The following is a 72,089-nucleotide window of genomic DNA, read 5'->3' as shown; positions in this document are numbered from 1 at the left end:
CGTACATTTCCAGTCAAATGTTAAGCCTACAAGCTATAGTAGAATTCTAATGTTGTATGACACTAGTAATAATTATATTTATTAATTATTATTACTAGTCAACCAACATTAGAATTCTTCTATAGCCTGTGGGCGGAGCATTTGACCATAAATGTCCGCTCGTGCCGACTGCTTTTTGTCGAATATTTATGTCAAATCTTTTCTCTCTATGTTGAATAATCTTGGACTAGTAGAGTTAGGTTAGGCACATTCAACCTTTTTTGATATTGTCTCTATAATGTCAAATCTTTTCTCCCTATGTCAAATCTTTTCTCTCTATGATCGAATCTTTTCTCTCTATGTCGAATAATCTTGGACTAATACAGTTAGGTTAGGCACATTCAACCTTTTTTGCTATTGTCTCTATAATGTCGAATCTTTTCTCTCTATGTCAAATCTTTTCTCTCTATGTAGAATAATCTTGAACTAATAGAACTAAGGTTAGGCACATTTGACCACAGGTTCGATGGACACAGATCGCTATTGTTAGTGTTATTGTCGAATCTCCTATCTATATAAAACTGTTGTCGCAAAAAAAACTAAAATAAAGCATTTGTTTATGTCGGATCTTTGGTTTTCGGATTCTGCAGCCTGTCTCATGGGGCCCCCACCCCCTCAGGGGGGGTGGTGACAAAGGGGAAGGTAAGAGAGGCGGTGGTGGGGGGTGAGAGAGAGGAGGAGGTGAGGGGGTCAGGTAAAGTGGGATGAGGCAGGAGAGAGAAGGGGGTGAGAGAGAGAGAGGGGGGGTGAGAGAGTAGGGGCGAGAGAATCAGAGGTGGGTGCGAGAGAGGGGTTGAGCGAGGGGCTGAGAGAGAGGGTGCCCGAGAGAGAGAAAGAGAGGTGAAAGAGAGGGGGCTGACAGAGGAGGGTGGCTGACAGAGAAGAGTGGCTGACAGAGAAGAGGGGGGCTGACAGAGAGGAGGGGGCTGACAGAGGAGTGGGGTGGCTGCCAGAAGAGGGGGTGTCTAACAGAGAGGAGGGGGCTGACAGAGAGGAGGGGGGCTGACAAAGGAGGGGTCTGACAGAAGAGGGGGTGGCTGACAGAGAGGAAGGGGGCTGACAGAGGAGGGGGTGGCTGACTGAGAGGAGGGGGCAGACAGAGGAGGGGGTGGTTGACAGAGGAGGGGGGCTGACAGAGAGGAGGGGGCCTGACAGAGGAGAGGGTGGCTGACAGAAGAGGGGGTGTCTGACAGAGAGGAGGGGGGCTGACAGAGGAGGGGGTGGCTGACAGAGAGGAGGGGGGCTGACAGAGGAGGGGGTGGCTGACAGAGAGGAGGGGGGCTGACAGAGGAGGGGACTGACAGAGGAGGGGGTGGCCGACAGAGATGAGGGGGGCTGACAGAGAGGATGGGGCTGACAGAGGAGGGGGGTGGCTCATAGAGAAGAGGGTGGCTGACAGAGAGGAAGGGGCTGACAGAGGAGGGGAGTGGCTGATCGAGAGGAGGGGGCTGACAGAGGAGGGGGTGGTTGACAGAGGAGGGGGGCTGACAGAGAGGAGGGGGGCTGACAGAGGAGGGAAGTGGCTGACAGAAGAGGGGGTGGCTGACAGTGAGGAGGGGGCTGAGAGAGGAGAGGGCTGAAAGAGGAGGGAGGTGGCTGACAGAGAGAAGGGGGGCTGACAGAGGAGGGGGTGGCTGACAGAGAGGAGAGGGGCTGACAGAGGAGGGGGTGGTTGACAGAGAAGAAGGTGGCTGAGAGAGAGGATGGGGGCTGACAGAGGAGGGGAGTGGCTGACCGAGAGGAGGGGACTGACAGAGGAGGGGGGCATACTCACTGATCACCAGCTGGCTGCAGCGATCTGCTCTCCTCTCCTCAGCGACGACTTCCGTGTGAGGAGAGGAGAGCTGATTGCCTAGCAACCGGCTGTATGTTTTGATCACATGATGGCTGTGATTGGACACAGCCGTCATGTGATCAGGAGGGCCAATCACAGAGCCCTCCTGCTGATCCGAGATGCGCCGTGTCCGGGTGACATGAGCGCATCGGGATGGCGCCGCTGTGCGGGCATGCGCGCGCGGTCCCCCTTCTTCTGAAGGACGTTCCTGAACGTCCAGTCAGAAGGAGGCAGCTTACACCCGGCCGTATATGTACATTGGCTGGGTGGGAAGTAGTTAAGCAAGGCAGTTGTGAGAGCAGGATATATATTTTTTTTTTTTTTTTTTTAATGGGCTCTCTCCCTTTTCGGCTCCTGAGTGTCGTATGGTGGAGTTCTCTGATCACCTTATGCGGTCTGTTATTCTCATTGCTTCAGATATGCCACCTAAAGGAAAGGGTATTTGGAGGATGAATTGGCTCTGCTGGATGACGAGGAGGTAAGACAATCTTTTGAGGATTTTTTTTCAGGCTCAGGTAACCATCCTGGATTTCTGCAGCAGTAAGTCGGAGTGGTGGGAGCTTGCCAAAAACTGGATTAGTGGGTTTTTCAAGGCCATAGGAAAAAGGAAACAGCTTGGTAAGTACATTGTCTACCAGCAGCTGCAGAGAAAACTTGATCACCTTGTCTCAAGTGGTAGAGATTCAGGGGCAACCTGAATCTTCTCCTTAGGAAGTATCAGTATGACCGACACGCTTGTTTGGTTCTGGAAAGGGACTATGGGAATTATCACTCGCCCGACCCTTATCAGAACTGTAAAGTGCAACAGTTAAGACATTGTTTGTTCTCAATGTCGATAGATTTTGGCGAAGATAATTTTCTGGCGCTTGTTGTCAGTAGCAGACAGATTGCTTTCTTGTCAGCGGTCTTAGCTGACTGGGAGGCTCTGGAACGTTGCAGGGCTGAAGGCTGGGGAAAGTATTTGCTGACATTGAATCAGGCGAAGGCTTTTGATCGTGTCAATCATGAGTACCTCTGGCTTCACATTGACAAGTATGGCCTGGAGGGTGTGTTTATTGGATGGCTTAAGACTTTATACAGAGAGCTTCATGCTTGTTAACGGTTGGGTTGGATGGCCCTTCAGGGTTGGATCGGAGGTGTGCCAGGGGTGTCCGCTGAGCCCTTTTCTATATGTGTTTGCAATCGACCCCTTCGTCAGAAGACTAGAGAGCGCATCGTTGTGCGGGGTGTGGTGGGCATTACTGGTGAGCCGCCCTTGAGGGTTGTAGTCTATGCTGATGACATTTCTGTCTTTATATCTGGGAAAGAAGAGGAACAGGAGGTGGTCTCAGTTATAGAGCAGTGTTCCGAGGCATCAGGCTCCAAGGCCAAACGTAATAAAAGTGACGTTTTTTGGATGAGCGAGGGAGGTGAGAGCTTTACACTCCCGGACACCTTCCCGAGGCCTCAGCACAAAGTATTAGGCATCGAGTTTGGCCCTGATGATTACAGTAAGTCAAATTGGGAAGCCAGCTTGAATGATGCTGATGTCAGGGTGAAATGCTGGAAGGTTGGCGGCTCTCCTTGAGGGAAAGGGTGAACTTGATTAAGACCTACCTGATTCCTACCTTTCTGTATGTCAGCTTTGTTTGCATCTTGCCAGAGTCCTGCTATACCAAGATTTAAAGTTGTTTTTTCCAATTATTATGGGGGAACAGGCTGAATCTTGTGAAGCAGAATGTGATTTACCTATCTAGGCAGAAGGGTGGCCTTGGGAGGGTCAACCCGTTTGTGCTCTTCTCTTTGATGTTTTTGAAACATAATTTTGGTAACATGCTAGAAGAGAGATCGCCTGGATGAGTAGTTATCTTCCAGATCTGGTTTAGACCTTTTCTGGGCTGTTGGGAGAGTGGAAGGCCAGTGTAAAGCCTAAGGGTCAAGCATGGTAAGCTCCTGCCTTATGTTGCCCTGTGCTTGAAAATCCTTAGATGGTGGCATGTGACAGAGGAGGATATCAGGTCCCTCCCTAGGAGACTCCTGGGTGAGAAGATCGCGGGTACTGTCTTTCATGTGCCACGGGCCTTAAGGGATTGCCCAGGTCATATTATGAGGGAGGGTTTACGTTTGATAAATTCTGAGCGGATTCCCTTGAAATACAGGGACCAGGCCTGGCTCGCTTTCCACGGTAGGCTCTATGTGAGAGGGAATGTGAAGTGCCGCACTTTGGACAATCGTGGTTGTTCAAGAGCGGAGTGTCAGGGTGAAGTGGAAACCATGGACCACTTCTTGCTTCATTGTCCTTTCAATGTAGAAGTCTATAAAAAGGTGGGGAGGGCTCTGAATATTCCTTTCTTGCCTAGCATGTCTTAGGCTGAGTGGGTGTATGGAGCATTGCAGAATCGCAAGGGATTTGATTTGGACACTCTTTTTCTAGTTAGCTTAGTAGTCCATCCCGGTGAATGCATCATTGTCAAGAAACACACTTAGGGGGGCTGGGCGTATCTATGAAAGCGTGGGGACGCACCAACAGGAGCTTTACACAGGAACAGGCTGACAGCCACCCGTAGTACACTACAGAAGAGCCAGCTTCACATGCCAGGGGACCGCAAACACCCGCTGACCACCGAGGAACAGAGGGGACCCGAGATAACCCACTACTTCCTGCGGCAGCACCCAGTCTCCTGCACCTCACGGACCAAGATGGCTCCGCAGCGAGTCCCTCCAGCGAGCGCCGCAGCACTAAGTAAGAAGGCCACACAGGCCCCCCTCTCATGCCCAGGGTGCACTCTCCAATACACTTCTCTTCCATCCCCATCACAGACTCACAGCTGCACACTGAGGATGCAGGGGGATCGAGTGGCCTCACAGAGGGATCTCTGAGGGAGATGGTCTTGGGTCTGCCCACTAAGCAAGATTTAAATGCCATGGCAGCTTCAATAGTGAATGCTCTTACAAGGGAGCTACATGACCTGAAACAGCAAGTCGACAAAGTGGAGGAGAGGGTAACAGTCATAGAATCCACCAATGGCCCCACTGAGGCCCGCATTACCTCCCTAGAGACAGAACACAGGGTTTTCCATCGCCATCTTGTAGATGTCCAACTGCGGCTGGATGACAGCGAGAACAGGAGCAGGACAATTTGCGCCTCTGAGGCATCCCCGAGGCCACCATGAGTCCAGAACTCCGCACTGATATGGGAAGCTGAAGTTACATACCGTTGGGACCATCCCTTCCTGATCCCTTCCTGATCGTTAGGAAGCAAGGATCGGAGTTCCATCTCCGCTCACCTGACCAACTCCCTGACTTATTTAGCTTCATTGTCAAGCCAGCTGTCTGTCCCTAACTGGTTTGACTACTTGCTCTCACAAGAGACACCTGGCCTACCCCTGCCCAGGCAACAACGGGCCCGATGATCGCGCTCACGTGCACTGAACCATGAGGCTATCAGATCACATCCAACATCCTCGGAGGCTTGACCGCTTCCCCTACTCCACGGACTGGTAAGACTTTGCAGTATCCCTTCTTATGGCTCTTCTCAGAACAGACCGGTCCTCTCTCAAGACCTTGACTAACTTTGGGACACGTTGCTGATGACCTTTTGATTGACTGTCCCAACATGCTTCCAACAGAGGTGGAACTTTGTTTCCAATGTGGTTTTTGCTCGGAGGGGGGGATTTTTATTTTTTATTTTTTTTGCTTTATATGGAACTAGGCTCAGCTTAAGTTGGTTCATGTGGTCTGGCTGCCTGTCCTCCCCGGCCTGCATCCCTTGCTGGCAAGCGAAGGGGGGGCTGGCTATGTAGACTGGGGTCTGGTAGACGAGCCCCACTCCCTGAACCATAGGCCATATTTAACATCTGGCAGTTGATAGGATAGCCATGCCTAACCAAACCACGGAGAGACCCGTTTTCTGGGTCCTCCTGGGTGTACACGGAACCCTATCCCCCCCCCCCCCCACAGCAGACATCGGATGCTGACCCTCCCAAGTCAGGGAAATAGTGGGGCCTGTCCGGTAGAAAGGCCTCTATATGATTGCCTAAATGTTATTACCAGTGTGACTAGTCTTGTTTTTGTACCCCTAACCCTTTCTTTTTCTCTCATCACAGCAAGTGTCTATTTACACACTGATCCTGGTGCCTAGGGGGTGGGGCGCGGGGACTCTGTACATGCTCTACTGGCTGATGTACATTATGAAAGTGGGGTCCTTTTTGCTCCGGGAATCCTCCGCGATACATAATCGGTGAGCAGCTACAGATGCTAGACCTCCTTATTTGCTGCATAAGCACCAGTTGTTAATTAGAACAGTTTATATATGTTGTTAAGTTGCCTCCAATGTCATTTTTTATGTGGTTCTCATTGCCCTCATCCTGTGCATCTCCTAACATGATGATTCTTTCGTTTACATTTTCTGGTTATACCACTGCTTGGTTTAAAGCAATCCTTACCGCTCAGACCACCCCCAATTAGGGAGGGCACCCGCTTGGGCACCATCAGTGCTAATCGGGGGTCCATAGAGTAATCATATTTGAAGACTAGTTTTCCCCTACCTATACTCCCCCTCCCCCCTCTTTCTCCTCTCCCCCCTCTTTTTCCTCTCCCCTCCCCCTTCCACTCCCAATACCCCTTTCTACCTCAGGTGGTGGTGCCCTTCGGCTAGGTGAGGTCCCTGGCAGGGGACCATTACGTTCTCCACTTTGCAAACATTAGTCGCCACCTTGCCAGAAGGCATTATGGGTCTCCTGAAGGTCACCTCCCTCAATGTACGTGGCCTCAACGTACCAGAAAAGCGCTCACAGCTCCTAACTGACTTGCACAAAGGCAGAAATCAAATTTTTTACAGGAAACCCACTTCCATGGTGAACGTATTCCTAAATTGAAAAATGGGGCCTTCCCGATGGCATACCACAGCACATTGCCCATCTCCAAGTCCAAGGGGGTCAGCATCCTCCTGGCAAAGTCGGTACCATGGACGTTTGAGGCGCAGCGGGTGGACCCGCAGAGCCGCTTCCTCCTTCTGAAAGGGAGGGTGTTTTACGTGCAGGTCACCTTGGCCAATGTCTACTTCCCTAATGTTGATCACCCACAATTTCTGCGGAAGCTGCTGCCTCAGCGGGTATGCTCGTCTTTGGGGGGACCTCAATTTTACAATGGATCCATCATTGGATGCCCCAGCAGCACCTCCCATCTTCCATACGCATGTCTCAAGCGGATGAAAGCAGATCTTAACGCCTTACACCTGATTGACCCCTGGCGACTGCTGTATCCCCGGGACTATTAATTTTTCTCCCAAGTCCATCACTCCTATTCGAGATTGGACTATCTGTTGTTGACACATAAAGACTTATCTAGGGTGGTGTCCGCTACCATTGATGTCATATCTTTATCGGACCATGCGCCTATACACCTGACTGACCATGCGCCTGACTGAATTGCAACCTGACTGAATTGCAACAAGGCCTCATTCAGTCTCCACGAGGGAGGGGTCCGGGTCACTGGGCCCAACGGGCCCAGTGACCCGGACCCCTCCCTCGTGGAGACTGAATGAGGCCTTGTTGCAATTCGGTGGAGACCCGCTCAGAGGTACTGGCCACACTGCAGGAGTATTTCTTCATTAACAAAGCCCCCGCACCAAAACTTATATCTCTGACATCCTGACATCCTCTGCCCAAAAAGTGACCACATCATCAGATATGGAGGCAGAGTTACGGTTATTTTATGAAGGCCTCTACAATTTAGACAGATCACATTCGGATGACCTTATTACCCACTGTCTCATGGCACGCTAGAATATTCATGTGGAGCCTGCGGGTATTCATAGCTGTATTCTTTCTGGGCATAAACCCTGTTTGATCCGGGTGAATTAGGGATAATATAATTGGGTTAAGATGGTTAACTAATATTTTGGCCAATATTTTAATGTCCACCTGTAGTAGAGAAATTGGACAATAGGAGTCAGGTTGGTGGGGATTCTTGCCTGGTTTTGGGAGTACAATGATTGTCGCTTGGCGGAGAGATTCAGGGAGGGTCTCAGACTCGAATATGTAGTTGTAGTTCAAAAGCTCAGGAACTAACACCTCTGAATAGGTTGCACAGAAGTCTAATGGTAGAGCGTCCTGCCAGGAGCTTTAGCCACCGCCAGGGACGATATTGCCAAAGCCACCTCATCACTAGTGATGGGGGCCTCTAACTCTGCCATCTGTCATTCAGACAGTTGGGGAAATAATATATGTTGCAGGAAAGCCTGAGTCTCCTGTGTCGTGACTTCCACTTGGGAGGTGTAAAGGTCTGCATAATAGGACGCCGTACCTCTGTTTGTGTTAAAATAGTACCGCCATTCCCCAGCTATATTGCCCCCACTGCTGTCAACCAAAAGGGATGAAGATGCCACATGCGGGGCCCGGCCTGAGGAGTGAGACGAATAGTGGCCCAGCACGGAGCATGATCCGACAATGACCTAGCATGGTATCCCACATCCTGCAACAGGGAGAGCAGCACATCCGAGACAATAATATAATCTATTCGGGACATAGTGGAATGTGTTGCTGAGAAACATGAGAATGTCCGGTCATCAGGGTGTTTATAGTGCCATGTGTCAGTCAGGGAGAATTCAGTGAGGGTACGACCCAGTCAAGAAGTAGTGGGGAGTGATGTAGTCAGGTTTGGGTGCAGTCTGTCCTTGGTTGGGTTCAGAACCATATTTAAATCCCCAAGCCAAATGGCTGGGGTAGTAGGATGCTGCTCCATATATGACAAACCCTCGGTCACCAGGCTAGCAGTATATGGTGGTGGTATATAAAAAGCCAGGATAAGACATGGTTTACCATACACGGTACAATGTAAAAAAATTAACCGGCCATGGGGATCCGTTTGCACAAATAATAGACTAAATTGCATTGTCTTGGCTATTAAAATGGATATGCCTCGGGAGTAGAGGGTATGAGTAGCATGATATGCCCACCCCATCCATGGGCTTCTCAATGTCAGCTGAAGTTTGCTGGTAACATGTGTCTCGACTAGTACTATTATGTCTGCCCGGTAGGATTTTCAGGCAACCAAATATGGCTACGCGCTTAAGCTTGGCTCGGATCCCGCGGATGTTTCAGGTCAGAAATGTACTGTAATGGAGGCCATGTGTCAGTGAGGTAAATTTCACCCCGGGAGGGTATCGCGTCGGACCCCAGGGCAGGATCACTCCCACAATCTTTGGAAATGCGCAGACTGAAACAGTGTAATAACCAACTTTGCCATTTATGCCAATGACTCGTACAACTTACTAATATGCAAACATTCAACCGTACCTCAAAGCCACCCCCCCCCCCCTCCCAGCCCTCAGCTTCCCCAACTTTGCTGGAGCATTCATCCCGTAACTCCCACAAAACTGTCTAACCAACATACAAAACATTTAGGTCAGACTATTTTGCATCAACCTCCCTATCACCCGCTTGTAGCTTCCAAGCCACGCAGGTGGTAGTCCAAATATATACCCAGCTGAGGGGCGAACATTCACTGTTCTCAGTTTTGGTTGTAGAGCTGGGGATTTATGCAGTCTGTATTGCTCACAATCCCACTCTCGGTATATCATAAGGGTATAAAGGATGGAAAAGTGTCCCCAGATATCTGAAAAGGAGTCAGTCCCCTCCTCCCATAACAGCTGTTCAGAATCATCAAAAAATACCACATTTCCACCAAAGTTAAGGTTACCGTTAATATTGGAAGTCAGAGCAATTATTGCCTCAGGCTGTTTGGTCTTTGTACCCAGCCCGCTGAAGCAGGTGTAAAGGTACCAGTAAGGTGGAGGATGCAGTGCTCTAAGCCAATAGTAAACACAACCATCAATATACACAGCCTTCACAGTCTGGGTAGCACCAGTCCCCTCAAATGTTCCATTGCTGGGGCTGGGCTATAGGCAAGTGGCAAGTAGGCCGACACAAAAGTATAAGGCCGCGTACACACGGGCGGACTGTTCGCCCAACCTTGTCCGCTGAACAGTGTTTGGGCGGACAGTCCGCTCGTGTGTGGGCTTTCAGCGGACAGTTTCAGCGGACAGTTGGACGGACAAAGTCTTTCGGAAATTCCGAAAAACTGTCCGCTGAAACTGTGTTTGAGCGAACAGTCCGCCCGTGTGTGGGCCTGTCCGCTGTACTTTCGAAATGAGCGGACTGTTCCCGCTCGGAAAGTCCGCCCATTTCGAGCGCGTGTACAGGTAGGCGGGGCCCGCGAAGGAGACTTCGCGGGCTCCGCCGCCTGGAATGGGCTTAAAGGGGAACCCCAACGCCGAAAAAAATCGGCGTGGGGGTTCCCCCAAAGTCCACACAAGACCCTTGTCCGAGCACGCTACCCGGCCGGCCAGGAAAGGGGGGCGAGCGAGCGCGCCCCCCCTCCTGAGCTGTACCAGGCCGCGTGCCCTCAACATGGGGGGGTGCCCCCCCACCCCAAAGCACCTTGTCCCCATGTTGATGAGGACAAGGGCCTCTTCCCGACAACCCTGGCCGTTGGTTGTCGGGGTCTGCGGGCGGGGGGCTTATCGGAATCCGGGAGCCCCCTTTAAGAAGGGGGCCCCCGGATACCGGCCCCCCACCCTATGTGAATGAGTATGGGGTACAATGTACCCCTACCCATTCACCTGTGAAATAAAGTACAAAAAAAAACACAACACAGGGAAAAAATATTTTATTGCACAGCTCCGGGGGGTCTTCCGTCTTCGGGGGTCTTCTCGCCGGACTCCTCCGCTATCTGTGTGTAGCTCTTTTACTAGCGGAGGAGTCCGGCTTTCTTCCTCCCCGCCGCCGGCCTCTTCTCCCGACTTCGGGGGTCTTGTCCCCCTCTTCGGTTCTTCTGCCGGGCCACCGCGCCTTCTTGTAGCTCTTTTACAGGCGGTGGCCCGGTCTTCTGTCGCCGCTGTCGTCGCCGCCGCCGCCTTCCGTTCTTGTTCTTCTTCTTGTTCTTCTTCTTCTTCTCCTGGAGATGTTGACTCGACGAGCTCTCCGGCCGGAATGCCAGGGACACGCTCCGCTGCCACTTATATAGTGACAATGGGGCGGTGTCACATGGTATATGTCACATGAGTTGGTCACATGGTGACCCCGCCCCCTTACGATGTCATAGTCCCCATTTGACATCAACCCATGTGACCAACCCATGTGGCATATACCATGTGACTCCGCCCCATTGTCACTATATAAGTGGCAGCGGAGCGTGTCCCTGGCATTCCGGCCGGAGAGCTCGTCGAGTCAACATCTCCAGGAGAAGAAGAAGAAGAACAAGAACGGAAGGCGGCGGCGGCGACGACAGCGGCGACAGAAGACCGGGCCACCGCCTGTAAAAGAGCTACAAGAAGGCGCGGTGGCCCGGCAGAAGAACCGAAGAGGGGGACAAGACCCCCGAAGTCGGGAGAAGAGGCCGGCGGCGGGGAGGAAGAAAGCCGGACTCCTCCGCTAGTAAAAGAGCTACACACAGATAGCGGAGGAGTCCGGCGAGAAGACCCCCGAAGACGGAAGACCCCCCGGAGCTGTGCAATAAAATATTTTTTCCCTGTGTTGTGTTTTTTTTTGTACTTTATTTCACAGGTGAATGGGTAGGGGTACATTGTACCCCATACTCATTCACATAGGGTGGGGGGCCGGTATCCGGGGGCCCCCTTCTTAAAGGGGGCTCCCGGATTCCGATAAGCCCCCCGCCCGCAGACCCCGACAACCAACGGCCAGGGTTGTCGGGAAGAGGCCCTTGTCCTCATCAACATGGGGACAAGGTGCTTTGGGGTGGGGGGGCCGCGCGGCCCCCCCTTCCCCAAGGCACCCCCCATGTTGAGGGCACGCGGCCTGGTACGGCTCGGGAGGGGGGGCGCGCTCGCTCGCCCCCCTTTCCTGGCCGGCCGGGTAGCGTGCTCGGACAAGGGTCTGGTGTGGACTTTGGTGGAACCCCCACGCCGATTTTTTTCGGCGTTGGGGTTCCCCTTTAAGCCCATTCCAGGCGGCGGAGCCCGCGACGTCTCCTTCGCGGGCCCCGCCTACCTGTACACGCGCTCGAAATGGGCGGATTTGCCTCCTCCTTACGTGGGCGAGTCCGTTCATTTCAAAAGTTGAGCGAACTGTTTGGCAAACAGTTTGCTGAAACAGTCCGCTCGTGTGTGGGCAAGTCCGCTCATGCAAATTTTGAGCGGACTGTTTGCCGAAACTGTTTGACGAACAAGGTTGGGCAAACAGTCCGCGCGTGTGTACGCGGCCTAAGAGATATCCTTATAGGGACAAAGTATTAGGCAGCTTACCCTTGCACTAGATCAGATGTTACTCTCCACTAGGCCGGGCAGTTTCTATCCACTTCTCTCTGATCCAGCCAGGCCGAGGCCAGTGCTGGGTCCTCGAAGAAAAATGCTCGGTACTCTCCTGCAATATGGAGCCGCGCTGGGCAGGGCAGGACTTAGGGTAGTGGGGGCCCCTGGGCTTGAGTCACTTTTGGGCCCTACCTTCTATACATTACCATATTTATTGGCGTATAACACGCGCCGGCGTATAACACGCACCCCAAGTTTAGGAGGGAATTTTAAGGAAATAAACTTTTAGGAGGGAGTTTAAGGAAAAAACTTACATTTAAATGCCCATCAATGCAGCCTTATCAGTGTCCATCTGCAGCCTTGCCCATCCATCTGTAGCCTGTCCAGTGTCATTGCAGCCTTGTCAGTGTAGCCTTGACGTTTGCAGCCATGCCCCAGTGTCATTTGCAGCCTTGTCATTGCAGTCTTGCAATTTAAAAATGGCGCCGCCAAGATACAGAGTCCTGTGTATCTCGGCGGCTCTTGGTTCCTCTCGTCGGCGGCTAAGGGTCCTCTCGGCGGCTAAGGATCCTCTTGCAGTCCACAGCGGAGCCGAGAGTAGCCGAGTGTACTCAGCTTGGCTCACAGTCACGCCCAGTCCCTGTGTTATGTCCATCATAGGGCGGACTGGGCGTGACTGTGAGCAGAGCTGATCCGAGTACACTCGGCTATGTATCTTGGCGGGGCCCCCTATTGGGTGGGGCCCATGGGCTTGAGCCCAGTCAAGCCCAATGGTAAGTCCAGCCCTGGCGCTGGGAATAACATGGCTTACTTCCTAGTGGTGGGCCCTCAGGCGCCGATTGGTGTCCACAAAGCGGGCCCTCTGCTTCTGGACCTTTGCTGAAAAGTCTGAGAACACCATCACGTGCCCTGCCTGGAAGGGGATGTTACCCTTTTCACGATTCAGTCACAGAATGGCGTTGTGGTCCCGGTAATTTAATAGCTTGGCGATAAATGTACGTGGCGGAGCCCCTTCTGGGGGGCGGCGTGCGGGCATACGGTGCACCTGTTCCACCACAAAAGAGGCAGAGAAGGCCTCCCTGCCATAGGTTTTAATCAGCAGTTATTTCATGAAAGGTGGGCGGATCCAGCCCCTCAGCACCCTCCGGCAGTCCTATGAAACAGAGATTTGACCTTTGGGTTCTGTTTTCTAGGTTGTCATGCTTGTGGGCCACTTCTTCGTGAAATGTTGAAGCGGATGCAGCATGTCCTCCGTCTGTCTGATCCTGGTCTCCATCTCTTTAACTCGATCCCGGAGTTTAGTTATGTCTTGCCAGATAAGGGAGATATCCACCTTTATCTCCTCTATCTTTGTAGTCAGGGACGAATGGCATGCCAAAATAGCTCCAGCACCTTGGCCGTATCGTTCGCCATGTGCTCCGCAGGCAAGGATGGGGAGGCGCCATCTTGCTCCACATGGTCCTTCTCCAACCGCCTGTATTTGTCTAGCGAAGATGCGGCGGTGGTGCTCCTCTTCGGCGGGGACATGCTGAGTGCTGTACCGGAATCCTAAGCCACCAGACCAGAGTGTAATGCGGCTGTTATGGGCTCACAGGATGCTAAAGCTGGATGAACCGAGAGCGGAGCTCTGCTTACTTGCGTCTTACACCATTGCCGTCCAAGCCACACCCCCAGACATTCGGATGACCCTAACTCTGCTGAAGGATTCACCCCACAGTCATACCAAGCCAGATCTGGCATGCCCTCACTCCCGACCGTGGTCCAGAAGGAACTGGAGGAACCTATCACAACAGCGGAGTTGGGAGTAGCGCTGGCAAACCCGAAACCAAAGAAGGCCCCCGCCCTGATGGCTTTACTCCAACATACTATAAAGCCTTTTTTGAGATGCTTTCTCAACCTTTGGTATCGGCCCTGAACTCGATTACAGAGGGCAACTCCTTCCCGATAGACACCTTAAGAGCCTATATATCCCTTATCCCAAAGGAGGGGAAAGATCCACTGCAGTGTGGGAGCTACCGCCCAATAGCTCTCTTGAACACCGACCTAAATTTGTTTGCCAAGATACTGGCCAATAGGATACCCTTGCACATACCAAGCCTGATTCTCAGGGACCAAGCGGGTTTCGTTCCGCAACGGGAACCCCGGGATAATACCATTAGGGTGGGAAACCTAATTCACGCGTCCAAGTCGTCAGGGCGACCCCTTCTCCTGCTTCGTTCCAACCGACGCAGAGAAGGCTTTTGACCATGTAGATTGGTCCTTTATAAATCATCCTTCCTTAACATTACAGTGGACAAAGACATTGTCCGTCACCTGCATTCAGAGTACCAACTATGCTCGGTGACCAACACTATTCCTTATCTGGGAGTTGACATCAGCGCCGACCCCTCAGACCTGTGTCAAGAGAACTTTGCCCCACTTCTTCTTCGCCTCAAAACTGACCTCCACCACTGGCACTCTTTAACGTTAATATGGTTCGGGTGATGCAATGCCATCAAGATGACTGCCTTGCCTAGGGTATTATACATACTACAAGCCCTCCCCATCCGTCTCCCCCCTCCATTCTTTAAGCGAATCGACTAGATGTTCTGCGACTTTATTTGGTTGCATCGAAAATCAGACTATAGCACTATAATATGCTTTCTATATTTGAAAGAAAGTATATTATAAGTGTATTACAACCCTATATACTGTACACCTATAACAGTCCTTAAAAGGACTTTTGTGGACCTAATAGTAATAGCTAGTGATTACAGACTGACTGTCCCTGCTCTACGCAGCGTCCTTTCCCTACACTGACAAAAGACAGAATATAAAATGGCCACCAGATCAGGTCTATTTAAAAGGTAGGAGGTATGTCCATGTGCTGAAATGTCCTGTCCTGTACCCCATGATGGATGTGTCATGGGTCAAAGTTCTTCACAATGTAAACAAATATGTCCGCCGTGAACAACGCCAGAAGTCCGCCGGTTTGGAAAATTGCGAACGAGCAAAGTTCGCCACGAACCGACCGCCGGGCGAACCGCAAGGCCATCTCTAGTTGGGGTTACGTCTCCTCCAGTATCCAGACTCTGGCTACAAGTTAGAAGGCTGGGCATTTGCTAGCCTGTATTTGTAGGAGGAGTCGGGGCCTTATAATCCCCCCTCCTCCCCTGCATAATTGTCGGCTAGCATTTCCGGGTTTCCTCCCATCCATTCCCCATTTTTTTCTACATTCCATTCTTAGGGTATGCCCTCTCTTAAGCATACTCTCACGGGCGACTATGGCACACCTCAGGTTACGTCTCCTCCAGTATGCAGACTCTGACTACAAATATAGTGTAATATAATACAGTGATATTGCTCTTGGTTGGAAAAAAAAACATTTGTTCATATATTATAGGTTGAAGTAAGCCTTTATTATTATTATTATGTTTAGTTTATACAGTAAATTATGACTTGTAGGGGTAGGTAAAAGGAGCACCCGATGTCCAATGAGAAGCAAAATAAAGGTGAATATGTGGTAATTTTATTGAAAGTAGCGACAAATGATCAAGTCAACCCATTTCGGGTTACCTGGAATGACAACTTTACCGAGCATCCTACCGGCTGCTAGGCCTAGTGAGAGAGACCTATCTGGGGGACTGCAGGAATCCAGTTTGTGAAACAGTCAATTTCTCTGGATTCGTTTAATATCTTCAACCCTACAATATAAGTACCTGACCTCACCCCTAACCCTCTACCCTTTATCAAGAGACTGTGTTCTATTTTCTGAATAAATAACCTAAAAGAGGATTCAGTGTCAGTCTCAACCTTTTCTCTGGGTTACTTTCCACGAGATCCCCAAGACGGAGCTACAGCTACAACAGGTGAAGTAACCGTACGCCCAAATAAAACCAGCAGCTCCTTCGGGGGTCAGTGCTACATAAGCATATATTGATTGGTTTGCGCAAAAGTTATAGCATCTACAAACTATGGGATATGTACTGTCATTTTTTTTTTTTTTTTTTATACTGGTAATAGCGGTGATCAGCGACTTGCAGTATAGCGGGACTGTGATATTGCAGCAGGCAATCGGACACCAACTGACACTTTTGACACTTTGTGGAAACCAGTGGCACTAAGGCTGGGTTCACATATCTGTGGTGCGGTTTGCAGTCAGCTGTACTGTGCGTTTCTGTTCACTGGTTCAGGCGCAAATTTTTCCCTGAATTTGCACCTGAACCGGATCCAAAAATGCACAGTACCCTTTTTAAAGCCGCACCACAGCCGCCCCAGACATGTGTGAATCGGCTCCATTGAAAGCTTATCACACTCACATGTTATGCGGATTACATGCGGTTAAAAAAACGCATCCAATTTACATATATGTGAACCCAGCGTAATACAGTAACCAGTGCTAAAAATATACACCTTCACTGTACTAATGACACTGGTTGAGAAATGGTTAAACATCTTGGACGATCAAAGGGTTAAATGTGTTCTTAACCAGAATCATATATATATGATTCTGCACAGAAGGTCGCCCTGTAGCAGTAAATCTGCTATGGGGCGGTCGTTGACTGGTTAACCGGTTCCCGACCAGCGCACGCCGATGTACGTCGGCAGAATGGTACGGGCAGGCATATTGGCATACAGGTACATCCAATCTTTAATGCCGCCCTGCCATCGCAAGCGCACCGCCGGCGGCACGCTCGCCGGTCGGGACCCCCGTGAGTCCGGTTGCGGGTCCCGCGGACTCATTCGCCGCAGGCATACCCATGACGACTGAATGGAGAAATGCCGTTGTAAACAGCATTTCTCCATTCTGCCTAGCAACTAGTGACGCTGATCTCTGCTCCATGTGATTGGAGCAGAGATCAGTATTCACTAAATGAAAGCAGTTAGTAACACACCCCTAGGAACACTTAACCCCTACACTGCCACCCACTGGTTAACCCCTTCACTGCCAGTGTCATTTACACAGGAATCACTGCATTTATATAGCACCGATTGCTGTATAACTGACAATGGTCCCAAAAATGTGTCAAAAATGTCCGATGTGTCCGTCATAATGTCGCAGTGACAATAAAAATCGCTGTTCACCGCCATTACTAGTAAAAAAAAAAAAAATAATAAAAAATTATTAATAAAAATGCCATAAAACTATCCCTATTTTGTAAACGCTATAACTTTTGCGCAAACCAATCAATAATCGCTTATTGCGATTTTTTTAACCAAAAATATGTAGAAGAATACGTATCGGCCTAAACTGAGGGGAAAAAATATGTTTTTTTTATATATATTTTTGGAGGATATTTATTATAACAAAAAGTAAAAAATAATGTGTTTTTTTAAAAATTGTCGCTCTATTTTTGTTTATAGTGTAAAAAATAAAAACCGCAGGGGTGATCAAATACCACCAAAAGAAAGCTCTATTTGTGGGAAAAAAAGGACCTCAATTTTGTTTGGGAGCCACGTCGCACGACCGCGCAATTGTCAGTTGAAGCGACGCAGTGCCGAATCGCAAAAAGTGGTCTGGTCTTTGACCAGCAAAATGGTCCGGTCTGTAAGTGGTTAAGATATCTGTTGCTACAAACTAACTAACCCATGGTATAACAGTGGTATCACTGGTATAGTGGTCTCTTTTTTGGGTGTGGGATGGGGAGACTTCATTTTAAAGTTGACTTCAGGCAGCAAATATGCTAGAGTTATTCCTGAATATAGTTTGAGTTCCTTCTGGCGGTCTATAGAAATGTTCGATTTTGGGAGGTCAGAGATGACTTGGCTTTAGCAGCGGCAGCAGACGGATATGATTTCATTCTGGGATGATTTTAGCATTTCCTCTCCTGAGATAGTGCTGAGATCCAACGCTGGAAAAGCTGGAAACGTTTTGTTGTTGTTCTGGAAATGCTTCTGAGCTGCAATGGATCAGAGCATAGGACTCATTGCAGGGATTCTTGTCCTTCTGCTTCCAGCTGCTCTGTGCTATAACTCCGGTAAGTACTCAACAATTTTAGGTAGATAGTTTTATTTAAAGGGAAAATCCTATGTGCAAAAAGAATGACCATATAAGACAACTATACAATCATCATTGAATATCTACATATTTATATAAGAAATTAATGCATTTTTAGGATATGTTTTCACAAATTTTTCTTGCAACACAGAGTATTTTTTTTAAATCCTTTTTTGTAGTTTTTAAGTGCATTTTTGTATTTGTAGATTTTTTTAATGCTATGGAAATTAAATACAGTCAGTCAGGGAAACAGTCAATCGTATACACAAATTTTGAATTGTACAGAGGGCAGGACAGAGTCTTTCAGAATAGCACAGAGTATTTCAGGAGAGGAGAATAGCACAGAGTATTTCAGGAGAGGAGAATAGCACAGAATATTTCAGGAGAGGAGAATAGCACAGAGTATTTCAGGAGAGGAGAGTCAGATAAGGGAAGAAGCAGAGTCCTCCAGAATAGCACAAAGTATTTCAGGAGAGGAGAGTCCGATAGAGCAAGGAGAAGAGTCCTCCAGTAGTGCAGATTATTTCAGCAGAGGAGTGTTATGCCGCGTACACACGACTGGACTTTTTGACAGCAAAGATCCGACGGAACAAATCTGGTGGACAATTCGATCGTGTGTGGGCTCCATTGGACCTTTGCTGTCCAAAAATTTGACAGAGTTTAGAAATAGAACATGTTTCAAATTTTTTCGCCGGAACTCCGCCGGACCCATATCTTATTGAGAAATCTGTTCGTGTGTATGCTAGTCCGACGGACAAAAAACAATGCTAGGGCAGCTATTGGCTACTGGCTATGAACTTCCTTATTCTAGTCCGGTCGTACGTCATCACGTTTGAATCCGTCGGACTTTGGTGTGATTGTGTGTGGCCAAGTCCGTTCATTCAGAAAGTCCATCGGAACTCTGCCGAAAGTCCGTTGGAAAGACCGTCGGACTTAGTCCGTCGGAAAGTCCACTCGTGTGTACGCGGCATTAGAGAAATTATTAGAGTCCTCCAGTAGTGCAGATTATTTCAGGAGAGGAGCGTTAGTTAGAGAAAGGATTAGAGTCCTCCAGCAGTGCAGAGTATTTTTCAGGAGAGGAGAGCCAGAGGAAGGAGCAGAGTCCTCCAGCAGTACAGAGTATTTTTTTTTTCAGGTGAAGAGAGTTAGAGGTAGGAGCAGGGTCCCCCAGCATACCTCCCAACATTTTGAGATGGGAATGAGAGACACCTACTAACAAACGTATGCAGGCCAAAAAAAAAAGATTAAATCCACAAGGACTTTTTTTTTACCACTACTATTCCTTTATATTGGCTTCTAAAATGTACAAATGTAGCAATTTAGAAATCAGATGAAAGGTTTAGCACTGGGAAACACTTTTTGAAAGACAAAAAGTGCATTTTATATACAACTTTATGGATCAGACCAAAATGAGGGACAAATGAGGGGGAAAGAGGGACAGAGGGACATTGCTCCAAACCAGGGACAGTCCCTCAAAATCAGGAACAATTAGGAGCTATGTCCCCCAGTAGTGCAGAGTATTTCAGAAGAGAAGAGTCAGATAGAAAAAGGAGAAGAGTCCTCCAGCAGTTCAGAGTAGAGGAGAGGAGAGCAGCGGTGGCCCATCCATTAAGGCACACGGGCGTTGACCCCTCTCTCCTCTCCACCTACTATATGCTGTGGAAAGATTCATGCATAGCATGAATCCATCCACAGCCATCTCTGTCGTCCCCTATTCATGTGTCCGGCCCCTTTCGGGTCACCGGGAAAATGAATTGCAGCGGCAAAGTTTTTTTTTTTAAATCACCTGTTTAGAGCCATAGGCCCACCCAGGTGTGTTGCAACAGTGAATTAATATTCACCTTAATTAAGATCCCCATCCCGGCCAATCGGGAAGCAGTTATGAAACCCCTTTCCCAATTGGACAAAACGTCAGGCGACCTTATTGGATGCCTAGCGCCAGGAGGATCAGGAAGGAAAGGACTCCAAGAGAAGACAACGGAGCCCGCTAGACTGGGAGATGGCCACAGCAGATCTGACAGCTTCTCTCAGCGCCTGCATCCATGGTAAGGACAGCGGGTGGTGGCGGGCGGTGTTAGTGCCGCGCCATGGGGGGGTAGCTGGCAGTTGTGTTGGTGCTGCTCCACCGGCGGTGGGGGGGGATTGTTTGCTCCCCCCCCCAAAAAAAACACCAGCCGCCATTGTAGGAGTGTCAGATAGAGCAAGGAGATGAGTCTTTCAGCAGTGCAGAGTATTTTTAAGAAGAGGAGAGTCAGAGGAAGCAGTAGGGTCCTGCAGTAGCTCAGAGTATTTTTTTTTTTAAAAAAGGAGAGTCAGAGAAAAGAGCAAAGTCCTCCAACAGTGCAAAGTATTTTTTAAGACAGGAGAGTTGGAGGAAGGAGCAGAGTCCCCCAGTAGTGCAGAGTATTTCAGGAGATGAAAGTTTCATGTACCTGATCAGAGACTGAAATTAGGAGGTTGGCCTCTCTTGTATCTCCAGCCCAGGTCCCACTGAAGGTGGAACAGGGGGTACCAAGGGACAGGAGGAAAATTGGTGCCAGCAGGTGTAGATAGGAGTGCTTGCATGCAGACCCTGGCAGGCTGGCAGAACATCAGGTCAGGAACAGTAGCTGATCCAGTCGAAGTTAAAGGGGCACACAGGCTGCAGGTTCCAGATACAAGGCTCTTCAGAGCTCCCATCAGGCTTGAGACAGGAACTAGCTGTGATGAGCAGGGCTGATGCAGATGACAGCTGGATAGGCACTTGAACCAGATGTGAGAGCAGAGCTGGAAACAGCAGTGTGGTCACAGGGATAGCAGCAGGCAGGCAGCAAGGCACCGACACATAAGACAGAGACGTGGTCAAAAATGGAGCCAGGGTCAGGAACTGGAGACAGAGAAGAGGCAGGATCCAAGTTCTGGTCAGAATCAGCAACAAGGAAACAAGCAGAGTAATAGCAGGACACAAGGAACAGCCCCTTTAAATAGTCTGTCTGGCGCCAACATGCATTGAGTGCACGCCCATGCTCATGCACGCCTAGTCACCATTCTGCTGAGGATTCCATTAGCCATTCTTTGTGCATAAACATTTCTATTAGCCAAACATCTGGTAGTCATTTTCTGACAGAGAGTCAGATAGAAGAAGGAGCAGAGTCCTCCAGCAGTGCAATGCATTTTAGGAGAGGGGAGTATGCTAGAGGAAAAATTCCTTCAGAATAGTAGAGAGTATTTCAGTCAGAAGAAGGAGCAGAGTCCTCCAGCAGTTCAGAGTATTTTAGGCCCAGTACACACTAGTGTGATACCAGACATCGCATGTGATTCGCACCGCATTGCTGTTCACATCACACGGGGTGTCTGTGCGATGCAATTTCAGCCATACAAACTGTATGGCTGAAATCACATCTCATTCGCACCAAAATGGTGCAGGACCCTTTTTTTGGTCCGCACTGGAATCAGATCGCATGGGGGTTCACACTTATGCGATCCGATTCCTGCACCATTTTAGAGTTCGCACTGCGCTCTGCGCACTGATCTGGCGGTGTCGTTAACTTTACATTGACACCCACAGCGGTTCATAGATCTCAGTGTGAACCACTGTGCGATTCAAGTGCAATGCGGGAAACCGCACTGGATTTGCAGGGTTCTTGCATTGCACTAATGTGAACCGGCTCTTAGAACAGTTAGATTCCATAAGGAGCAGATTCTTCAGGCCATGTGGAATATTGTGGGAGAGAAGAGTTAGATGGGGCAAGGAGAAGAGTGCTCCAGAATAGCACCAAGTATTTTATGAGAGGTGATTTAGAGGAAGGAGTACAGTCTTCCAGCAGTTCATAACATGATGAGAGAGGAAAGGTAGACAGAGGAAGGAGCAGAGTCCTCCAGCAGTTAAAGTGGAGGGCCACTCTAAAAAAAAAAATACATTAAAATTTAGAAAAAATCAGAAAAAAAAATGAACATTTTTTTTGTTTTTTTAACTTACCAGAAAGGCCTATTGCTAGGCACATCGTCCTAATCTGCCTCTTCCACCTCCGCGGTGATCTTCTGTCTTCTCTCCTCCGTGCAGCGTCTTCTGGGTAATGGGTCGCACTGTGTTCTGGGAACTGTGTGACTCGCGCATGCGCAGTAGGAAACGGGCAGTGAACCCGCAAGGCTCCACTGCCTGTTTCCCTTAGCCAAAATGGCGGCGCCGGGACCCGAGAGCCGAGGGACGGGTCAGCCTTGGGCGGCCGACATCGTGGGCGCCCTGGACAGGTAAGTCTGCTTATTAAAAGTCAGCAGCTACAGTGTTTGCAGCTGCTGACTTTTAAAAAAAAATTTTTTAAAACCGGCCCTCCTCTTTAAGAGTATTTTAGTACAGCAGTCTTTTTCAGTAAGCCTGTTGTCTTCTCTCAATTCCTCACAGATGTCCTGCATGATCTGAGATTAGCCGGAGGGGATGGCACATGTGAAGGACGAGTGGAGGTGAACATTCGGGGAGAATGGGGCACGGTCTGCGATGATGCCTGGAGTGATAAGAATTCAGAGGTGGTCTGTAAACAGCTAGGTTGTCCCCAAGCCCCAACACATTCCGTCAAGGCGTCCTCCTTTGGGGCCGGAATTGGCAAGGTCTGGTTAACTGATGTGACTTGCTCAGGAGAAGAGACATCACTGAAGGACTGTAAATATTCCATTGAAGAAGGTGATATCTGTGATCATAGAAACGATGTAGGAGTCATCTGTTCAGGTAAAGCTTTCCAAAACTGAAACATCATAAAAAAGACTATAGTTATCTTGTTCTAACTGGAATAGACTACTCCTCAGTATCACAGGTGTATTCAGGATCACTTTAAAGCAGTAGTCTCCAACCAATGGTTTGTAGACCACTGATGGTCCAAGAGAACATTTTGGTGGTCCCCAGGGGTTCCTGCCACAAAGCAACATTATGGTGGATGTATACCACCCAATGTTGTTTCCAGTGTTGTTTTCAATACATACTGACAAGTCAATACTGTCAGTGTGCATTGACGATGCTTCCTCTGTAGTTCTGTCTCCTCTGAACTCAGATGGAGGTGTCGGGAGTAGTGCAGAGATCGGGAGGTTGAAGCAGGAAGGGACTTCCAATGGCAGCGCTGATCACAGACTGTGGGAGAGAGCACAGAGCTCGAGCACATGGCTGGATAATGAAGCGAGATCCAATGATGAGTCTGAGGGCAAGACTATGATGCAGAGTGTAGAAAGGGGGCAGAGAGCCAGAGCATTGTGTGTAAGGCATTTCATATTCATGTCAGTGGTCCATGGGATTCAAAATTGTGAGTTTAGTGATCTGTGAGGTCCGAAAGGTTGGAGATCACTTCTTTAGAGGACACCTGTGCCCAAACTATGGAGATTAACCACTTGCAGACCGGACCATTTTGCTGGTCAAAGACCAGACCACTTTTTGCGATTCGGCACTGCGTCGCTTTAACTGACAATTGCGTGGTCGTGCGACGTGGCTCCCAAACAAAATTGACGTCCTTTTTTTCCCACAAATAGAGCTTTCTTTTAGTGGTATTTGATCACCCCTGCGGTTTTTATTTTTTGCGCTATAACCAAAAATAGAGCGACAATTTTGAAAAAAACGCATTATTTTTTACTTTTTGTTATAATAAATATCCCCCAAAAATATATAAAAAAACATTTTTTTCCCTCAGTTTAGGCCGATACGTATTCTTCTACATATTTTTGGTAAAAAAAATTGCAATAAGCGATTATTGTTTGGTTTGCGCAAAAGTTATAGCGTTTTCAAAATAGGGATAGTTTTATAGCATTTTTATTAATAATTTTTTATTATTTTTTTTTTTACTAGTAATGGCGGCGATCAGCGATTTTTATTGTGACTGCGACATTGTGGGGGACCCATCGGACATTTTTAAAACATTTTTGGGACCATTGTCATTGATACAGTAATCACTGCTATATAAATGCAGTGATTCCTGTGTAAATGACACTGGCAGTGAAAGGGTTAACCAGTGGGTGGCAGTGTAGGGGTTAAGTGTTCCTAGGGGTGTGTTACTAACTGTGGGGGGGTTGGGCTTTCATTTAGTGAACACTGATCTCTGCTCCAATCACATGGAGCAGAGATCAGCGTCACTAGTTTCTAGGCAGAATGGAGAAATGTTGTTTACACAGCATTTCCTCCATTCGGCCGCTCCGTGAGACGATCGCGGGGATGCCCGCGGCGATCGAGTCCGCGGGTCCCGCGACCGGACTCACGGGGGTCCCGATCAGCGCGGGAGGCACCCGATGGCAGGGTGGCATTGAATATTGGACGTACCTGTACGCCAATATGCCTGCCCGTGCCATTCTGTCGACGTACATCGTCGTGCGCTGGTCAGGAAGTGGTTAATAAACAGTAAAATAACTTTAAAACAAGTCAGCCCTGACCTCTGTAGCTGCATATGTTGTGGAGCAAATATTCCTTAAAGATCACAAAAGAAACTGAAGTCCATTATTCTGTCCATTTATAACAAATTACACCACCTACTTTTTGTTTACATTAGAAAGGTGGTAGGCACTCAAGTGTTTACTGCCATAGAAAATAGAGGTAGACATGTGCAATTTGTTTCGGTCAGAATATAAATTTGGTTATTCAAAGATTCTAATGTATCCGAATCTCCAAATTAAATAGTAACAAATTTAGTTGAAGTTGGTTTAATTTTGTTTCATATATTTGTTTTCTAACAGATTCCAAATTTTAGGAACTATTCAAATTCGGATCGGTTGAAAAATTATGGACCAATTCGAATTCTGTGTGAGGAATAGCTGGTTGTTAAGGAGCAGGCTGGCAAACCGGCTGCCGGGCCCTTAACAATCGATAACTCATCAGTTAACTCAACAGATAAAAACAAAAGAAATGAGATGTAAACAAAAGAATGCTAGCAATGAAAAATGCAGAAAAAAACATTGATTATAAGGGGAACCCCATGCCAAAAAAACAAAACAAAAATAAAAAAAGGCATCCCCCCAAATCTATACCAGCCCCTTTTTAAAGCACTTTTTTGATGAATGGGTAGGGATACCTTTGTACCCCATAAGCATTCACATGGAGGGCTGGGATCTGGGGGCTTCCAGATTCGAAATCACCCCCGCACCTCCACAACCACCGGGCCAGGGTTGTGGGGAAGAGGCCCTTGAGGGGGTGCTCTCTCGTCCCCCCATTTCCTAGCCTGTTGGGCTGCATACTCAGATATGGGATGATGCCTGGAGTGATAAGAATACAGAGGTGGTCTGTAGACAGCAAGGTTGTCCCTAAGTCCCAACACATTCTGTCAAGGCATCCTAGTATGGATTTTGGGGGGGGGGGCGACACCATTTTTTTTTTTCAATTTTCATTGCAAGAATTCTTTTACTTACATTTCATCAGCGGGGAAGCCCACTGACAGCTGATAAGTCATGGCTACTGGGCCCGCTCCTTAACAACCAGCTATTCTTTACACAGAATTTGAATCAGTCAATCATTTTTCGACTGATCCGAATTGCTACGAAAATTTGTAATTCATTAAAGAATGAAGAAACAAAATGAAACTAAACAAAACAAAACTAAACTAATTCTAAAACAAATCAACAAAACAAATTTAGTAACATAATGAATCTATCCAAAACTAAACAATTTTTTCTGTTCTGCACATGTCTACTTTGAGGATGAATTTCTCCAAGGGGTCTGCAGCAACATAAGTCAGTTAAGGGTTGTTTTAAATCTCTTTTACAACTTGTTAAGTACAATGCCTTGAAAAAGTATTCACACCCCTTGAAATTTTCCACATTTTGTCATGTTACAACCAAAAACCTAAATGTATTTTATTGGGATTTTATGTGATGGACCAACACAAAGTGGCACATCATTGTGAAGTAGAAGAAAAAGGATAAATGGTTTTCAATTTTTTTACAAATATCTGAAAAAGTGGCGTGCATTTGTATTCAGCCCCTTTTACTCTGATACCCCTAACTAAAATCTAGTGGAACCTATTGCCTTCAGAAGTCACCTAATGATATATAAATCCTGTATAATAATAATAGTCATGCATTCCACAAATCTGGCCTTTATGGAAGAGTGGCAAGAAAAAAGCCATTGTTGAAAGAAAGCCATAAGAAGTCCCGTTTGCAGTTTGTGAGAAGCCATGTGGGGGACACAGCAAACATGTGGAAGAAGGTGATCTGGTCAGATAGGATCAAAATGTAACTTTTTGGCCTAAAGGCAAAATGCTATGTGTGGCACAAAACTAACTGCACATCGCCCTGAACACAGCGAAAGGGGATTCTACAAAGTATTGATTCAGGGGGGCTGAATACAAATGCACGCCACACTTTCCAGATATTTATTTGTAAAAAATGTTGAAAACCATTTATCATTTTCCTTCACTTCACAATTATGTGACACTTTGTGTTGGTCTATACCAGGGGTAGGCAACCCCTAGCACTGGTACCGCAAGCGGCAAGCAAAGCCTCTTTTGTCGCTACTCGACTCCCTCCTAATAATAATAATATTAATAATAATAATAATAAAAAATATATATATATATATATATATATATATATATATATATATATATATATATATATATATATATAAAACACATAAACATAAAAAAACATGAAAAAACATGTATATACAAATGAAAAATAATAAAAATGTATATATTAAGCATTTGCAATGAAAGCATTAATTTCAATGTCTGCATTGAGGCCCAAAGGTCTGAGACATTTAACCCTATATATCCAGCTCATTTCAAGTTTAGAAATGGCACGTCTCTTAGGCCCACCTCTCCAATGTGTCTGAAGACATGAGGGGAGGGCATGATATACTAAGTCTCTCCTCTAAGAAGTATAGCAACATTCTGAAATGTGGATAGACCATAAAAAAAGAACAACACCTGCCAAACAAGGATCTTTGGGACCTTTTAGGATGTTGCTTGCCAGTGAGTGATCCCTTACATGGTATACCCGGTGCACATGCTTGTGTTGAACGTGTCAAAACCTGTGAGGAAAGAGAAGAGGAAATAGAAGAGTCAGAATCAGTTAAGTCCATCAATCTCACAGAACTATCACCTTATTTATATGAAGAAAATCACATCAACCTTCTATTGGGACCTTTTGCTGTTTGCATACACTGCTGACGGGGCCATAGGATTGTGGTGGAACGAGAGACGCTCTGAGAAGGGGGTACAGGAGTTGGAGACACCAGCAGAGCCTATTAAAGGGACCAGGAGTGATTGTCCTATTTGCAAGCTCGTATGATCTCCTTAAAAAAGAGATCTTGGCAGCTGGTAAGCCTCACTGAATCTGGTGGTGGATAAACCTCTTTTCTCTGGGTGCACCTGCTACATACTTGAAGGGTGTTTTATGAAGTCACTGAAATGGACTGAGATTCATCATCCTGTCTTTCTCCCCTCTTTCTTGGACTGTTTATATTTTTAAAATTAATTTTTTATTGATTTTTGCACCATTTTGCAATCTTTGAAATTTTTTGCAAAAAATAGGATACATTATGTCATATTATGATTTTGGTATTTTATAAGTTTTAGCGCAGCTTTCTCTTTTGGATTGATATATATATATATATATATATATATATATATAACACATAAACATAAAAAACATGAAAAAACATGTATATACAAATGAAAAATAATAAAAATGTATATATTAAGCATTTGCAATGAAAGCATTAATTTCAATATCTGCATTGAGGCCCAAAGGTCTGAGACATTTAACCCTATATATCCAGCTCATTTCAAGTTTAGAAATGGCACGTCTCTTAGGCCCTCCTCTCCAATGTGATTTCAGCTTGTCAATACCTATAAAAAAGGTGCCTCTAGAATTTTGATTATGTACCTCTAGGTAGTGCTTAGAAACTGTATGACGTTTAAAACCTCTCCTGATATGTGCTCATTGAGTCTTACCTGGAGAGGTTGTATCGTACATCCAATACATTGTAATCCGTAGGGGCAGGTCAAAAGATAGACTACATGGGTAGTAAAACATGTAATGAAGGGCTTTATTTGAAATTCTTTGGAAGTACTATTAGAAATAAATTTGGTAGTTTTTCTATCTCTAATACTATTAATGAAACATACAGTACATCTTTTACACTTTTGATAGCCTACCAAATTCTTGAAGAACATTAGTTTATTATTATTTGGGGGATTGCAAACACCGGGGGCTAGTGATCAAAGAAGGAACTCCTCTATATATCACCCGTGGTTTGTCAGGAAGAATGGGGCTAAGAATGTGGTCATTTTTCAATATATGCCAGTGTTAATGTACAAGTTTTTTTTTCTTGTTCAATGTTTTTATTAAAGTTTCAGTAGAGACATTACAGAAGAGAAAGAGTGTTAGCCATACATTAGACCATTGTAAACAGGTTTGCCTGAACGTGTATTATTGGCAAAACCATAGTAGGAAACATGTGGGAACAATGTATTCTATCCCGAGAGTTAAGCAGAAGGTGGGGTCATCGTCAAGCGCCCCCCAGACACCCTATTTGGGACGTAAAAGTTTTTTAATTAAAACATTTTGTTGGGAATATCCAGTAGCAACAGGCCAAGAAAATTTTTTTTTTTTACTGCCCACTATGGGTTTTTCAACCAAAAGTTGATCCTTACTCAATTCCTCGACTTCAGTTAATCTCTGTTTGAGGACTTGAGCTGAATAGCCTTTCACTATAAACCTATTGGTTAAGACGTTAGCTTGCACCTTAAAGCCCTCGATTTTGGTGCAGTTGCACCTTAGGCGCATATATTGACTTTTTGGAACTGAATCTAACCGTAAGTGATGATGACAGCTATCACAAATAAATATTTGACCCAAAATTAAGGAAAATGTACACATTATATGTTTTTTACTTCTGCTTGTCTTCAGACTCTCACCCTCTGAATGAAAATCCATCCACACACTCACTATTACCAGAGCAGACAGGGAGGTAGAGACATGGGATATGTCACTCCCCGTATGAAACATCAGTGTAAAAAAAAGTATAAACTCCAAAAATATATTCTAGTTTTCTTTAACCTCTTTTTTTCTCCTGGCAGGTGAAGCTGAAAAGCTGAGATTGGTCGGAGGAGGCTCGGAGTGTGAGGGCAGAGTGGAGGTGAAGCACCGCGGGGAGTGGGGCACCGTGTGTGGAGTGAACTGGCGCCGCCAGGAAGCAGCCGTGGTTTGCAGGCAGCTGGGCTGCAACTTTACCAACATCATCCAAGTAAGGGCGGCTTCATTCGGGGCTGGATCAGGGCGCATATGGCTGAGCCACGTGAAATGTGCGTGGGACGAACCTGACCTATGGGCCTGCCAGCACCGCATGTGGGGGAGTGGCAGGTGCAAACACCAAGATGACGCCGGCGTTATCTGCTCAGGTATAAAATGTGCCATGGAATCATTTAAATAATTTTGCTAGAATCAAGAGACAGACATGCTTTCGAATGATTTATAACCCTTGGCCGGTAAGGCTAGAACCCTCCAAAACACAGGACTATCATGGGCCATCAGGCAAATAACCCCTTAGGCACAAATGTATAAAAAGAAGTATACATTTTTATTGAATAACAATATAAAATAGTCTAAAAGAAGGAAGAACAGAGCTTATATGCATGTAAAAAAAAAAAAAAAAAATACATAGTTCAACAAAGAACCCTATAATAAAACTGAAGAATAAGACAACTAACACGTTTCGAGATTTTAGTTTTACAGTCTTCTTCCAGGCTGCTCATGTATTATGTATATATGTGTTCTATAATACAGAGATAATAATAAAGCCACAGTATATATATATATACATATATATATATATATATATATACATACATACACACATGCATATATATATATATATATATATATATATATATATATATATATATTCAACATATGAAAGTTTTTTTTAGCACACACATTAATATGAATACTGACCAAGCCAACAAAGCTGCTCCATATGGAAATAAGCCCAACAGGTATGAAATCAAGTGAGTGCCTGAATAAATATGGTGAAGGTTTTGTCAGGGAGAGTACACAGTACTTAGTAAGTACTGTATGTAACTTAAACTAAACCTTAGCATTTAATTTATATTTTTTCTATGCTTATTTTTTACAGCTGCCCCCGTGGAGCTGAGGCTTGTGGGAGGGGACACAGAGTGTGAGGGGAGACTGGAGGTGAAGCACCGGGGTGAATGGGGCACCGTATGCGGTGAATCCTGGCAAGAAAAGGAAGCAGCGGTGGTTTGTCGCCAGCTGGGCTGTAGCTCCTCCCATGGTGAGGCTCTGCTGGTCCAGGCGACCTCCTTCGGACCTGGCAGCGGGAAAATTTGGCTCAGTGATGTCACGTGTGCTGGGCAGGAGTCAGATCTGTGGCAGTGCAAACATCAAATGTGGGGGAACCCATTCTGCCAGCACAAGCAGGATGTTGGCGTCATCTGTGCAGGTGAGATCACTTATTTTCAAATACATTTAAGGCCAGTTAGAATAGGTAAAGTAGAATTAAAAGCAAAACTTAGCTTTTTATTTTGGATAGAGTAAGAAAGGGTTATAACCCCTGTTTTTTTAAGCCATCTGTGTCCCATTGGCAAGATTTACCTTCACTTCCTGTCCATAGCCAAAACAGGAAGTGAAAGAAAATCCCTGCAAATTAATAGAATTTCTTGGGGCCCAGGTCACCATAACTAGTGTCCCTATTGGAAGATTTCCCTTCTATTACTTTTCTGGGGACAGTTCAAAATTTTGAATTTTCTATTAATATCACTTTTAAGCACAATGGTACACAATGGTACACAACGGACAAAAAAAGAGGGTGGATGTCCCCTAACAGTGAAAAATAGAAAACTAATATGTGTTCTAATTCCTTTCCATGCTATCCAAAACAAAACAAAAAAAGTTTTTCTTTTTGTTATACTTTAAAGAGTGTATTCTCTTTTGGAAGATTTACCCTCACCATCTGTTCTACTGACAACTGTAAAATTGTGGCTTTCTCATTACTTTGGGGTCTAGCTATTTAAAAAAAAAAAAAAAAATCACGGTGCAAATATCTCAGCAGTCACACAAATGTTTTGTGAATCATCCCCATAATGTTTGTAATATGTGTGAAATGTGTTTTTTTATTTTTTTATTATTGCCTATGATCATCAGCTCCATCTTGTGGCCACAATGCAGTATTTTTCTAAAATGCCACAATCAGAAAAATACCACATCATAGTCACCAGAGGGAGCTAAGATATTGCCACAGCCAATGTTCTATAAATAGACCCCTTTGTGTCTCTGTGTCATTGGTCACCGCACCCAAAAAAGCAAATAACCTTTCTTATAGCATCCAAAACTAAAAAATATATGAATAGGCTGACCTTAGTCGACCTGTGTTACAGTTAAAAACAAAAACACAAAATGGCAAGGATTCAGTAAAATAAGTCACTTTTCTTTAAAGAATATTCTGTGTATACTCATCAATATTTAATTGTAAAATAATTTTGTACTGAAAATAAAAATAAATTTTTTAGTTCATAGTTACATATTTAGTAAGGTTGAATAAAGACACCAGTCCATCCAGTTCAACCTGAGTATCATTGGTTCCTACCCTCAAGGAGCCCACAATCCGAGGTCCCCAACTCACATTCATATACTAGGGCCAATTACTTTTTTTGGACAAAAGCCAATTAACTTACCAGCATCTTTTTTTCCCTCCTTATGCCGTGTACACACGACCGGACTTTTCGACGGTCTTCCCGACCGAGTTCCAACAGAGTACTTGCCGAACGAACTTGCCCACATACGATACCAAAGTCCGTTCATTTCTAACGCGATGACGTACACCGGTATTAGAATAGGAAGTTCAATAGCCAGTATCCAATAGCTTCCCGTCGGACCAGCATACAGATGAACAGTTTTCCAGATAGAAATTGATTCTGTCGAAAAGATTTAAAGCATGTTCTATTTCTAGGTCCAGCTGAATTTTTGAAGAAAAAAGTCAAATGAAGCCCACACACGATCGGACTATCCAACGGAATGATTCCATCGGACCTTTTCTGCCGGAAAGGCCAGTTGTGTGTACGCGCCATTACATTCCCTAGCCACTTGGCGCCCATACTACGTCTATTGACGTCATGGGCTTTCGATGGTTATATCTGAATGATGCCTGAGACCACAGACATCATTCAGATATCGGCGTTTTCAGCCGGCGATTCCCTGCACCATAAGAACGATCATAGCGGTGCAGGGAATAACCCCCCCTCCCGCCGCCCTCTGGTGCTTGTACCGGCTCACCGATTCCATCGGTGAGTCGGTGACAGGATCTGCCGGCCCCCGCCAGTTACCATAGAGATTTTCGGCGGACCAGATCGTCCCCGGAGTCTCTATGATCGTTCGGAGTTCAGGCGCGATGTTATGACGTCACGCCCGGCCTCGGTATTCAAATTAACGGCGCCGATTTGGCAGGGAAGACAGGATCGTTTTTTTTTATTATTCTTCCCAGCCTAGAGGTGAGATATGGGGTCTCATATCTCACTGTAAATATGTCCGATCGTGCCATATTCCTATTACAAGGGATGTTTACATTCCTTGTAATAGGAATAAAAGTCATCAATTTTTTTATTTTATTTTTTTAAGTGTCAAACTAAAAAAATAAAAATAAAATTAACAATAAATAAAAAAAAAAATGTAAAGCGCCCCTGCCCCCGTGAGCTCGCACACAGAAGTGAACACATACGTAAGTCCCGCCCACATATGAAAACGGTGTTTAAACCACACATGTGAGGTATCGCCGCGAACGTTAGAGTGAGAGCAATAATTCTAGCTCTAGACCTCCTCTGTAACTCAAAACATGTAACCAGTAAAAAAATTTAAAGCGTCGCCTATGGGGGGGCGTGGCCTGACTGCGGAGCTGCATGGACGTGTGAGCCCAGAGCTCCGAGCGAACCGGGACTACAGCGGCTTATAGCGACTTAGCTCAACGGCCCCCTGCCTCGCTATAGCAGCGGGACTCACCACAGCACTGTCCACCATGTCGGGGAGACGTCGCCAGCACCGCAAACCGCAACGCTTGACCGATTTCTATCCGCTCAGCGGGAGAGAGGTGGAGCAAGATGGCGCCGAGGCCTACACAGTGAGGAGACCGGCACCTAAACACAAACCGACGGCGAAAGGTACATCTCTCTTAAATACAGACTTAGATGAGGAGAAATCCGCCTCCCCCTCCACCCCATCCTCCCGCAGCCCTGTTAAAGCGAAACCCAGACTAGATGAGGATGGATTGAGTCCGGCGGCGAGCCAGGCCTCGGATTCAGGGGAGGACACTAGAGACTTACCTGAACCTATTGAGACATTTCCTACACAAAACCAGCCTGTGCTGGACACAGTTTTAAAGGATATGTTACTATCATTGCGTAGCACATTGCAATCCGACATGGCTAAGCACATGCACAGATTCCACACGGATATACTAGCATTGGGAAACAGGGTGGATCATGTGGAAGCAAAAATGGAGGAATTTGCAGGCACTATCAACGATTTGGTAGATGCTCATGATGAGCGGGAAACTGACATGGAATGGGTTAAAGCAAAGATGGCGGACATGGAGGACAGATCCAGGAGGAACAACCTTAAAATAAGGGGCATCCCTGAATCAGTACAACAGTCGGACCTCACCCTCTATGTCGCCAATATGTTCAAAGCCTTGCTCCCTGATCTCAGCGACTTGGACGTTACTATTGATAGGATCCATCGCCTACCAAAACCATCCCACCTATCGGAACAAGTACCTAGGGATGTTCTTATGAGATTGCACTTTTTCCACGTGAAGGAGCAGCTGATGATATTTATGAGGAAACAAGAGTCGCTCCCTCCACAATATCACCGTTTGCAATTTTTCAGTGACTTGTCGCAATATACTCTGCAAAAGAGGAAAAACCTCAACACAGTGACAAAGATTTTGCGCAACCACAAGATCTTGTACAGGTGGGGTTATCCTACTAAGCTTTCTATCACCAAAGATAATCAAACCTTTACCATCACATCCCTGGAAAAAGGAATCGATTTGCTTAGGGAATGGGGCATTATGTCGGAGGAAGATGAGAAGGGCTCCACCACTAGCTCTCCACATGGCCTCCCACAGGAATGGAGACGAGTCACCGCTAAAAATGCTACTTCACACAACTGAAGCGGGTCGAACAGCTTCATTATTTTTTACCATCAGTCCCGGTCCAGGACTGCTTTTGCACTAGAACTGAACTCACCCCCCCAGCACGGGTTCGGCCTCGTGCTGCTAAAAGGTTCATCACCTTCCCCAAGGATGGACCGCAGTGACTTGGAAACACCCCGTACCATCCGGGGACTTTCCCACCTGCTGCATTTATGCTCTCCATTTTGTTTGTTCAACTTCTTGTTTCTTCTTTCAATCTCTTTTTATTTTCCTATTCTCCCTCTGAGGTACCTGAATGATGCGATTTGGTCCCAACTTTTGAACTCCCTCGATCCACGGACCTGCCTTCCTCTTCGATACATGAAGGACTTGTTTGATGTGTCGACGCCTCCTGCGTTTCCCTGGGTGCCCTATTTTGTGAGTATTGACGCTATGACACAGAGACCCAGCAGGAACAAATCATCACATTTCCCATCCAAGTATGCCACTTAACATCCTTTCACTTAACACCAAGGGTCTGAATCACCCTGTGAAGCGTAAATCTCTATGGAGAGAGGCATCTATGTATAATAGTGACATTGTGTGTGCGCAGGAAACTCATTTCTGTAAGCAGGCACCACCCAAATGCACGCACAAACGGTTTCCCTTTATATTCACTGCAAACGCGGACACAAAGACCAAGGGTGTTTTAGTGGCTATCAGAGATACAGTGGCCTTTAAACTAATTGAGCAGATATCAGACTCATTGGGTAGATACTTAATACTGATTTGTGAATTGAATTCTGCTGTATACACTCTAGTGAATGTCTATTCCCCCAACAGTAGACAGGTGCATTTTTTTAACAGGTTGATGAAACGGGTTAACTCTTGCAAGCAGGGTCGGTTGCTTATATGTGGCGATTTCAATATTACTCTAGATCCCCAGATGGACTCCACTTCCAATGTTTCTAGAACACAACCTTCCTTATCACAGTCTCTCCACGGACAGGGGTTATATGACGCCTGGCGTTGTTTACACGCCAATGAAAAAGATTATACTTTCTTTTCCCCACCACATGGAGTTTACACAAGAATTGATTTTTTTTTGGTGGATCAACAGATACTCTTACAGACAGCTTCGGCTGGAGTGAACTCGATAACGTGGTCGGATCATGCGTCGATAACCCTGTCCGTGGCAGACTCGTATAACCCGGGTACAGCACCGGTCTGGCGATTGAATACCTTTCTATTGCAACAACCAGAATTGAAGGAAAAATTAAGCACACACTTATTGAATTTTCTAAGCGATAATGTAGGGTCAGTGGCTGATCCAGGTGTTTTATGGAATGCACAAAAAGCATATATGAGGGGTATATTTATTCAGCTGGGAGCGGGGGTCCGGAGGAGGAGGCAGCAGAGACTTAACGCGTTACTCAAAGAGATAACGGACCTGGAAACGCAAAATAAAACTAAATTTTCCCACTCTAACTCCCAAAAGTTGTCTACACTCAGATCTGACCTTAGAATACATTTACTGGAAAACTTTGAAAAAGCATCTAAACGACTCAAAATGACTTACTATTCCACAGGCAATAAGGCGGGGAAGTTGCTAGCGCACACTATCCGAGGGCATAGATTACAAACATAGAATTCAATTCATTCTACACCCCACTACTAATCAGAAACTTTATCACCCACAACAGATAGCTGACGCCTTTAGCTGTTACTACAGTAGCTTATACAACTTGAAGGACGACCCACTGACCACTCAACCTACACCGGAGACTATCGAACAATTTCTGTCAGGTTTACCGATACCCAAATTGACAGCGGACCAGTTTCAATACTTAAATGCCCCGTTCACTTTAGCAGAAGTGCAAAAAGCTATTGAGTTGCTTCCGATCAATAAGTCACCGGGCCCAGACGGTTTTAGTGGGGAATATTATAAAGCATTTACAGCTATACTGTCACGTCTATTGCTCCAGGTTTTCCAATCCGCTGCTGCCTCGTCCTCCTTTCCCCGGGAAATGTTGGAGGCCTTGATTGTCGCGCTGCCAAAACCGGGGAAGGAGCCCACCTCTCCGGCAAACTTTAGACCAATATCATTACTGAATACTGACATTAAACTTTATGCTAAAATGATAGCTTTACGATTGATTGACATACTACCTACGATTATACACCCGGATCAAACCGGATTTACCAAGCACAGACAAACCTCAGATGCCACGCGCCGTATGATAAATGTTATCCACCTTGCGCAGACGCAGCGAAGGCCTTCTCTGCTCCTGTCTCTGGATGCGGAGAAGGCCTTCGATAGGGTGCACTGGCTCTATATGACTAAGGTACTGGAGTCCTTTGGTTTCTCTGATTTAGCTTTATCCACGATTCTGGCCCTGTATTCGGAACCATCAGCCAGGGTTTACACATCAGGCATCCTCTCGACTCCATTTAAAATATCGAATGGTACCAGGCAGGGGTGCCCTCTGTCACCTCTAATATTTAATCTATTGATGGAACCATTAGCCATTGCTATTAGAACCCATCCGAATATTAAGGGTTTCCCTCTTGGTAACCAAACGCACTCTATTAGCTTGTTTGCAGATGATGTAGTTGTAATCATGACAGAGGTGGGCCCCTCCCTGGCGGCAGCGCATGCTACTTTGCAATTGTTTGGACGAGTGTCCTACTATAAGGTGAACACTAATAAGTCTTATATCCTAGGACTGGGTATTGATAATTATACTAGCAGCAGGCTCAAGGCTCAATTTCCTTATGTCTGGAGCGCCAGGGGAATTAAATATCTTGGAGTCACTTTGACTGATAAATCGGAACAGCTGGTCGAAGCTAATTACACGCCTTTTTTGAATGAACTTCCCCTGAAGCTCCAGACAATCAGCAAGTTAGAAATGACATGGTCCGGCCGATTAGTGGCCTTCAAGATGATGGTACTCCCCCAGTTCATTTATTTGTTTAGGGCTCTGCCCATCCCAGTACCAAGCACCTTTTTCCGCACAGCACAAGCTAAATTGAATGCTTTCCTATGGCAGGGGAAAAGGGCGAGATGTGCTTTCCACAAACTGCTTAAAGCCAGGCTGGCTGGGGGAGTGGGACATGTGCTTATCCAGGATTATTACGCCGCGGCAGTTCTAGCTCAATTGAAATGCTGGTTTCTGGAGGACCATGTTCCCCGTTGGAGGGACATGGAATCATACCAATCTCCTAATGGAAGGCTGTGCGACTTACTTATGTCTAGCAGATTCATGCAACGCTTCCCGTCACACTTGCCACCCACTGTCAAGGCAACATTACAAACGTGGAATCTCTTTCTTAAGGATTCCTTAACCACAACCCCGGTCAGAGTCGTACAGCATTCCATTACGAGCTTACAAGTATTGATCCCGAATTTGCACATTGCCCATTGGGTGCCCAGGGGAATCGCCTCGGTGGATGATCTGAAAATTGGGCCTGCCCTTAAAACTTTTCGCACTCTCCAGATTGAATACGCTTTGCAGCCGAGGGATCAATATGCATATACCCAAATCGCGCACTTATTGCAAAACATTGGGGACATGTCTACTGCTATCCCTCAGCTAGTTTATGCTTACCTCCATAATTCAAAAACCTCCATCCGAGGTATCTCCCTATTCTATGGTTCCCTACACCAGAAGAAGGTCTTTCTTAAATCCCCCTCCATGAGAACTTGGGAATTAGATTTACAAGAGCATTGGACCGACGAGCAATGGCAGACTGCTATAGCGTCTGTTTATAGTGCCACTAAAAGCGTAAATCTATGGGAATTGTACCAGAAAATCTTGCTGCGGTGGTATCTAACGCCCACAAGATTGGCTGGGTTCGACCCGAGCAGGTCGCCTCTATGTTGGCGACAGTGCGGGCAGAGGGGATCCCTACAACATATTCTAAGGGCTTGCCCAAAACTAACAAAATTCTGGAGGGATGTTTTTGAAATTATAAGTGGCGTTTTAAGTACGCACAGGAGGGGCGATCCGGGTCTTGCACTCCTATCCTTAGGTATAGATTCATTCCCCCATTCACATAGACACGTCATGTCTCAAATTCTACTAGGAGCACGATTAGAGATAAAGCGTCGCCTATGGGGATTTTTAAATACCAAAGTTTGGCGCCATTCCATGAGCGCGTGCAATTTTGAAGCGTGACATGTTGGGTATCTATTTACTCGGCGTATCCTCCTCTTTCACATTATGCAAAAAAAAATGGGCTAACTTTACTGTTTTTTTTTTAAGCACGAAACTGTTTTTTTTTCTGAAAAAAACGTGTTTAGAAAAATTGCTGCGCAAATACCGTGCGAGATAAAAAGTTGCAACAACCGCCATTGTATTCTCTAGGGTCTTTGCTAAAAAAAACATATATAATGTTTGGGGGTTCTATGTCATTTTCTAGCAAAAAAATTATGAATTTTACATGTAGGAGAGAAATGTCAGAATTGGCCTGGGCGCGAAGTGGCTAGTATTGCATAACTGGTGTGATTTCATAACTATAGAATGAATACATTTTCTGTTACATAATATAACTCAACTGTTGAAAAATGATCAGAGAAACATATCAGAAATCCCGGTCAGCTTTGTGTTGCAGAATGGCCGGCATTAATCTGTTGAAGAAATTAGTTGGGAGATTTGAAATCTTTAGAAAAAGTTGCTTTATTATAATAAACACCATATAATGCATTCCCAGGCTAAACTTCCACTTGTTAAGAAAAGATAAATCACATTAAAAAAAGTAATTATTAAATGAATGAATAATCTGAATTATTTGTGGGGTCTTGTGTCAAAGATTGAGAATACTTTATGTATATTGATATAAAATAACCTACTGATAAAAATGCATCAAATGAGCTAATAAAATAAAGTTGCACTGTTCTCAGCTCTCTCTGTGGCCTACAGAACACATCGCTCTAATAGAAAACAGAAGGGAGTGAGGTGTTCAGTAGTCCTATACAGTGCAGTAAATTAGCATTCTTAGCCCTTGTACACACGGTCGGACATTCCGACAACAAAATCCATCTGATTTTTTCCGACGGATTTTGTCCGAAAATTGTGTTGCATACACACGGTCGGACAAAGTTGTCGGAAAATCCGATCGTTCGGAACGTGATGACGTTAGGTCTTTGCGACGGGACGACGTTGCGGCTAGTAGCCAATAGCTTTGGTCTCGTAATGTGATCTGAGCATGTGTGGCACTTTGTCCGATCGGAATTCTCTACAAACGATCAGATAAAGTCCGATCGGATCATGTTGTCAGAAAATTTTATATCCAGCTCTCAAACTTTGTTAGTCGGACATTCCAACGGAAAATGTCCGATGGAGCCCACACATGGTCCGATTATCCGACAACACGGTCCGATCAGACATTTTCCGTCGGAATGTCCGACCGTGCGTACAAGGGCTTACAGGAAATACACTATATTGTCAAAAGTATTTGGGACACGCACATGAACTTTAATGGCATCCCAGTCTTAGTCCGTAGGGTTTATTTAGGTTGGCCCACCCTTTGCACTTATAACTCTTCAGGGATGACTGTCCAACTCTTCAGGGATGACTGTCCACAAGGTTTAGGAGTGTGTCTATGGAAATGTTTGACCATTCTTCCAGAAGTGCATTCATGAGATCAGGCACTGATGTTGAACGAGAAGGCCTGGATCACAGTCTCCACTCTAATTCATCCCAAAGGTGTTCTATCGGATTAAGGCCAGGACACTGTGCAGGCTAGTCAAGCTCCTCCACCCCAAACTCGCTCATCCACACTATATTGTCAAAAGTGTTGGGCCATCCGTCCAAATCATTTGGTGGAGGGGGGATTATGGTTTGAGGTAGTTTTTCAGGAGTTGGGCATGGTCCCTTAGTTCCAGTGAAGAAAACTCTAAAGGTGTCAGCATACCAAGACATTTTGGACAGTTTCATGCTCCCAACTTTGTGGGAACGGTTTGGGGATGGGCTCATCCTGTTCCAACATGACTGCGCACCAGTACACAAAGCAAGGTCCATGAAGACAGGGATAAGTGAGTTTGGGGTGGAGGAACTTGACTGGCCTGCACAGAGTCCTGATCTCAACCTGATAGAATACTTTTGGGATAAATTAGAGCGGAGACTACTTATTATATCTTTTCGTGTGACAACACTGAAGAAATGACACTTTGCTACAATGTAAAGTAGTGAGTGTACAGCTTGTATAACAGTGTAAATTTGCTGTCCCCTGAAAATAACTCAACACACAGCCATTAATGTCTAAACTGCTGGCAACAAAAGTGAGTCCATCCCCAAGTGAAAATGTCCAAATTGTCAATATTTTGTGTGGTCACCATTATTTTCCAGCACTGCCTTAACTCGCTTGGGCATGGAGGTCACCAGAGCTTCACAGGTTGCCACTGGAGTCCTCTTCTACTCCTCCATGATGACATCACAGAGCTGGTGGATGTTAGAGACCTTGCACTCCTGCTTGATGCCCCACAGATGCTCAGTAGGGTTTAGGTCTGGAGACATGCTTGGCCAGTCCATCACCTTTACTCTCAGCTTCTTTAGCAAGGCAGTGGTCATCTTGTAGGTGTGTTTGGGGTTATTATCATGTTGGAATACTGTCCTGCGGCCCAGTCTCCAAAGGGAGGGGATCATGCTCTGCTTCAGTATGTCACAGTACATGTTGGCATTCATGGTTCCCTCAATTAACTGTAGCTCCCCAGTGTCGGCATCACTCATGCAGCCCAGACCATGACACTCCCACCACCATGCTTGACTGTAGGGAAGACACACTTGTCTTTGTACTCCTCACCTGGTTGCCGCCACACACGCTTCACACCATCTGAACCAAATAAGTTTATCTTGGTCTCATCAGACCACAGGACATGGTTCCAGTAATCCATGTCCTTAGTCTGCTTGTCTTCAAAAAAACTGTTTGCGGGCTTTCTTGTGCATCAGCTTTAGAAGAGGCTTCCTTCTGGGATGACAGCCATGCAGACCAATTTGATGCAGTATGTGGTGTATGGTCTGAGCACTGACAGGCTAACCCCTTTAACCTCTGCAGCAATGCTGGCAGCACTCATATGTCTATTTCCCAAAGACCACCTTTGAATATGATGCTGAGCATGTGCACTCAACTTCTTTGGTCGACCATGGCGAGGCCTGTTCTGAGTGGAACCTGTCCTGTTAAACCGCTGTATGGTCTTGGCCACTATGCTCCAGCTCAATTCCAGGGTCTTGGAAATCTTCTTATAGCCTAGGCCAGTGATGGTGAACCTTGGCACTCCAGATGTTTTGGAACTACATTTCCCATGATGCTCATGCACTCTGCAGTGTAGTGGAGCATCATAAGGAAATGTAGTTCCAAAACATCTGGGGTGCCAAGGTTCGCCATCACTGGCCTAGGCCATCTTTATGTAGAGTGACATAGTTCTTTGCAATGAGGTGCCATGTTCAACTTCCAGTGACCAGTATGAGAGGTTTAGACATTAATTGCTGTGTGTTGAGTTATTTTGAGGGGACAGCAAATTTACACTGTTATACAAGCTGTACACTCACTACTTTACATTGTAGCAAAGTGTCATTTCTTCAGTGTTGTCACATGAAAAGATATAATAAAATATTTACAAAAATGTGAGGGGGGTTTACTCACTTTTGTGAGATACTGTGTATATATATATATATATATATATATATATATATATATATATATATATATATGTATATATATATATATATATATGTATATATATATATATATATATATATATATATATATATATATATGTGTGTGTGTGTGTATGTATGTATGTGTGTATGTATGTATGTGTGTATGTGTGTATGTATGTATGTATGCATGTGTGTATGCATGTGTGCATGCATGCATGTGCAGGGGCGGACTGACCATTCAGCCACTCGGGCACTGCCCGAGGGCCCCAGGCCACTAGGGGGCCCCATCAGGGTTGTCAGCCTCAGTAAAACCAGGGACAGTATGTAAAAATCTGTGTTCTTTTTTTACATTTGTCTCTGAAATGTCCCTTACCGACATCCTTGTCTAAAAATCCAGAGATGATAGCTACCCCACCTCTCCGGTACCTTCTCAGCCAATAGAAACATGTCTGTGTATACTGTATGTACATGTATGTGTATATTGTGTGATTGTATACTGTGTGTGTGTGTTTTTGTATACTGTGTGGCCCCATAATCTCTGATTGCTTGGGGGCCCCATAATCTCCTATTGCCCGGGGGCCCCATGAGTTGTCAGTCCGCCCCTGTGCATGTGTATATATATATATATATATATATATATATATATATATATATATATATATTTTTTTTTTTTTTTTTTTTTTTGGGGGGGGGGGTATTGTTACAGGATGTGTATGTGTCAGAAACACCAGGTGACAATAAATAAAGAAAAAATCCTTTTGAGCCACGAAAAACAATGCAGCCACCAGATTTAAGGAGTGTTATTCTGCAATATATGACATTTTTGTTCTTGGGTTTAGATAAGCTGTATCTTTAATTTGGTATAGTGTGTAGAAAAGTTAGAGCCCCGGTTAGATTTTTCTATTGTTGTCTGGGACCATTGTCTAACTTGTTTGCAGTTTTTTTTTGTTCAGCCAGTCTAGAGTTCAGCTTTATGTGGCTGAGCATTTAACAAAAATGCAACAAACATCCATGATCATATGTCCCTCTTGTGTCCCCAACCTTTTCTCAATTGTTCCTCTCTCCTTTCTCCACAGATTAAATTTATATTATACATTTTCATTGTTAATTTATTAATAAATTGGAATATTCGTTAATAATGTATCACAAAGGTTGTCAGTCCTTGTATATGTTTTAAAACTGAAAATTGAATAAAGTACTCTATTTAAAAAATATAATAATACCACCCTAGATTGTAAGCTCTAATGAGCGGGGCCCTCGGATTTCTCCTATTGAATTGTAACTGTACTGTCTGTCCTCATGTTGTAAAGCCCTGCGCAAACTGTTGGTGCTATATAAATCCTGTATGATAATAATAATAATTAAAAGTAGGTAGCATTTACCCATCATGTTTAATTTTCTCTACTTGTCCTTTAGGAGAACCAGAGGAGATTAAACTGGTTGATGGGCAAACAGAATGTGAGGGAAGATTAATGGTGAAGCATCGGGGGGAGTGGGGCTCAGTGTGCGGCTATTACTGGGGTGTCCCTGAAGCCACCGTGGCCTGTAGACAGCTGGGATGTGGCAGCCTACAAGAAGATGGTGTGAAAGCCAAGACTGCCAACTTTGGAGCTGGCTCCGGAAAGACCTGGTTAAGCCATGTGAAGTGTACTGGAAGGGAGTCTTCTCTGGCTAAGTGTCACCACCGGATGTGGGGAGTTGAGGGTTGCACGCACAAGGATGATGTTGGCGTGGTCTGTGAGGACAAGAACACAGGTATTCAACTTTACAGTGTAATTCCATCTCCTTCTACATTTTGACAGTGGTAATATTATATGAATTTTAGATTGGCGAATGTGGTCAATGAAAAATATATTTTTTTTATCTTGTGTATCTCCTCCACAGCTAGTCAAGGATCTATACATATTGTATATGACTCAAAAATATATATTTTTTTCATTCTTTCTTGGAATTGTCAATTTTTTTTTTTTACTCCTCTTTCTTCTTGGTTCCCCAGGACTGAGCAGTCAGTTCAGACTTGTGAATGGCAGTCAGCGTTGTTCGGGGAGAGTGGAGCGAATCTACGCTGGTAAATGGGGAGCAATATGTGGAGAACACTGGGACTTGAGGGCCGCCAACGTCTTGTGTAGACAGTTGCATTGTGGTACTGCGGTATCCGTCCCCCACGGTGGGTATTTTGGAGAAAATCACCTGGTGTGGAAGGATGAGTTCCACTGTAAAGGCACAGAGTCTGACCTCAGGCAGTGCACAAAGGCAGCTCTAGGGAACCATAACTGTCCAAACTGGGTTACAGCCGGCATCATATGCACAGGTACGTACTTGGTACATTTTATCAAGTTAAGACAAAAATCTAAACTTCATCAATTATATGCCTCAGTGCTCTTTATATGTATTAACCAAACTATTGTAGCTGGCTTGGAAAATAATTATAGTAGTTAGTTTCTGAGGTAGTCTAGTAGGCCATCAAAATCAGAGAAATTTGGATGTGTGAGGCCTACATGAGAAAAAATCTCACAGCATTGAAAAAAAAATGGTGATTGGATGAGCTGTAATAAATAATCTAAAATAATTTTATATTCAAATATATATGTAGCACCCTCTAGTTTGTGCTAGATGTAGTATAAGGTTTGTTAGTGTAGGTAAATTTAGTTAACTCAAGGCTAAGGCTGAGCTATGGAATCTGGGTCAGGGTTCAGTGACTTAGGGCTGGGTGACCCATCCTGACAGCTCCTCTGGTGCCTTTCCCTGTTTCTGGGACATTGTATAACACGCACCTCCACTTTAAGAGGGAAGTTTCAGGAATGTGCATTTAATAAAGCAAAATAAGGGTCAATGCCCATCAATGCAGCCTCACCATTGTCCATCTGAAGCCTCCCCATTGCCATGAATGCAGCCACATCATTTCCATAAATGCAGCCTCACTATTGCCATGAATGCAGCCTCCCCATTGCCATGAATGCAGCATCCCCATTGCCATGAATTCAGCCTCCCCATTTCCATGAATGCAGCCAAACCATTGCCACGAATGCAGCCTCACAAGTGCCATGAATGCAGCCTCACCATTGCCATGAATGCAGCCTCGCCATTACCATCAGTGCAGCCTGATCAATGCCCATCTGCAGCCTCGGAGGGGACAGAGAGGGGGCAGGACAAGTGCCGACAAATTACATACAGGAAAATCTCCTGTTTAATTGGCAACCTCTTTAACCACTTGCAGACCGGACCATTTTGCTGGTCAAAGACCAGACCACTTTTTGCGATTCGGCACTGCGTCGCTTTAACTGACAATTGCGCGGTCGTGCGACATGGCTCCCAAACAAAATTGACATCCTTTTTTTCCCACAATTAGAGCTTTCTTTTGGTGGTTTTTGATTACCCCTGCGGTTTTTATTTTTTGCGCTATAAACAAAAATAGAGTGACAATTTGAAAAAAACTCATTATTTTTTACTTTTTGTTATAATAAATATCCCCCAAAAATATATAAAAAAACATTTTTTTCCCTCAGTTTAGGCCGATACGTATTCTTCTACATATTTTTGGTAAAAAAAATCGCAATAAGCGATTATTGATTGGTTTGCGCAAAAGTTATAGCGTTTAAAAAATAGGGATAGTTTTATAGCATTTTTATTAATAATTTATTATTATTATTTTTTTTACTCGTAATGGCGGCGATCAGCGATTTTTATTGTGACTGCGACATTGTGGGGGACCCATCGGACATTTTTGACACATTTTTGGGACCATTGTCATTTATACAGCAATCACTGCTATATAAATGCAGTGATTCCTGTGTAAATGACACTGGCAGTGAAGGGGTTAACCAGTGGGAGGCAGTGTAGGGGTTAAGTGTTCCTAGGGGTGTGTTACTAACTGTGGGGGGGTTGGGCTTTCATTTAGTGAACACTGATCTCTGCTCCAATCACATGGAGCAGAGATCAGCATCACTAGTTGCTAGGCAGAATGGAGAAATGCTGTTTACTCGGCATTTCCTCCATTCGGCCGCTCCGTGAGACGATCGCGGGGATGCCCGCGGCGATCGAGTCTGCGGGTCCCGCGACCGGACTCACGGAGGTCCCGACCAGCGTGGGAGCGCGCCGCCGGTGGCGTGCTCCCGATAGCAGGGCGGCATTGAATATTGGACGTACCTGTACGCCAATATGCCTGTCCGTGCCATTCTGTCGACGTACATCGTCGTGCGCTGGTCGGGAAGTGGTTAATACAGTCTCGCCTCCTATGATAGACTGAACAGTCCTCTAATGCCTCCAATGCCAGCCCAGGCCCTATTACAGAGGCTGTCATGTAAACAGGAGATTCTCACTGTATGTAATCTGTCGTCCCGCCCCCCTCCCTGTCCCCTCCGAGGCAGCCAGGCCTGAAAGATCGATGCATAACATTTTCACCCGGATTTCAGGGTGAAAAAAGAGCGTGTTATACGCCGATAAATATGGTAATAATAATACAAAAATACGAAAAAAAACCTGATTAAGGTTAGGTCTAGGTCAGTGCCAGGGTTAGTGCTTGAGTCAAGGTCAGGGACAGTATTTTTTTGGAAAGAATTTTCTTTTTTTTTTATTATTATTATTATCAGTGTCAGTTTTTTAGGTAAGATTAAAAAAAAAAAAGCAAAATATGCACTATTGTTTTTGGACCATACCACTGGAACGTACTACTAACATGCACATATGTTGTATCGCTGCGACCGTCAGGAGCAGCAGAATTTAATTTGGGTTGTTCTTTTAGTAGAAGGTTATGGTAGTACCAAGAAAGATACACCTACATTTAAAAAAATATGTTTTTTTTAAAAATATTTTTGGGCAGTCTTCCTTTGATAATAAAAATCAGGGGATATACATTATCATTTACCACCAAATGAAAGCCCAATTTGTCCTGAAAAAAAAACAAGATTTAATCCACCTGAATGCACAAAGTATTTGTGATGATATGTTTTACTAACACGTTAAAGTTGCAAAATTGTGCTTATGCATTTCGATTTGTTTTACCCTTAAAGGGGTTAAGCTTCAACCTTTTTTTTTTTTTTTTATATACTGTAACCCTTGTAGGAACGGCAGAGACCCTCCGCTTAGTAGATGGCCCAGGTCACTGTGAAGGCAGATTGGAAGTCCTACAGAAAAGCATCTGGGGCCGTGTGCTGGACCATCAATGGGACATGAAAGAGGCAGAAGTGGTGTGCAGGCAGCTCCACTGCGGAGAGGCCATTGGGTCGTTCAGGCTGAAGGAACCAATAAGTGATAGTACTGTAGCGTGGAACAGTGTCACATGTCAAGATAGCGAGAAGCACATAGAGGATTGTTCTGTTACTATAAACAGTTCTTCAGTTGCTTCCTCCAACCCTGTCACTGATGTCGGAGTAATTTGCTCAGGTAGGTGTTCAATAAAGGAATTTATCTATGGAGTCATCCAATAGCACCTTGAAGCTAATGCTATGTAAAAAGACACTTTCACCCTGCCAATTCAAGTAAAAGTGACAGCATCTGTGTAAATCCAACTCCCCATCACTATATACTTACCTCTCCAGTGATTCCCTGCTATAGTCCTTATTTTGCAGCCACCACTGACATACCCATTGATGCTAATGTAGCATTTGTAGCCATTGTTTTCCACTATATGAAAACATTTTGGTACAAATGTGACAGTTACATGGTTCAATTTTGCTAATCACTTATATGAAGTACAATTCTGCTAGCCTTGCTGAAGGTGGCCATCGAAACGCGTTGGCTGTTTCTATGTTTTGCAATTATGAAGAATTAAAAGCATCTCGGACGCTCTAAATTTTTGGTCCTAGAGCTCCTTATTATATATTTTTATGATACATCTAGAGTTCAGTAGACCCATCAGCTCTGCTAGAAGCAGCACTTTATGCTTCAACCCCACATTAAGATTTTTTGCACCCTTTCCCCACAGCAGCAGAAGAGAGAAGTGTCCGTCTGGTGGATAGCTTTCACCGTTGTGCCGGCCTGGTGGAAGTCTACCGGAGGGGTGAGTGGGGCATGATCAGTGGTGATGCCTGGGACCTGGAGGATGGTAACGTGATCTGCAGGGAGCTGCGCTGTGGCAACATTTTAAAAGTAGAAGGACAGTCTATAAGCGGAACCGGGAAACTCTGGCTGACCGGTTTAAACTGTGCTGGGAATGAAACCGCATTATGGCAATGTCCATACAGCTCGTGGGGGACTTCTACTTTGGAGGAGAAAGAAGCTGCAAGAGTTGCCTGTTCAGGTATAAAATGTTTTTGCTTGTTTTATATTTAAATGGGAAATTTTGATAAAAGAAAACCAGTCATAAGTATGTGTAACTGCTGACTTCTTCTTCTGCAACTGGCAGTTGTCTTGCTATCCGTAGCCTCAATATGAGAAGCTAAAGCTTAAATCAGAACCTTGACATTGTGGCTCCTCCCTCTTCTCCCCCAGTTGGGGGCGATCCTTAGTAGACCAGTGGTGGACTGAGGAACCTAAGAGTCCCAATTACAAACAATATTTGGACCTCTACCAATAAACTACCTTCCGAGTTAAAAGATTTAATCACTGTGTACTTATTGACAGCTAGATATAGGTAAGCAGTATCCAAGTCTGCATGACACTGGTAGGGGGTCCAGCACCCATCTGACCCACCTCTAGTAAAGATAGACCCCTAACTCCCAGTAGGACCTTGTGAATGCACACATTATGTCCACCTTTGGCCCAAGCTGTATAATGACTTCCTTATTGGTGGGTCCATGACAGCTTGTGCTAAGAGGAGCTGAGCAGGCAATAATTTAAAGCGGAGCTCCAGCCCCTCCCACCAAAAAAGAAAAATTCAGCAGCTACAAAAACTGTAGATGCCGAGTTTTACTATTAGGGCGCTTACCCGTCCAGGGATCCCACGGTGTCCTCTTGAGTCGGCTCTCGGGGGCTGGCGCTGCCATCTTGGGTAGGGAAAACCAGCAGTGAAGCCTTGCAGCTTCACAGCCGGTTTCATGCTGCACATGCGCTAATCGTGCTGCACTTTCTCAGTGGGCTCGCTGTGGTGAGGGCCAAACATTTCCGGCTGAGCTCATCGCGGGAACTCAGCAAGAAGTGGGGACGGGTACCTGTCAAAACCAGATACCTGCTCCCCCTTCCCCCCCCACAGGGTACCAAATGTGGCACAGGGGCAGGGGGGTGGGCAGGCAAGTGAAGCTTCCCCTTTTGGGTGGAGCTCCGCTTTAATGTGAAAGACTAGTGACATCTAGTGGCAGAAAGGCATTCCTGCAGGGCATAGATCCGGCTTGAAGGTAAGCATTGCAGCAGATGCTGCTTTTTATTTTCTCTGTTAATAAGCTATTTTATTTAGCTGGAGTTCTGCTTTAAAAATAACTAATCCAATAATAGATGGTCTTTAGCTTAATAACCAAGATAGGATTAAAGTGATAAAAATTATTAAATAATTTAAAACTACAGGTAAGCTTATAGTAAGTCTTACCTGTAGGTACGGTGAATAAACTTTCACCATTTAGGAGATATTCAAGGATTTAGCCAATGATGTTGCTGTGCATACGTAGTGATGCTTTACATTCACAACATACAAATTGATGCCTCCAGTGCACATGCATGGAAAAGGCATCATCATGGCTTGGCCATTGAAATGGCTGGAGAGCCCAAACCCCAAAGAAGGACCAGGTGAAGATGGAAGCACCAGGACCAGTGACAGCATAGCACTGGGGGGGCTGCATTTGAAAGGCACGTCTGTCATATTGTGCAGTGCATACTGGCACATTATGGCATTAACCAGCAGGGAACCATTTCACATTTTTTTTTGAGTTTACTATACAGTGATACATTAGTTCACGAACGATTCTGTTCACGAACAACTTGGTTCGTGAACAGAAGAGTTCACAAAAATGTACTTTGGTTAGAGAACTCTGCTTCGGTTCACTAACGAGCCGCGGCCATCTTCCCCGCTCTGATACGTGGTTGTGACTTCCTGTAGGTGAGATTGCGGTCACAGAGAGACATTGAAAGTGTACTATGAAAACACTTACAGCATTGAGAAGTGTTGAGAAGCTTTTTGGTGTGCTTTTTAGCACCTACTGTACAGTACTGTACATCTCTGTGCACACTTGCTGTAAAGCTGTTTTGTGTGCTTTTTATCACATACTGTACAGTACTGGACATCCAGTATGGCTCCACGCCAGAAGTCATCTCAAGCAAGGTTAGTGTTCTCTCTCTCTTCATACTGTACTGTACTTTGTTTCATATTTTTGTGGGTCAAAAAAAAAGTTCAGAATGGATTAACTTGATTTACATTGCACCCTATGGGAAAATTTCCTTCACTACGCGACCAATTCGGTTTGCAACCAGAGTCGTTTGACAAATTAAAGTAGAACTAAACTCCCCTATCGTATTCAGCCAAGGAAGCTGCCATCTTTGCCTCTGTTTAATCTTCAACTGCTATGGTGCTGCACATGTGATTCATTATGACACCAGCCATTGGATGGTTTGATAGTTTGGCTGAGAGCATAGCCAATGTGCAGTTAGCATTTCCGGCATGCCTTTTTTTTTTAACTGTTTAAATCAATGGGTTTACTTACACTTTAAGTTTTGCTATCACTATAGCTGCCTAACCAGTAGGTGGTGCTCTTCCATAAAGCAGCAGTCAGGTAGCTGACACAGGAAGCTGACTGCATTGGTGAACAATGGTGTCAGACTGTTGGCTATGGGGTGTGTCAGTTGTATATGAATCATAAGACTAGCTGAACAGTTAAAATACTTGACATGTACAGGATGTATTCTAAAAATGTATTTAATTGTTGCAAGGGAGTTCCATTTGAAATAAGCTAAAAAAAATAGTTAGGTTAAAAGAAACTTTTGTTTTAAATTTGGTTCAGTTTAATTCATCTCCTTGTGATTGATTTGCAGGCTTCACTGATTTGCGCTTGGTGGGCGGGGCTAATGAATGTGAAGGCCGTCTGGAAGTCTACTACAATGGAAGCTGGGGTTCTGTCTGCAGTAATCTGATGAGCAGTCATTCAGTCTCTGTTATCTGCAAGCAATTGAACTGTGGGACAAGTGGGCAGCTGGAAACATCCTTTACATATGGCTCTGGTGCTGCGCCCTACTGGCTGGACCTTATAGACTGCCGTAGCCAAGATAGTACTCTAAGCGAATGCCTGTCAGCACCCTGGGGAGAGAATAACTGCAGTGCCAGTGAAGTGGCTCAAATTACATGCCAAAAACCCAAGGAATCAACCTAAAGCACTACATCTCTATAGCTTGGGTCCTGTTCCTGTTCCTTTAAATGTTTTTCCCCATGTGCTTCAATAAGCCTTGGCCGCCCCTGACCCTGTCATCAGTTTTCCTTCCTTGGACCATTTTTTGTAGGTCCTGACCAATACCAGGACAAGTTCATCTAGCATTCAGGAATCAGGGCAAAGACCAGAAACTGCACCCCCTGCCTCACTGTTAATGCATGCCCAAGAATGGGTTTAATGCTCTGTGTTCATTCTTTTCCCCGCTGTGTCAGGGGCAGCTGTTCCTCCTGCCCACCCCTTGTCCTGGCTCTGGTCATGAGCAATGCAGACTATGAATTTCTCATAGTTTTGGAATTGCTTTGACCCCAGTCATCTAGCCATTACAATTTTGCATTTGTCAAAGCCACTCAAATCCAGGCACTTGCCTATTTCTTCTGCTTTCAAAACATCAACTTCAGGGGCAACCTGCTCACTTGCTCCTTAATATATCCCACCTACTTTCAGGTGCCATTGTAACAAGATAATCAATGTTATTCTCTTTACCTGTTACTGGTCAGAAAGTTATGGCTGATCAGTGTATGATGTACGTGTGTAATATGTTAGTCTAACTCACATCTCACTGTGGCATTATGGTCAATATTGTCATTTTTCCTGATTACTAATGAAACGCAATGTAAATGTAGGTTGGAAACAGTCTCTTTTATGTTACTATTGTATCTGTGTGAACTTTAAACTGCAATAAAAAAGGTATATTCAAGAAATAAAAGAAAGTGTGATACAGATGTAAAATGTTGCAAAGGTAACTTGATCTCAAAATAGCCCGGAGTGCACACCATCTAGGTGTAGCGACCATAACCCTTTGTAGGGCGGCCTTGACTTATTGGACATACCGGTTACCTCCGCTTGGCTTGTTCTTCCACGTCTCTTGAACGCTGACACAAATAAAGTCCTTTTGAAAGGTTTTATTTTGCAGTGGTAACATCCAATAACACAATCTCTTAGGGAACAGAGGGCACGGGCGAAGAACTCAGGCACCTTGAACTGCAGGTCTAGCTAAGTCTCTAAGTCTCTAATTCCACCCAGAGAGTAGCCACTCGCAGCTGGGCACTTCAAGGCTGAATAGATCTCTAGCCAGAGATCATGGCAGTCAGCACATTGACTCAAAACTTGAAGCAATTCTATGAACGTGTACAAGTTGTAACTAAGGGTGAACAGGAACCTTTTTCCTCAGTACCTGGAACATTCTCTGTCTCCTCAATTGTACTGGAAAAACGTGAATTTGTCGATGTCCTTCCCAACTCAGTAACCAGGCACTTCTCAGGATGCCACTTGTCGGCCCTCCTCCGAAGAGTCCTCCCCCGGTCACTTCCATGAGTTGTGGTGCCTCTCCAAGCCGAGAGCACACCCAGACACCTTGAATTAGTTAGTTACTGCGCCTCAGACCAGCAGGTTCCGAGACTCCGGAACAGACGGATCCCTACCCCAGACCAGGGGGGTCTATTAACCGGAACATGTTGCGGGATGTCAAACACCCCGTGACCGGGACCCCTCACGGGGCTACTCGGTCCTGGAACCAGAACAGACCACACGGGGTCTCACTAACACACATCTTAAGTACCCCTTCCCAGACTCCCCAGCGGGCCCTGGAACTCCCACTGATTGGTTCTGAGAAGGCTGATACCTAAAACATCCAACCACGCCTGGTTCTGGCCTGTCATGTGCACCTCACTGTTCACATGACCAGGCAGAACTTCTCATACAGCCCGGCCAGACTGATGTTAAGGCCAACCTATGTCATTAACCCTCAGAACTCCCAGCAAAAATGCAGCGGAAATCCGACCGTGTGTATGCAACAGTTTCGGACAAAATCCGTCGGACAAAATCCAACGGATTTGGTTGTCAGAATGTCCGACCGTGTGTACAAGGGCTAACAGGTTTTCTTCTAAGATTGCCCTGTATTTGGCTTCATCCATCTTCCCTTCAACTCTGACCAGCTTCCCTGTTCCTGCTGAAGAAAAGAATCCGCACAACACGATGCTCTCACCACCATGTTTCAAGGTGGGGATGGTGTGTTCAGGGTGATGTGCAGTGTGTGTTTTCCATCACACATAGCATTTTGCTTTTAGGCCAAAATGTTAATTTTTTTTCTTAATTTTTTCTTTTTTTTTTCTTTTTTTTTCCACCATTAATTATACAAAACAACTAACAGTAAAATCTTACAATTATTCTCATTATAAATCAAACAAATAGTCCTCTTTCTCATTTTCCTTTTATCCCAGCCAATCCCTTTCCCACTCTCCCATCCCTCCACCCCTATTAATTGTCATTAAGCTATATATCCACTAGCTTGAACTCACTATTTAAATACTATTTGGAGATTTTACTTCAATTATGGGTGTTCTTCTTTTGCAACCACAGGCTCCACATTTTGGTGAACTTACAATAGTTTCCTTGTTTAGTTAAAATTGCTTTTTCTAACCATACTACCTTATTCATAGCTTTCCACCAGTCTTCCGGGGTTGGGGGGCTTGGGGGTTGCCACTTTTGTGCTATTAATTTTCTTGCCTGAAACAGGCCTCTTATTACCACTGCCAAACATGCTCAATGGGTGAGTATGCTGGTCATGCAAAAACTGGGATATTTTCAGCTGCCAGGAATCGTGTACAGATTCTTGCAACATGGGGCCGTGTATTACTGCCAAGTTCTCTGAAATACCTTTGGAGACGGCTTATGGTAGAGAAATTAACATTCAATTCAAGGGCAACAGCTCTGGTGGACATTCCTGCAGTCAGCATTCCAATTGCACACTTCCTCAAAATTTGCGACATCTGTGGCATTGTGCTATGTGATAAAACTACACAATTTATTGTGGCCAGCCCAATGGCCCATATACACGATCTGAATATCGTAAGAAAACTGTTGTCCGAGGAAGAATCGTGCGATTTTCGGATCGTGTGTACCCTACTTTCGAGAGCCAATCACGACAGTTCATCCGATATTATTAGATTGGACAAGCACAACAATTTTCCTTGTACGATACCAGATCGGACAATTTTCGTTTAGTCAGTATAGTTGTCTGAAAATACAATTCAAATACATTACAGCACATGACATCACTTCTGATTTTCTTTTCTGTCGTACGAGAATTTTCACATCCGATCTCTGTGCGATGCGAGTTCAGCCATACAGATAGTATGGCTGAATTCGCATCGCACCCGCCGCAAACTCGCACGGGACCCTTTTTTTGGTCCGCAGCAGAATCGGATCGCATGGGTGTTCACACCATGCGATCCGATTCCTGTCCGAGTTTGCAGATCGCACTGCGATATGCGAACTGATCTGGGGGTGTCATTAAGGTTTCACTGACACTCCCAGCAGTCCGCATAGGGCAGTGTGAACTGCCGGCAGGAGGCATGCGATGAGGGAAAACGCCGTGGATTCGCGGCGTTCCCGCATCGCTCCAGTGTGAACCCAGCCTAACACAGATCTGTGAACAATATTTGAGAGAAATAGGCCTTTTGTGTACATAGAAAGTTGTAGATCTTTGCGTTCAGCTCATGATAAATAGGGGCAAACACAAAAGTGTTGTGTTTATAATTTTGCTCAGTGTAGATTGGAAACCAAATCGACTAACAACCTCAGTTTTTATAATTTTACCCCCTCTTTCCTGTTACAACAGCTGTGCCAGGAGTCCAAATATGACTGTGCAGTTCAATTCGGACCAAAGTAAAACCCAGTGCACTTAGTAATTGTATTTTCTTTTCTTTGCTTTGTGTATTTTTTTCCCACTTACCGTATATTGATAGTCTTCCTTTGTACTCCAGAACTCATCCATCTACTTTATTAAATACGGTACTTACATTTATCGAACATGGCCATAACTTCAACTTGGGCATTTGCACATTTTTCCAGTTAAAGTGGGGTGCCCCTAAAAAAAAAAAAAAAAAAAATTAAATGTCAGCAGCTACAAATACTGCAGCTGCTGACTTTTAATAATCGGACACTTACCTGTCCCGGGGTCCAGCGATGTGGGGGAACGAAGCCCCACTCGTCTCCCCCTCCGCTCGCGGCGCCGTAATTCATACTATGGGCACCTGGCTGTGGCTTCACAGCCAGGGCACCCACTGCGCATGCGCTAGCGGTGCAGGGCGCCGTGATCCGCCGCATGGTCATCTGGGACACGTGACAGGTCCCAGATGACTGTGCGGCGTGAGGGGAAGTGATGTCACCAGCCCGGGCAAAGAAAAAGGCAGACTACGAGGGACCCCCTAGCAACAGGTATTTAGAGGTGAGTAAAAAATGTTTTTTTCCAATTATTATTTTTTTAAAGAATTTTAAACACTTTTTTCTTTTTTGGTGGCAACACCACTTTAAAGACAGGCAAGGTCTGCTTAAGCGGCTTCCCATAACCCCATCTAAGATCTTCAGAAGAATGACACATGTTATAGATTACTGTTCCTCTACCCCAACTCTACGTATTCTATTTAAGAGGACCAAGGAAGTAAAATGTATTAATGCTGATAATACATCAATAGAATTTTGTTCAAAAATATATATATGGATTTTCTGAAAAAATATTATGTCTTGCCATCATTGGGGTGGATTTACTAAAGGCAAATAGAATGTGCACGTTGCAAGTGCAGTTGCGCCAGAGCTTAGTAAATTACTTCCATCACCCAATCATGTGCAAAAAAAAAAAAAAAATGCTGTTTCTTTTTTATTTTTTCTTGCATATAATTGGGTATTCTTTGTAAAGTGATGTTTTACCTCATTTACTGAGCTCTGGAGCAGCTGCACTTGCAAAGTGCGCAGCCTTTTTGCCTTTAGTAACTTCATCCCAATCAATTTAGTTTGAAAGCCCTTAAAATTTTGTCCGGACCTGCTATTTGAATTCTAGATGTTATAATGTGGTTTAATTACAATATGTATAATTTTCCTTAATTAAAACAATTCTGAAAGATTGTGGCTGATTTACTATAAAAAAAAAGTTATTAAAATAATTTTCACTGCAAAATTATTAGAATTAGAATTATTGCAATAATGTGGTTTCATTACAATGTGTATGATTTTCCAGAATGAAAACAGTTCACAGTTAGGTGAGGATCAATAGATTAAGGGATAGCTTTTTTTTTTTCCCTAGGGCTAGTAAAGCAATAAATGAAAATGAAAACAAGTTAGTTAGCCAAGTACCGGTAGTAACAGATTTTGTTCCAATAAAGGGAATGCCATAACCTTTTTATATTGATGTCATATATTATTAGATCCTATTTACTGTATATATTAATGATGAATACGTGTTTGTCCTTTTTCTCATAAGATTTGTATAAGCACTGTTATTTTTAACTTGGCATTGCAATTTTGTTGAAAGTTTATTATTTTATACTGACACTACGGGCCTTTTCATGTCTTATGTCCAATGTTAATGTTGACATCAAATTTCAATTTAGTTTTAGTTATTGCCTTGACTAAAATGACAAGTTTTAGTCATTTTTTAGTCATCTGAGTTGTTTTAGTTTTAGTCGTCTTTTAGTTGACTAAAATCTCCAGTACATTTTAGTCAATTTGAATGCATTGGGGGTTATTTACTAAAGGCAACTTAAAATTAAAGTGCACTTAAAATTGCAGTGAAAGTACACTTGGAAGTAAAGTAGATCTGAGGGGGACATGTAAGGAAAATAAAAAACAGCATTTTAGCTTGCACATGATTGGATAATAAAATCAGTTCCCTCATTTCAGCTCTACCCCTCAGATTTACAGCGACTGCACTTCCAAATGCACTTTAACCTCCCTGGCGGTATGATTATTTTGGATTTTAGGTGCTAAAAGCGGTACCATTATTTTGCATGAAAATTTGGCGTTTTATATTGTAGTCCTGTAATTCTTAGGAATAACTCTCTTAAATCTGTCCAAACCAGAGTCTAGCAGACATCCCGGGTATGATAAAGTTTGAAAAATGAAAACATAAATTATAATATAATAAATAACTATAAATAATTGTACCAAATAATAATATAACAATAATAAAAATTATTCAATAATGTAAGCAAATCAAAAACACTGAAATTTGCTCAGTTGCAGAATTGTCGCTGTCATTACTTTTCAGTATTTGATGACGGATCTCCCCACAAATCGCTATCGCTCAATTCTGCGAGTGATTCCAATTTATTATCGCTGTTTTCTAGCTGGTCTAAAACCATTTTTGATGTAAAGGGACAGTTTTGGTTGCTATGGACAATCTCCAGTTTCCAGGCAGAAAGAACAGTTTTTATTATATAAAACTGCATGCAGGACACTGGGCAGACCACTAGGGACAAAGGGGATGTTAAATATTTACATACAGCAATGTAATCTGTAAGATTACATTATACTGTATGTATACTGTGTGTTTCACTTTTTGAATTTGGCGCCGATCTCCATCCCCGTGCGTCGCAACGCTCGCAGGGAACGGAGATCGGGTCCGTGATAGATCGAGCGAGACACGGCTCGCTCGTACAGTGGGGAGACAACGCTGGATCCGAGGGAGAAGGTAAGTAAACATCCTCCTGGATCCAGCGATGCAGTCCCGAGTCTGGCTCGGGGATACCGCTTTTGGTATAAAAATTCCACCCCGAGCCAGACTCGGGAATACCGTCAGGGGGGTTAAGTGCAATTTTAAGTGCATTTTGCACTTGTAGTGCAAAGTGGAGTTGCCTTTCCTAAATAACCCCCATTATTCCTTTAGAACTGCCAAACATTATATACTCAAACTCCGCAACATCTCTAAACTACGTCCCTTTCTAACCACAAAGCTCCTGATTCAATCCCTGGTTATCTCTCGCCTTGACTACTGCAACTCCCACCTCATTGGATCACCTTTAAATAGACTACCCCCCCTTCAGTCCATCATGAATGCTGCTGCCAGACTCATCCACCTTACAAAACGCACAGTGTCTTCTACTCCTCTGTGCCAATCCCTCCATTGACTGCCACTTGCCCAATAAATTAAAATCAAAATAATAACAATAAGTTACAAAGCCATCCACAATTCTGCCCCCATCTACATCACTAGTCTAGTCTCAAAATACCAACCTAACCGCCCTCTTCGTTCCTCCCAAGACCTCCTGCTCTCTAGCTCCCTCATCATCTTCTCCCATATCAGCCTCCAGGACTTCTCCCGAGCCTCGCGCATCCTCTGGAATTCGCTACCCCAATCTGTCAGACTGTCTCCAAATGTATCCACTCTTAGCCCTTGTACACACGGTCGGAGATTCCGTCGAAATGTGTCCTATCGGACCGTGTTGTCGGATATTCCGACTGTGTGTGGTATGCATCGGACTGTTTCCGTCGGAATATCCGTCGGACCAAATTTTCCAACTTGCTGGAAATATTTTCCGACAAACTGCTCCAATCGGACATACTCCGATCATGCGTAGAGAATTCCGATCGGACAAAGTGCCACACATGCTCAGATCAAATTCCTACATCAAAGCTATTGGCTACTAGCCTGAACGTAGTCCCATCGTAACGAAATTACGTCATCACGTTCTGAAAGATCGGATTTTCCGACAACTTTGTCCAACCGTGTGTATGCAACAGTTTCGGACAAGATCCGTCAGACAAAATCCGACGGATTTGGTTGTTGGAATCTCCGACCGTGTGTACAAGGGCTTAGGCAATCCCTGAAAACTTTCCTCTTCAGAGAAGCCTATCCTGCCTCCATCTAACAGCTGCACTATTTTCTCCATTAGCTCATCACCCACAGCTATTACCCTTTTGTATAACTTGGCCCTCTCTCCTAGATTGTAAGTTCTAACAAGCCGGGCTCTCTGATTCCCCCTGTATTGAATTGCATTGTAATAGTACTGTTTGCCCCAATGTTGTAAAGCACTGTGTAAACTGTCGGCGCTATATAAATCCTGTATAATAAATAATCCTGGAGTAAAAATCTACTAACATGTTTATTATTTCTGGTATTAACCCCCCTGACGGTATTCCCGAGTGTGGCTCGGGGTGAGATTTTTGTACCATTAGCGGTAACCCCGAGCCACACTCGGGATTGCATCGCTGGATCCAGAAAGACATAACTTACCTTGTCTCTGGGATCCCGCGATGTATCCCCACTGTGTACGGCGGTTGGATCTTCCGGACCTTCCGCCCGATGCACTGTGTGACCTGGCTTCCGTTCCCTGCGAGCGTAGCGACGCAGGGAGGTGGAACCAGCGCCAAATTCAAAAAGTATAAAGCACAAACACACTGATACATTGTAATCCTATTGGATTACATTATTAAATAAAATAAAACTGACCTTAGCTTGCCCCCATTGCTTTATCCAGTGCCCCTGCCTGCAGTTTTACTATACTTTGTGTCTGGAAACTGCAGAGCGACCATGGCATCAAAAAAGCGCGCCTCTACCTCAAAAGTGGCATACGACCTGTTTGAAAACAGCGACAGCGATGCAGAATCCCTTGCAGAAGTCAGTGATAGCGATTCGTGGGGAAGTTCGTCGTCAGGCACGGAAAGCGATTTTAGTGATGATCCTGCGACTTTGCCAAGTGATGTGCGGACTTGGTGCTCAATTGATTGCGGTACGGAGCATGCAGCGCCCCCAAGATTTCCATTTACTGGAACACCTGGTATCAAAGTGGATGTGAATGACAACCCATTGGCATATCTCCAACTATTTTTGACCGATGAGGTTATAGAAAAAATTGTTATGGAGACAAATCGGTACCACGAACAACAAGCTGCTACGCATCAGAGGTTTGCAAGGAGCAGAAAGTGGGAACCTGTAACCAAGGAGGACATCTGGAAGTTTCTGGGCCTCATAATTCTACAGGGAGTGGTTGGTAAACCCCTGCAGAAGTGGTACTGGACCACTAACAAATTGCTCGCAACTCCTTTTTTTGGCACCGTCATGTCGGAGTACAGATTTTCCCTTATAATGAAATATCTGCACTTTGAAAATAATGAGGAATTCGACGAGACTTCTCATCCAGCACCAAAACTAAAAAAGATTTGGGGGCTTTACCAGATGATTCAGAAAAATTTCCAGAAAACCTATATACCCGACAGAGACATCAGTATCGACGAAAGTCTGATGGCCTATAAAGGAAGACTCAGCTGGATACAGTTTATTGCGTCCAAGAGGGCACGTTTTGGAATAAAATCATTCATGCTCTGTGAATCCAGCACTGGGTACATATGGAATTCCATACTTTACACCGGGAAAGGAACCAAGTTCAAGGAGACATTCAGTAACTATGGACTGGCAACCGCTTCCGTGCTTACTCTAATTGAACCGCTGCTGAATCAGGGCTACTGTGTAACCACAGACAATTTTTACAGTTCTCCAGAACTCTATGAGTTCCTTTTGCAGCATAAAACAGATGCATACGGGACCGTTAGAGCTAACCGGCGTGACTTGCCACCAACCTTTGTCAATAAAAAGCTCAAGGCAGGAGAAATAGTTGCCTGGCAAAAAGGAAAAATGATGGCACTGAGATGGCGCGACAAAAAAGACGTGTGCCTAATGAGTACCATTCACAACACCTCTACTGTCATGGTACACACAAAAGGTGGAAAAGACATCATGAAGCCCCAAGTCGTGATGGACTACAACCATACTATGGGAGGTGTTGACCGTGCTGACCAGGCCATGACTTTTTACCCAGCCATGAGGAAGCAACAGAAAAAATATTATAAAAAAATCTTCAGGCACCTTCTGGAGCAGTGCCTGTGGAATGCTTTCATTCTTCTAAAAAAAAATAGTGACAAGCCTGTTGTTCATGCGGACTTTGTGTGGAAAGTTGCCGAACGTATTTTCCTCAGGCACCAAACACCAACGTCTGTAAACAGATCTGGCCGTCGTGCTGCTGGCGTTGTGAACCCGGAACGCTTGACTGGTCGGCACTTTGTGGACCACGTTCCACCAACAGAAAAGAAAGCAGCACCCACAAGGATGTGTGTCGTTTGCTGCTCTAAGCGTGACGACACTGGAAGGAAAATTCGAAAAGAAACAAGGTTCTACTGTCCTGACTGTGATGTTGGACTTTGTGCTGTACCATGTTTTAAAATTTTCCATACCAGAGACGTTTACTGAAGCAATATGACTACCAATATTTTTGATTATATTATTTACTAAAATTTATTGAATAAAAAGTATGATTATTATATTATTTTGTATTATTTACAGTTATTTATTATATTATAATTTATGATTTTGTGTTTCAAACTTTATCCTACCCGGGATGTCTACTAGACTTTGGTTTAAACAGATTTCAGTGAGTTATTCCTAAGAATTGCAGGCTTACAATATAAAACGCCAAATTTCCATTCAAAATAATGGTACCGCTTTCAGCACCTAAAATCCGAAATAATCATACCGCCAGGGAGGTTAAAGTGGACCTTAGTCATTTTTCAACTTTCCATCTATTAAATCATCTGCCCTTTTTGTTTTAATTTTGGATAGTAAAACATACATTTTTTTCTGCCAGTAAATACCTTATACAGCCCACTTCCTGTTTCTTATTACATCATACACAGCTCACTCTCTCACTCTGGTGAGAGTTTGCCAGAAAAGGAGGGGGCGATGGAGTCATAAGAGGGCCAATGAGAGCTGCAGAGCTGGAGATGTGTCTTTGTGTGTCTGTGTAAATCCAGGAAGTGAACAGGCAGCAGCTTCAGCTGCCCACAGTTAAAATGGTTGCAGCCAGACTCAGTGGAGGAAGATTTCTGCAGCATATTTGGCAAGTACAGAATAACTGTATATATAAAATAATATGCAAAGTGGTTGGAGGGAAGCTTCAGAATGGCAAAGATGTTTTTATTACAAATTATGTGAGCTGACTGCAGTTTCTCTTTAAGGTTTGAACATGCACTACAGATCCAGATATAGCCGCTGTGATATCAATTCAATTTAGATTTAGTCATGGGGGTTATTTACTTTGCACTGCAAGTGCACTTGGAAGTAAAGTCGCTGTAGATCTGAGTGGGACATGCAAGAAAAAAAGAAAAAAACAGCATTTTAGCTTGCACATGATTGCATGATAAAATCAGCAGAGCTTTCATTCATTTCAGATCTACCCCTTAGGCCGCGTACACACGCGCGGACTGTTCGCCCAACTTTGTCCGTCAAACAGTTTCGGCAAACAGTCCGCTCAAAATTAGCATGGACGGACATGGCCACACACGACGGACGAACAGTTTGCTGAAACCGTGCGCGATGACGTGACGGGACGAAAAATACGACGTCCTATACACTGCATTACAACTTTCGGCGTGTAAATCCTTTCTGAGCATGCGCGGAACTTAGTTTGACGAACAAGCCTACACACGAGCGGACTGTTCGCTGAAACAAGGTTTCAGCGGACAGTTTTTCGGAAATTCCGTAAAACCTTGTTCGTCAAACTGTCCGCTGAAACTGTCCGCTGAAAGCCCACACACGAGCGGACTGTCCGCCCAAACACTGTTCAGCGGACAAAGTTGGGCGAACAGTCCGCCCGTGTGTACGCGGCCTTAGATTTAGAGCGACTGCACTTCCAGTGCACTTTCAGTGCAAAGTGGATTTGCCTTTCGTGAATAACCCCCATAGTCTTTTGACTAAAATGCCATTTTAGCGTTAGTCGTACTTTAGCCATTTGACTACTCTGTTTCCCCGAAAATAAGACCTAGCGTGACTGTCGGTGATGGCTGCAATATAAGCCCTACCCCCCAAATAAGCCCTAGTTAAAGTCATTGTAGGGCTTATTTTCGGAGAAACAGAGTAGGGCTTATTTGGGGGGTAGGGCTTATATTGCAGCCATCACCGACAATCAAGCTAGGTCTTATTTTCGGGGAAACAGGCTAAAATAGTTTGCCGTATTTTAGTAGACTAAAATAGTATTAATTTAGTCAACAAAATTAACATTGCTTATGTCCTATATTTCATTTTTCAAGAAAAAAACTTCCATACTGCTCCTTTGAATTTACTTGTCGCTATAGATGAAAATGAATGCCGATTTGACCCCATGAACCATTAGAATATCGAATGACCATTCTAAAAACTTCTACTGGTGTATGGCCAGATTTATCATTTTGAGAAGTCTGAGAATATTAGTAATGTTTAGCAAATCAGCCTCAGCATGGAACAGTTCTGTGTTGTTATGTTAGAGTTCAGTGTTATAATCTTAGAGTTCTGAAAATTTGTGGTTGATTTATTTAAAAAAAAAAACTTATAGGAGAATTTTAACTAAAACAAATTGTGTGAATAACTTAAAGAGGAAGTAAACTCTCCCACTCTGGTGCTTCTTTTCATTTAGTCCATTATAATAAGTCATTATCAGACTATAGCCACTGTAATCCAGCCCAAATCGCATATTACTTACTGTTTAAAGAAACTTTAAAAAAAACTTGTTTCCAGGGGTTAGGCAGCACCATCTTAAGTATTGTTTTCTGAGTCCACAGTGGAGTGAATTTCCGCCCTTACATTGAGCACTTCCTGCACTGTTAACCAAGCCTCCTTCTCAATCCAATGTTTCTATGGTAACCCTGCTTCCCTGTTCATAGTTGACTTGTTTTATTTCATAGTATTTACTTGTGCTGATTGTCTAATGTTTGCCTTAGTCAGTCTTATCAGCTTCAGCTGATAAGACTGCAGTAATGGCCAAGTTTACACTGCATGTCATGTCACATGGTCACATGGTGTGTAGGAAGAAGCTCTGAATGATTCTGCAGCCTCCTGGGATATCAGTGGTGTGCTGTAGGAAGACCTGATAACAGATAGATAAGCACATAGAGAGTGTGCCGTAAATCGGGGAGATCTGGGCATGCTCAGTGACGTCATTCGTTTGGGCAGCACAGTGGTGTAGTGGTTAGCACTCTCACCTAGCAGTAAGACGGTCGCTGGTTCAAATTCCAACCACGACACTACCTGCCTGGAGTTTGCATGTTCTCCCTGTGCCTGCGTGGGTTTCCTCCGGGTACTCCGATTTCCTCCCACACTCCAAAGGCATGCAGGTAGGTTAATTGGCTTCTGTCCAAAATTGGCCCTAGTATATGAATGGGGACCTTGGATGATGGGCTCCTTGAGGGCAGGGACCGACATGAGTGTGCAGTGTACAGGGATAGGGACAATTGTAGACACTCACTCAGTTTCATAGTTAGTTAGGTTGAATAAAGACACCAGTCCATCCAGTGAAACTTTCATAGTTTCATAGTTAGTTAGGTTGAACTGGATGGACTGGTGTCTTTATTCAACCTAACTAACTATGAAAGTTGTGGGGGAGGGTTTACAACCACTTTCATTTCCAGCCATGTAAAGCCAAATTCCTGATCACTTTAAAAGCTATAGTTACGCTGTTTCCCCGAAAATAAGACCTAGTGTGATTGTCGTGATGGCTGCAATATATGCCCTACCCCTCCAAATAAGCCCTAGTTAAAGTCCTTGTAGGTATTCTTTTCAGGGTAGGGCTTATTTTCGGGGGTAGGGCTTATATTGCAGCCATCACCGACAATCAAGCTAGGTCTTATTTTCAGGGAAACAGAGTATGTCTGGAAGGTAAACCAGGCTGGAATATTTTTCTATGTTAACAGATCTACAGATTGTCTCCTATGCCTAATATTGGCATGCACAATGTTGATATCTTAAGAATGTTATTTTTATTCAGTTTTTCAAAACTGAGATATGTCCTCTTTCTGTATGTACCTTAAATATTATTTTCCTGCTTTTTTAAGCTTTGTACTTTAATATTTTGACAACATTTTTAATAAAATAAGATTGAAATAAAGACCCGTATGTGCTAAGGTTTTTCACATGGCTGGATAATTATAGTGAGTATTCACAGATTTAGTGAGAGTTTTTAACATACCGCCTCTCACATACCTCTTAACATACCTTTCATTTTTAAAATACCTCTTTGGTAATTTCAGAGCACTCTGTAATAATAAGTCTGGTTTACCAAAGAAGTTGCAATTTTCCCACAATAAATTCTGTGAATGTTTACCTAAATTATCTAAGCTTGTGTAAATGAAATAAGTAAACAGGATTTTCTTTTTACATAATTAGATAATCAAAGTTAATTTTTATACAAATTGATGACGTTAGCTGTGACGAAACGGCCGTAGGGATGTTGCGCATACACGCGGTGCGCGTGTGCGAATCGCTTTTTTGCAGAGCCTTTTTATCTTTTATCCTTGCAAGGAACGTTTTTATGCATTTATGCATTTTGGAATAAATTAGTCAAAGGTATCTCTGCCCTATTGGAGTCTTTTTTTCTCCTCAAAACTTTTTGGGGAAATCCATTGGATGACCACATCCCAATGGTGGAAGGAAACGTTCATTGATGCGCAGTGATCGTCTCCTAACAGAAGCGCTTTTGAAACCACTTTCCACAGACGCTGGCCGGTTACCTGTGAGGACAGTCGGTGGTATTGTGACCCCCCTGAACAAGGGTGGTTGATGGCTTTTTGGTAAACCTCCATTAGTTATTCCTACGTGACGGGCTGCACTAGAGGTGAAAACGTATTATTTGGATTTAGTTTGTGAACACTTCTTTGTTGGATTATTTCACCCATGAACTGTTTTTGTGTTTGATACACGTGTTTGTTGCTCATGGATTGATCATATTAACACGTATGGACTATTATGATGTTTTTTTTTTTTTGATCACTTGATTATTTAGAACAGTGGTCATCGACGCTGTCCTCAGGGCCCACTAACAGGCCAGGTTTTATGTATTACCTTGGGGAGACGCCGACTAGAATACTGAAATCAAAACAGCAAATGAGATCACCTGTGTATTTCAGTTATCTTGCAAACCTGGCCTGTTAATGGGCCTTGAGGACAGGGTTGATGACCACTGATTTAGAATATACCCTTGTATAATCACGGTATTTATTCATAATTAGTGATGGACGAACGTTTCGCCCGGCGGTCGTTTCGCGGCGAATTTCCGACATTCGCGGTCCGCACGTTCGAACGCCTTTTTCCGTCGTTCGCCGCGGCGGACTTACGTGTTTAATGTATACAAGAACTTTAACCTTTGGTGACACGTTTATCATGTGATACAGGACAGCCAATTGAGACATGACAGCACATGGACACTTGGACATTCCCCCTAACCTATAAATACACCCGATCCGGTGGCCATTTTACATTCTTTCTTCTGTTAAGATAGGGACAGGTTCCTGTGTGGAGTAGGGAGAGATAAACCACTAGCTATTTGGTACACAAAAGTTCTTTTCAGGACTGGTATAGGTGTTAGGTGTTGATAGGTTTGCTGTGCTGCTGATTCTTGCAGCAGCCTGAGTGTCTTTTGTTAGTTTAGAGAAAGGGAAAGGACGGTGTATGCTACAGGGACAGCCAGATTAGTCTTTCATCATCATCATCATCATCATCATCATTAGCTGTTACTATCAAGGTCCACAAAAGAGCTGTTCCAGTAACCACTAATCGTTCTCTTTTTTTGCCAATTTGTATAGGGACAGGAAGGAAGCAGTGTTGTCAGGCAGTGAGGGTAATTTTAAAGACTTGCTGTTATTATTAGTTCCACAAAGGTTCTTTTCAGGACTGGTATCAGTGGTACAGTAATAGGCTTGTACATGTATAATATTCTTTCTTCCAAATATAGAAAGGATATTATACTTGACTGCTGCCCTTCTGCTGCAGTCTGCTAAACATTCACAACTCACTTGTTCCACAAAAGTTCTTATAAGGACTGGTAACTTGGTATAGGGTGCTACGGTACATAGGCTTGAGTGCGGTACAGTCTGCTGTTCTGTAAGGACCGCTATCGGTCCACAATAGATAGGGTTGACGTGCACCACTGCTGACCGCTGCCCTATACTGCAGCAGTCCTTCAGCGGTATAGGGACTGACGTACAGTCTGCTAATCACTAACACACAACCTGCTTGTTCCACAAAAGTTCTTATAAGGACTGGTAACTTGGTATAGGGTGCTACGGTACATAGGCTTGAGTGCGGTACAGTCTGCTGTTCTGTAAGGACCGCTATCGGTCCACAATAGATAGGGTTGACGTGCACCACTGCTGACCGCTGCCCTATACTGCAGCAGTCCTTCAGCGGTATAGGGACTGACGTACAGTCTGCTAAACACTAATACACAACCTGCTTGGTCCACAAAAGTTCTTATAAGGACTGGTAACTTGGTATAGGGTGCTACGGTACATAGGCTTGAGTGCGGTACAGTCTGCTGTTCTGTAAGGACCGCTATCGGTCCACAATAGATAGGGTTGACGTGCACCACTGCTGACCGCTGCCCTATACTGCAGCAGTCCTTCAGCGGTATAGGGACTGACGTACAGTCTGCTAAACACTAATACACAACCTGCTTGGTCCACAAAAGTTCTTATAAGGACTGGTAACTTGGTATAGGGTGCTACGGTACATAGGCTTGAGTGCGGTACAGTCTGCTGTTCTGTAAGGACCGCTATAGGTCCACAATAGATAGGGTTGACGTGCACCACTGCTGACCGCTGCCCTATACTGCAGCAGTCCTTCAGCGGTATAGGGACTGACGTACAGTCTGCTAAACACTAATACACAACCTGCTTGGTCCACAAAAGTTCTTATAAGGACTGGTAACTTGGTATAGGGTGCTACGGTACATAGGCTTGAGTGCGGTACAGTCTGCTGTTCTGTAAGGACCGCTATAGGTCCACAATAGATAGGGTTGACGTGCACCACTGCTGACCGCTCACCTATACTGCAGCAGTCCTTCAGCGGTATAGGGACTGACGTACAGTCTGCTAATCACTAACACACAACCTGCTTGTTCCACAAAAGTTCTTATAAGGACTGGTAACTTGGTATAGGGTGCTACGGTACATAGGCTTGAGTGCGGTACAGTCTGCTGTTCTGTAAGGACCGCTATCGGTCCACAATAGATAGGGTTGACGTGCACCACTGCTGACCGCTGCCCTATACTGCAGCAGTCCTTCAGCGGTATAGGGACTGACGTACAGTCTGCTAAACACTAATACACAACCTGCTTGGTCCACAAAAGTTCTTGTAAGGACTGGTAACTTGGTATAGGGTGCTACGGTACATAGGCTTGAGTGCGGTACAGTCTGCTGTTCTGTAAGGACCGCTATCGGTCCACAATAGATAGGGTTGACGTGCACCACTGCTGACTGCTGCCCTATACTGCAGCAGTCCTTCATCGGTATAGGGACTAAGAGTTTTGTCACAGGGTCATTTAAAAAATGACAGGCAGAGGAAGAGGCAGGCCCTTCCGCAGGGGTGGTAGGGGTAGGGCAGGAGCAACAGGCTTGAGCCAAAGTGGGAAGTTGCAGAAGGTGCGTTCAATTACTTTAAAGGATGCACCAGACTTGGTTGAGTGGCTCGCTCAGCCTTACTCTTCTGCACCCTCCTCATCCTCTCGATCTGCACCCTCTTCTTCACTCTCTGCTATGTGCACCCCCAAAGACACTACCACCAACAACACGACCACCACCACCACCACCACATACCTTCCGCTTGAGTCACTGGAATTATTTTCCGATCCATATCAAGAGGACATTTCTGATGCGCAGCCACTCTTGGTATTGGATCAGGAAGAGGAGGTAGCAACAAGCGCTACTCAGCAGTCTGACGACAGTACCCAGATCAGCCCAAGGAGGAGGTTGGTCCCCGGTGTTGCTGCCTACTCCGAGATCTCTACTTATAGCGGTGGGGAAGGTGACGTTGATGATGACGTGTCTAGTGATGTCACGTGGGTGCCCACAAGAGAGGAAGAGGAGGGGAGTTCAGAGGGAGATATGGACCAGCAGATAGGGAGGAGAAGCAGCAATGACTTACATTGCACAGCAGGGACAAAGCAGACTGCAAATGTATCAGGAGCGAGTCATCGACCATGTACGGTCACATCTGGCGCTCCCAGGACACCGGCACATGGCTCCGCAGTGTGGGCTTTTTTTAACGTGTCCGCTGCTGACAATAGCGTTGCCATCTGCAATCTTTGCAGTCAACGCGTTAGTCGCGGTAAGCCCAATACTCACCTAGGGACGACCGCCTTAAGAAGGCACATGAGCAGCCATCACCGAGCCCAGTGGGAGCAACGGAACACACAAAGCCACACTGCAGGCTCTCACCGTCCAGCCTCGTCTTCTACTTCTCCTTCTCCTCTCTCCTCACAATTGTCCTCCACTCCACCTTCCATCACGCCAAGCTCACATTTTTCTGCAAAAAGGCAGGCTTCCGTGGGCCTAATGTTTGAGCGTAAAAAAATGATGACGCCGGATAACCCTCTTGCCCAACGGTTGGCGGCTGGCTTGTCAGAACTCATAGCCCGCCAACTACTGCCATATAAACTGGTGGACTCGGAGGCCTTTCGCAAATTTGTGGCCATTGGAACACCACAATGGAAGGTCCCAGGAAGGAAGTATTTCTCAGAGAAGGGCATCCCAGAGCTATATGGCCATGTTCAGCGGCAAGTGAATGTATCTCTGGCACACAGTGTCGGTGCCAAGATACATCTGACCACAGACACGTGGTCTAGCAAACACGGGCAGGGAAGGTATATCAGTTTTACTGCCCACTGGGTGAACCTTCTGACGGCCGTCAAGCATGTAACCCGTGGCACCCGTGTAGATTTGGTTTTACCGCCACGGATTGCATGCAGGCCTGACTCTTCTTCTCCTCCTCCTACTCCATCCTCCTCCCTCTCCTCCTCAGCTGCCTCCTCCTTTTCCGCTGCTAGCGTCTCTTCCACTGCACCGCCCAAGCTCCCCAGAACCTATTCCACATGCCAGGTGAGACGTTGCCATGCCGTGCTGCGTCTGTTGTGCCTGGAAGCAAAGAGCCACACTGGCCCGGCACTCCTTTCAGCTTTGCGTTCACAGGCAGATGAGTGGCTAACACCGCTCAATTTGACAGTTGGTAAAGTGGTGTGTGACAACGGTGCCAATCTGCTTAGCGCATTGAAACAGGGCAAAATCACGCACGTGCCGTGCATGGCACACGTCTTAAACTTGGTCGTGCAGCGATTCCTTGTCAAATACCCTGGGGTCCAGGACATCTTGCGGCAGGCAAGGAAAATCTCGGCCCATTTCAGAAGATCTTACACGGCCATGGCTCGCCTTGCTGACATTCAGCGGCGACACCATCTGCCGGTCAGACGTCTTATTTGCGATTGCCCGACGCGATGGAACTCAACCTTCTATATGCTTGATAGGCTGCTCCAGCAGAAACGTGCAGTTAACGTCTACCTGTATGAACTCTGCGAAAGAAACGGTTCTGGGGAGCTGGGTTTTTTTTCACCGCGCCAGTGGCTGCTCATGCGCGACACATGCAGACTTCTGCGGCCATTTGAGGAGATCACCAAACTGGTCAGTCGCAGCCATGGCGCCATCAGTGACATGGTACCTTATGCCTTCTTTCTGGAGCGTGCATTGCGTCGTGTCATTGATCAGGCTGTGGAGGAGCAGGAGCGGGAAGATGAGGAAGTCGCAATGCTGGATGAATTCCCAGGGGGGGCTACTCTATCTGAGACAAGTCAACAACAGGAGTCTGATGAGGAGTCAGAGGAGGATGGTGCCGGGGCGGATGAGCAGGAGCAAGAAGAGCATGCTTTAAACCTTTCTGGGATCCCTGTTGTGCGAGGATGGGGAGAGGAGAATGAAGAGGACGACATTATCCTGGATGATGAGCAGGAGCCAGGCCACCACACCGCTTCCACTTTAGTGCAAATGGGGGCCTTCATGCTCCAGTGTTTTAATAGGGACCCCCGTATAAAAAGCATGAGGGTCAAGGACCAGTACTGGGTGGCAACGTACTTAGACCCCCGGTACAAACACAAAATGGCGGAAATGTTACCGCCGTCGCAGAGGGCTGTCAGAATGCAGCACTTCCAGGCCTTGCTTCGAGAAATGCTGCATTCTGCTTTTGCGTGCGCTGGCAGAGGAGCAATTCCCACTCCCAGAGAAGGATTTGCGGGTACCAATCCAACAGCGCCTGCAAGAAGAGGCCGGTTTGAAGATGTGTTGGTGACTTCGGATATGAGGTCATTCTTTCAGCCGACCCATCGACAGGTGTCATCCGGATCCAGCATCAGGGAACGCCTAGACCGTCAGGTGTCCGACTACATTGGGTTAACGGCCGATGTGGACGCTCTGAGGAGTGATGAACCCCTAGACTACTGGGTGGGCAGGCTTGACCTCTGGCCAGAGCTTGCCCAATTTGCAATCGAACTGTTGGCTTGCCCCTCATCCAGTGTCCTGTCCGAAAGGACGTTCAGCGCAGCAGGGGGGATTGTGACCGATAAGCGTACTCGCCTAGCTCACGACAGTGTTAACTACCTCACATTTCTAAAAATGAATGAGGCATGGATCTCGGAGGAATTCAACACATGTGACCAGTAGACCATGTATATGTCTATAAACTATTTTTTTAATCAAGCACACAGACCTTCTTAATTCATTTGGCTCACTTCCTTGACCCAAAAAAGCACACCGTACTATATGCCCCTACCCTCCTCTTTGAAGAGGTTGAGCGGTGTCATATTTCTACTGGGGCTGCTTATGATATCCCTGTGCTGTGCTGACTTCCTCCTGGGGGTTCTTATTATGAAGGGATCACACTATCCCTGTGCTGTGCTGACTTCCTCCTGGGGGTTCTTATTATGAGGGGATCACACCATCCCTGTGCTGTGCTGACTTCCTCCTGGGGCTGCTTACGGTGCTGCTGTCAGTGCTGTATGTCACGGTGCTGCTGTCAGCGCTGTATGTCACGGTGCTGCTGTCAGCGCTGTATGTCACGGTGCTGCTGTCAGCGCTGTATGTCACGGTGCTGCTGTCAGCGCTGTATGTCACGGTGCTGCTGTCAGCGCTGTATGTCACGGTGCTGCTGTCAGCGCTGTATGTCACGGTGCTGCTGTCAGCGCTGTATGTCACGGTGCTGCTGTCAGCGCTGTATGTCACGGTGCTGCTGTCAGCGCTGTATGTCACGGTGCTGCTGTCAGTGCTCTGTATTACGGTGCTGCTGTCAGATGCCTCTATCACGGTGCATGTGTCATTCCGGTATGTCACGCTGCTGGTGATCAT

General features: G+C 45.1%; 1 protein-coding gene across 2 annotated transcripts; it reads left to right on the top strand.

Moving 5' to 3' along the window:
- Positions 1-17,917: 17,917 nt before the first annotated feature.
- On the top strand, positions 17,918-51,862 carry LOC143933689 (scavenger receptor cysteine-rich type 1 protein M130-like). Of its 2 annotated transcripts, none has more exons than XM_077456671.1 (9): positions 17,918-18,079; positions 22,481-22,801; positions 29,124-29,444; positions 30,179-30,505; positions 43,264-43,602; positions 43,844-44,158; positions 46,909-47,229; positions 47,774-48,085; positions 50,743-51,862. In XM_077456671.1, exons 1-9 carry the CDS (start codon positions 18,007-18,009, stop codon positions 51,075-51,077), a joined length of 2,664 nt encoding a protein of 887 aa, XP_077312797.1. In that variant the 5' UTR covers positions 17,918-18,006; the 3' UTR covers positions 51,078-51,862. The 2 variants fall into 2 exon arrangements, with proteins under 2 accessions (XP_077312797.1, XP_077312796.1); XM_077456670.1 differs by having other exon boundaries at positions 17,919-18,079; positions 47,771-48,085; positions 50,743-51,859.
- Positions 51,863-72,089: the final 20,227 nt, after the last annotated feature.

The sequence above is a fragment of the Lithobates pipiens genome, unplaced genomic scaffold, assembly GCF_037356315.1.
Source record: "Lithobates pipiens isolate NorthernLeopardFrog02 unplaced genomic scaffold, aLitPip1_a1.2 Scaffold_27, whole genome shotgun sequence".
In the NCBI taxonomy this organism is placed as follows: Eukaryota; Metazoa; Chordata; class Amphibia; order Anura; family Ranidae; genus Lithobates; species Lithobates pipiens.
Note: the sequence above shows the minus strand (reverse complement) of the source record. Positions and strands in the feature narration are given on the sequence as shown.

Excerpts from the sequence above, each read along its gene's own strand:
- LOC143933689 (XM_077456670.1), top strand. The coding sequence starts at position 18,007 with ATGGATCAGAGCATAGGACTCATTGCAGGGATTCTTGTCCTTCTGCTT. Across the intron at positions 43,603-43,843 it reads CTGTGAGGACAAGAACACAG|GACTGAGCAGTCAGTTCAGA; the intron begins GTATTCAACTTT and ends TTGGTTCCCCAG. Across the intron at positions 48,086-50,742 it reads TGCAAGAGTTGCCTGTTCAG|GCTTCACTGATTTGCGCTTG; the intron begins GTATAAAATGTT and ends ATTGATTTGCAG.